The sequence below is a fragment of the Elgaria multicarinata genome, chromosome 9, assembly GCF_023053635.1.
Source record: "Elgaria multicarinata webbii isolate HBS135686 ecotype San Diego chromosome 9, rElgMul1.1.pri, whole genome shotgun sequence".
NCBI lineage: Eukaryota > Metazoa > Chordata > Lepidosauria > Squamata > Anguidae > Elgaria > Elgaria multicarinata.
In genome coordinates this window covers 58,788,087-58,860,175 of record NC_086179.1, presented here as the reverse complement: position 1 = coordinate 58,860,175, position 72,089 = coordinate 58,788,087, and the positions used below count along the sequence as shown (strand labels likewise).

Below are 72,089 nucleotides of genomic sequence, written 5' to 3'. Positions count from 1 at the left end.
CAGATCCATTCATCCATTGATTTTTTAGGAATTTTTTAAAAATTGAGGTTTTAAAATTATTATTTTTAAAATCATTTTTAAAGTTAAAGAGATGAAACTTTGTACCAAGATAGGATTTAGGTACAGCTTTAGCCACACCAAATTTGAAACAGATCCGTTCATCCATTGATCTTTTAGGATTTTTTAAAAAATGAGGTTTTAAAATTATTTTTAAGCTGTCATTTTTAAAGATAAAGAGCTGAAAGTTAGCACCATGATAGCTTTTAGGTAGAGCTTTAGCCATACCAAATTTGAAACAGATCTGGGGCCAGCAGCAAACCCTACAACAACAGCAGCTTGCAATGAGTGAAGATACAGTCAGAAAAGATATTTGAAGGAAGGGGAGAATGTAACACAGAGAGTATAGCAAAAGCTTCAAAGTACAGCAAAACCTACAAAAGTAGGAGTGAGTGAAGCTAATTTCAGATACATTGAATCTCTCACTTGTTCTTTATTTCAGTGATTTTAACATTAAGATGTTATGTAGAACAGATTTGTCTTAAATGTGTGCTGTAAAATCAAACATGTGACCAAGGCTATGGGCACGCCCCCTTGGTACTGGATATGCCTCCTTGGTGGCAACCATGTTGTCCTCCTTTTTGGTTTCCAAAATATGGTCACCCTACTTTTCATGATCATGGAGTATTTGATATCTGCCATTGTATTGCAGCATTTGAGATCTGATCATCACGTTGTGAATATTTGTGTAGGAGTATTTGCATGTAGGAGTATTTTCTCACCACTTCCAACATTTCACCATCCTTTCACACAAATGTTAAAGAAAGGGGCATTGCTAAACTCTACTTCAGTAGGAATTGCATCCGGGAGATTTCTGCTACAAGATGATCACACCACATACACAGCAGTTTAAAGTGATCATTAAAGACTTTGTCTGGAGTCATAAATACCAAGAAGTCAATCAATAACTCTAATGTATCACATCTTTTTCGTTTATCAGCCGAGTGTGAAACACAGGCACATCTATTGAACATGGGTTTAATTGAATCACCCTGGTTTAGGTGTTCTCAGGAGGTGATACATTAAAAATTGTTATGTATGAAGTATATAGGTTTCCACATGCTGGAAAAAGCAATAATAACTGAACCCGGTAATAAATTGTTGATTATCCACTAAAACCAAATTGCTACCAATAAAAATTATCTTGGGGGGAAAAGAAGAAGAAAGGAAGGGAAGGGAAGATCCTTTTTGCCTCTGTTTTCAAATTAACAAGGCTATCTATGAAAGAGGTAGAATTATTTCGTTCAGCCAGTGAATGTTGCTTTTTCTTATCCTGGATGTTGTTTACAAGAGCACCATTAAAATCAATGCATCATTTGACTTTTGCTATTTTAAAAAAAGTAATTCTTTCGGATTGCAATTTTGTTTGTTTATTTGTTTCCCCCCACTATTTGGTGTTGACAATTCTGTTTGGAGTGACTGGGTTTGCTGTAAAAATGATGTAAAAGGTTCACAGACTGTTTGCGTGATTTAGTATTTATTTTATGCTTTGTTTTGTTTGTTTGTTTGGGGAAAATGATACCACCTCTGGGGTTTCTTATTTGTTTTCTTTGGTTGTTGTTTTTTTTAGCAATGTTTACCACCTCACAGCCTGGCCTCCTGCTCTTCACAGCCACCCGCTCTAGATCCCAGGTCTCCCTCCAGAAGAGGACTTTCAGACTGTCTCTCTGTTTTCTCTGATCATTTGTTACCAGCAACCCAAACTCTCTGCCATCCACCTTCCTACTGACTCTAATGGACTTCTCCAACTTTTCTAAAGACTTCTGGCCATGCAGGACCACCACAGATGTAGGAGAGATTAAAACTTTCCAACCAATCTACTCTTTAAAAAATAGTAATAATTGCTCATACGCACATCGGCAGGGAGTAAAAAAGAAAAGAAAAAAGGAGGGGGCTAAAAGGAGAGAGAGGAAATCCACTGGTGCCAATGGAGGTTTTCCTCTCTGTTTTTGTAGCCGCTGCATGTTTATGTGTGTGTGTGTGGGGGGGGGTAATGAAAAACGCAGCTGGGGGAGAGGATTAAATCTGCCCTATCTGTGTGCAATGGTCCCAGTCTGGATCACGGCCCTCAGCACTGATATGGAAGTAAATTTGTGAAGATGAACTGCACTCTATTTAACGTAGCATGTGGTTTAGCCCCAAGAAATAATGTAAGGTGATTCCTGCAAGGTGGTGCAGCTCTCAAAGGACAATCCCTGAAAAGCTTGGCATATGCTTACATTTTGGTTGGCCTATTAAATACAGACTTCAAAACCAATATTTTTGTATTTCTTTTTCCAGTGCTCGCCCAGCTTAAGGTATTTTCATTTAGTATTATCAGATGTTCCATTTGCAGAGAGCAGTTGTTTGAGGGTAAAATGGTTGCCAGTCAATATTCAGCATGAGTCTGATATACTTATCTGCGCTAACTTTATGTGAGTTTTAAAGCAAAGTGATATGATTAACCACTGGAGAGCTACTTGAGGATACAGTGAAGGCAGTGAAATAATCCCCCCTGCAATAGGCACAAGTATGAGCTATAGAGCATGTTTGATTGTCTTCCCTTTGAGTCTTACAGCATTTGCAGTCTACCCAACATCCAGGCTGTTTCAATGACCGCAGCTTCACAGTATACCAAGGAGCAGAGCAGGCTCATCAGCACTGGAGAGGGCACTCAGGTGCAATTAGGTCGATGGCCCTCCACATCACACTATTGCACAGTGAGACTAGGGCCTCAGCTGGATCACCAGCTCTTTCCACTGAAAGGTCCCCAAGAGGATTTCATCAGTCTCCTGGGGTGGACCATCCAAAGAGATCCCCTAGTCCTGCAGAAGGGAACTAACACCTGTCAATTCTTGGCAGATTTCACTAAGCTGTTGTTGTTGTTGTTGTTGTTGTTGTTGTTGTTGTTGTTATTATTATTATTATTATTATTATTATTATTATTATGGTAGCAATGAACCTAGGCATCTAAACGTCATGCACAATTGCATAGTCTGCCTCCTCCCTTATATTTGGGGTCCTCACTTCCTCCATGTGTCTCCTATCAAGATACAGACAGCTCCTATTTGGTCCTGTCATCACTACAAGGATCTCTGTGGTCAAAAGTTTCCCTCCTGGAACAATTTCCTGAAAAATCCATCTAGCTAGACCATTTCTCATGCATAAAGCAGTACACAGTGTGGTTGCTCTTCACTATAGACCCAACCTGGCACCCTCCAAAGTGTTGTGACTGAAGCATAGCTGGTATTGTGGGAATTGTAGTTCAACACATCTGGAAAGTGCCCGTTTGGGGAAGTCTGCTGTTGACCACATCTAGTACAAAAATATAATAATTATATTGTTAATTACTTTATCAGGGTTCTCCCCGTTCCCTTTTTCTAAGTGGTTGAATGAAGTCATGGAACTTGGCCTGCAGCAAGAGATCTCTCTACACACATTTTATTTATGGCTTACTTTCCACCTACATTGACATGATTTGGAATTTACAACTGCACCAAAAGCATTACAAGTAGTAACCTCAGAAATTCCACATTTTTACCGGGCTGCCTTGTTATGGAACATTTGTCAGGCAGCCAAATGCTGTGTCAGTTCTGTAAGTGATTTAGTGCAACATCTGTAAAAATCATGCGGGAAGAGATAGGAACCTATCTTCAATATGGACTCTACTGTTTCAAAGGATCTTCCTGCCACATAATATTTAGGAACAGAAAAAATGGGGGGGAAACACACACACACACACACACACATTTTACTTATAAATCCATCTAAAGAAAATGCTGCTGAACCTTTCAGAAAGCAAGCACATCCTTTTAAGATACAATCCTCTGCATGTCTAGCCACTGAGTTCACTGGGACTTACTCCCAGATAGTATTGCAGCTTTAGATGTCGCACACAATACTAGCTGTATGAAACTCCTGTTTCTAGTGCAGGTAGAGGCATATTGAGGCTTACCCTGCAAATGTTAGGTGTAGGGATGTGCTCTGCTCTGATTAGAATCGGAGAATCAGAAGCGAATTGGCCTGCTCCGCTTTGCCCAGAGGCGGAGTAGAAGCGAACTGCGAACCCTTAGAAGCATGGTGAAGAGAAGCAGCCATAGGAGAAGCGCTTCTCTTTTTGCAGAGCGATCTGCCCGCCATTTTGGATAATTTCGCCCATAGGATTGCATTGCGGAAAACATTAGGGCATAACTATGTTGTTTTTAAAGCTATCTTTCTGAAAGTTCTTGTGCTTAGAGAGTTGTGGCTGGGGGTCATTTTGAGCATACTCTCAGCACTCTGTGTGGTGCGGTTCGCTTGCTATAATTTTTAAAAAAATTGGGCAAAAAAGCGGGAGAGGTACCTTTTTGAAGTGCTGAGAGGCAGATTCAACTCCCAGTCATGATCACCTGATGAAGCATCCTCCAATCCCAAAGTTGGAGGAGGGGATAGGCAAAACGGGATACTTAGTAACTTGGGATACTGAGAAACTTCTCTTTCTTAGTCTGAACGGACTTTTCCCAGTGTTTTTTAAAACAGTAGCCCCACCAAATGCACAAACACAACCTGAAATCATATACTAAGCAAATAAATAACAGATAGGAAACACAGCACTGCTACCCACCCTAACCTTGGTGAACAACTGAATAGATGTGGTGCAAGGGAATGAGGTCCCCTAGGGCATGTGGACGTGCCCAGTGCACACACACTATGTCCTGCCCTTGCAGGGTCATCAGAGCCCTCCAAAGAGTAACCCAGTGGAGAGACTGAAGCTAATGCCTGTCATGAGTTGAAGTGACAGGTAGCTTCTTAAGACTGGTACTTACTTAGGGCCAGTCAAAAATTGGCATATCCCCCTCCCCCTGGGCACGTCCACTTTCCTCTTACTGGTAGAAGACCGACATAGCCTTTTTTTAAAAAAATCTTCTTGTTGTTTATTCAGCAACACTGCTGCTTTTAATTCCACCCTCCTTTGTTTATTTATTTATTTATTTATTTATTCATTCATTCATTCATTCATTCATTCCATTTTATATTTACACCCCATAGCCCAAGCTCTCCTGGCTTTTCCTCTTCAGTGAAGTCAGGCAGGCTTTCATTGTGGTTCAACTCCTTGTTGTTGTTGTTGTTGTTGTTGTTATTGCTATTAATATTAATTAGTACTGCTATTATTAACGTTACTATTGTTGTTGTTTAATAATGGCTGTGATCACAGTGCAGTCAATCAACTCTGAAGCAAGGATCACAAAGCTTTACTCTTATCCTCCTAGCCTCCTAGTTATGGGATGCAAAAGAAAAGGCATCTCTGTGCTGCTCCCGCCTCACAGGGATGGTTTGCATTACTGGCTTTGAAACTATCCTTGGCTCACTTCCTTGTGCCCCCAGAAATGTCTGCTGCCTGCCTGCTTTCCCCCCGGGGTGCTGCTGTGGTGGGGCATCTGCCGGGACTGACTCCCCCATACTAGATCTATGGCATATCTCTGCCTGGCTCTCTGCCCGCCTGTCCTCCTCCTCCTCTGTGACTGCCTTGCAGGGATGGTTTGCAATGCGTTACTGCTGGCTTAGAAAGAAACAAGCCATCCTTTGCTCACTCCTTGCGTCCGTCTTGCAGGGTTGGTTTGCAATGCGTTACTGCTGGCTTAGAAAGAAACAAGCCATCCTTGCCGCACTTCCTTGTGCCCCCAGAAATGTCTGCTGCCTGCCTGCCTGCCTTCCCTTCCTCCTCCCCTGCCCGCCTCGCACGGATGGTTTGTGTGTGTCTTGCTTTGACTCAGGGGATAAGTCCTTCCTGCGCTCACTTAGACTTTTAGAAGTTCCAAATCAATTTTTCAAGCGTGGAAGATTCATATTTAGGGTTATCTACTCCCTAATTCATGGCATGTTGGGATTTCCTTTGAAATGGCCCCATTGAGCTGTCTGCAGCTTTAAATCCCTGAGATACTGGGGTATCCGATTTTCAAAAATTCCCCAAAAATAAGGGGAGGCTTGGATTGGCTTGAGTCTTGGCATGCATGTGTATACGTGCATGAGGTGTCATGGTGCCGAATTTGAGGTTTCTAACGTGAAAATTGATGGAGATATAGAAAGGGGTGTTTGAATTGGGGTTAGGGGTGCTGCGTTGGAGGTTAAAGGCCCCCCAAAATCAGGGGATGATGGAATCTGCTTGAAACTTGCCATGAATGCAGATGTGCCTGCTTCCAAGTTTTTATCTGTCAAAATGTCAGAGAACAGTCCATGTCTGAAAATGGGGTGTCCGATTTTCATAAATTCCCCAAAAATCAGGGGAGGCTTGGATTGTCTTGAGTCTCGGCATGCATGTGTATATGTGCATGAGGTGTCATGGTGCCAAATTTGAGGTTTCTAACTTTAACAGAAAAAAAGTTATAGGCTTTTTTGGATTTCAATGCAAGCCTATGGGGGGGGGGAAGCGGAGCTTCGCAGTGAACCGGAGCGGACTATAGGTGGAGCGGAGCAGACCCAATCCGGAAGTTGCGGATCTGGAAGAGAAGCGGATCGGGGGGTCCGTGCACACCCCTAGTTAGGTGCATCTAAGGCTGAATGCAATCATTTTAAATGGCAAGTCTGAGTCGGCACACATTTTTGAGATTATTTCAACCAGTATTATAATTTTGACTCCCTATAATAGCAAATTTAAAATGATGGCTTTTCTTTTGTACAGCGACTAGCAATTTACAATTGAAAAAAACAACGGTCATTTCACACTTTAATCTATAATAACAGAGGACGTGCGCCTGTCTGCTTGACTGTTCTTCCATTCCTCATTGCCAAGACATGAAACTTAAGACACCTGAAACTTGGCATGCATACTAAGGGTACCCCAGGGGTGTGCACCTCAGGGACATTTTGTTTTAAAAACACATTGAGGCTGAAATCCTATGCATGTTTAGACTGAAAAAAGATCCACAACTCCCAACATGGCCAGTCAGTTATGCTGGCTGGGGCATGCCTGGAGTTGTAGGCCTTCTTTTCTGTCTAAATATGCCTAGGTTTAAACCTTAATTCATTTAAATTATTTTAACTGTATCCACGTGATTGAAGCTTGCGGTAACATTATCAGACACTATGGGCAGACTTCCCTAACCAGGTCGTCGCTTTGTAGTCCATATTGTTTGATACCATGATTAACTGGCAGAGAGAGAGAGTTATATACCTCTGTCCATAGGGGAATGGAGTGGACTGACCTCTCTCTATAAGGGTGCAGGGATCGGGCCTAGAGTTCACAGCAGAGGTGCTTTGAAGAGGGCACAATGTGTCCAACTCTGACAGCTGTCTGTGGCCATAGTTAGACAGGGCGAAATCCCAGGGCGATCCCCTGGATCTCGCCCTACACTTTAGGCCCGCTTTTTCCGTGGTCTCGGGATGATCCTGAGACTGCAGAAAGTGTGGCCCACCATCACGGTTTGTCCCGGCTCCTCGCGGTCACTTGCGAGGAGCTGGGACCCACGCATGGGGCACAGAGCTAGTCAGGAGCTCTGCACCCATCGGGGGTGGGGTGGGGGGAGAAGGAAAAAATAATTTAAAAAAACAAACACTTACCTTTTGCGCACGAGCGCTCGTGCACTCCTTCCTCTTTAAAAAAACAACAACAAAATGGTGGGCACAATGTCCTCTCCCTCTGAGGTCGTCGCGCGCCACGTGTAAACAGAGGGGGAGATCTCGCGATAAAAATATCGCAAGATCTTCACCCCTCTGTCGCGCTAGACAGGTAGGTCTAGCTGAGGCCTGTGTTTGTTTGAAGGCTTCACTGCATCAAAGGTGAAGTGCATCATCCAACCCATGATAAGTCAGGTCCCATTTGTTAGTACCTCACGAAGGCAGCTATATTGAAGTTTCAGTAATCTGAATGCGCATTGAAAATTTCAACCATCAGTTAGAAGGCAGGAATTTAATCAACTGAGAAAATGTGAAGTTGACTTATGTTGAGTCACGATCTAGATGGCTGTGGCCTGATCTACACCTACAGCCCTTTTGCAAGGGAGAAGGGGTGGTTGTGAGTTTTCCCACTTCTGGAATCGGCACTCACGGGGCACATGTGAGTGAAGTTTTTCGCATTTTCAGGACTGCTGTTGTGGGAGGACATGTGCCCCGTGATGGCGCTTCCGCATGTGGATCGGGAGAAGTGGGTGGGGATAGGCAGATTATGCAGCTACGGGGATCGTGGGTTTTTTTATGACTCATCAGAGATGCACATGAACGCAAATGCACAGCTACATATGGGGTAGATAGGGAGTCCATCAAATGTGAGATACTACACAGAGATATTTGTGTTTTAAAAAATACACACTCTTGGTGCCACAACATGCTGATACACATCCAAAACACTCCCACACACCTCCGAAACAGATGCACACGCCCCTGACAGTAGATTGGCTGTTTGCTGAGCCAGGAACTTGCACTGAACAGCAACAGTTTCTCAAAGGGGGGGGGGCACACAAGCCACGGATTTTGGAATTGTACTGAGATACAAAAAAAACCATGACAAAAGCTGTTAGCGATATTCCAGGAAAACTGAGGGGTGGACCCAAGATCACTATGGGAAGATCTGTGTGTCATGTGGCCCGGTAGTGGTGACTTTGATATTATATGGGAATAAACGGCTGGTGCAGACAAGGCCCGTGTATTGCTTGTTCTGATTGGAAAGAACATGGAGGGCCTGTGCCAATCATATGCTACCTTACAGATCCCAAGGACTGAAGCTCACATCTTCTGCATGACAGACGGCATTACTCCTGAGCTATGGCCCTCCCCCAAATTCCTTAATAAGTGGCAGCTTTAAAATAAACCAAGTTATTCTCTTTTACAGAAGCTTCTTGAAGGGCAAGCCTCTTCATGTGCTGACTCAGACACCAGTTTGGATAATGAGTACTTGGTGAAGACAATGTTCTAGTAAATTGGTATTTCTTCAGAGCATCATAATAATTCAGTGTTATGCCGTCTATACTCCTTTTACCAGTGTCTAATAATTAATTGGCAGAACACCAAGCTATTCAACTTATTAAGAGAATGTAGCCCATAAAGAATACTGAACAAGTTCAGGATTACCAGCACTGTTCAAAATAAGATAGCACAATGCATCTTGTATCATCATTCAATTATGTTGGTCTTGTTCAGTCAGGAGGCATTCCAGATGCAACATCATACTGGTTTCAAACTAATTTCCTATCCCATACGCTACACTTGTACGGCTATCAAGCCACAAAGTCTCTTAAACATCTGCATCAAAAGAAAACCAGCATAGCATAGCACAGCAGTGTCAAGGTTAAACATTTAGCCATTCCTTACTAATAAAACTCAGATGTCACAGTTGTGAGTGAAAACAAACTAGAAATATTCTAGCCGTGTTTGTACCTCAGAAAATTAACACCTCTCAGATATTTTACACATGACAAATTGTACTCTGGAACCGAATCCCACACACAAAATAGACACACCTCACCTCGGATTGAATGGCTCCTTGTGTACAACTCATAGCTTTTCGTTTCAAAATGTACACAGAGAGTGCATTTGTACATACAAGCAGCCTTCACAGCTGACCCAAAAGACAAACATTTTGTATTCAGGAAGTCCATGTGTAAGATGTATTAAGTGGCCGCACATTCCTAGTGACTAGGATTGAAACTGTAAGTCCTCTCTGAGCACAAATCTGTTGCAATGCACTTACGGCACAATGCACCCCAAAGTTAAGCACCTTTTAAACCCACTGATGTCAATGGCACATTTTAAGCATCTGCTCGCTTCTCCTGTTGAAACTAATGGGACTTAAAAGGGCTTAATTTGGCTGAGTTGGGCCTGTCAAGCAGGAGTAAGCAACCTGCAGCTCTCGGCTTAGTTTTGAAAGTCCTCTGCAAGCAATTGTTTTAGACTTCTGGTGAGAGTGATCCATCCCTATCCTGACAGGCCACTGTATGTGGAGGAAGAGGGGAGAGAAAGGGCATGACAGGGATAGGGAAGAGAGCAGAGGGCAAAGAGACAGAGAGAGAGACCACGAAAATGGGTGTCCCTGCTAACTGGGGAGATGGGGCTGCTAAGATTACCCCTGAAGGAAAGGAGCCAACAGAAAAAAATGTTTCCCAACTGTGGTATAAACCCACAATACAATAACGGGCCTTGTTTTATTTTATATTTTACCTTTAATTTATTTTATTTTGTTGTTGTTGTTGAGGAAGGATCATAATAAAATTTCAGGCTGCAATAGACCCACTTACCCAGAGTAAGTCTCATTGAAATGAATAAGACTAAATTCCAAATACACCCATCTACTCAGAAGTAAGTCCAATTGACTTAATTCAGTGGGACCAACTCCAAGGTAAGTGTGTATTGAATATATTCCCAGTTCAATGACACTTACCTCCAGGTAAGTGGGTATAGGATTGCCGCTTAAATTGCTTTTGAGAACATAGGCATCACCTGTCACTAAGGGGGTGGGGAGATGAAGGGATTTCTGTTAAATGGTGCTTCTTAGAAGTTTACAGTTAAACATGAAGGCATTTTCAAGCAAACAACCACTATGTTTCTTCTGAAGTGGATTCTTCATTTTACTTGGCATTTCTATCCAGTATTTGTAAAGTCATGTTTGATAGGAGAACCTACGTTAGCAGGTTTTTGAAGAACCAGGGGCTGCCGTGATTTAGTGAGCAAATCTAATTTAGGATTTCTTGCATTATTGACTCAGAGCTTTATGTCTAACCCAGGAAAAATTAATTTCTTTCAAAACACTGTTAATTATCCCCAAATGCCGATATCAATGTCTGCCACCACATAACCACATCTGGCAACAATGAAGACAAATTAACAATGAGAGTCAGAAAACCTGGCAATTTGATAAACAAAAGCATGAAAAATCCATTCTGTACAGTTAGACCACCAGTGACTGAAGATGGATTAACTTCCTGTCTCCAATACGAGTGTCTAAATTAAAGAGGGAAATTACACTGCAATTTGGAAACCAGGTTCCTGGATGGGGTGGGGGCAGACCTGGCTTTGACTTCATTAGATGGGGGGGGTGAGTGGGGGGGACCTTTTGCTCCAGACGTATCCTCTGAAAGATGGGGCCTATAAAGTCCTGTTCTAACAGCTGCTTTCAATTTAGCTTTAAAAAAATCTGACAACTATATAAATTTGCACCTTCAAAGTGAATGGATTTTGAAGAAAGAAAAAAAGAGTATTGTAATATTAGCCCACAGGGAGACACATGAGTCCAAGCTCATTGCTGACATGGGAATCCACAGCTTGTCGGAGTCCTGGACTACTATACCAATGAAAATAGATGGGGCTGTTTTAAGCTAGATTCCATTACCTAGAAGTACTAAGCTTTTAATTTCTAACCAGAGAGAGAGCAAGAGAGAGAGAGAGAGAGAGAGAGAGAGAGAGAGAGAGAGAGAGAGAGAGAGAGCATAAATACGGATTTGGAATGGTGATTCTGGGGAACTTTGGGGGAGGGTAATGTCTCAGTTTAAACCTGATCTAGAAAGGCTATCATGAATTGTACAACTTAAATGAGGGATGAATAGGTCTCTCTAAGGCAGTGGTTCCCAAACTTTTTCAGGTAACCGCCCCCTTGGTTCCACAAACTCATGCCCAGCGCCCCCTACCCTACCCTATAAAAAACATTATTCAGAATAGAGGGAAGCACCCGCTGCAGGCTTGCTGAGGGAGGGAGGGAGGGAAAAGCGAGCGAACGCCTCTGTTTTGCAGCCGGCGGGGCAGGGCACACCAAGCAGGGTATGTCTCTTCATTAGCGTTTTGATGCTTTTGAAACATTTCAATTCACCATTAAAAGGGCTCTTAATAATACAGGGGAAAGGCACACAACCTTGCATAGGTAACATGATTAATGAGGAACCAGTATTGCAATTCATATTGTTTATTTATTAGTTACTGCATTTCTTTACTGCCCAATAGCTGAAGCTGATGAGTTGGTCAAGAAATACTAGCTGCATTAAGTCTTCAGGGCCAGATGAATTGCATTCTAGGGTACTAATGCTGATGTACTCTAACGGCTAAGATATTTGTGTTTAAAAAAATACACACTCTCGTCGCCACAACATGCTGATACACATCCAAAACGTGGTGAAAATGTCCACTTCCACACACCTCCGAAACCGAAGCACATGCCCGACAGTGGATTGGCTGTTCGCTGAGTCAGAAACTTGCACCAAACAGCAACAACTTCTCACACGAACCACGGACTTTGGAATTGTACCAAGATAGCCCCCCCAAAATGACAAAAGCAGTTAGCCGTATTCCGGGAAAACTGAGGGGTGGACCCAAGATCACTATGGGAGGAACTGTGCATCACGCACATTGATGGCTTACCAGGACAATGGAATAACATGGTGAAATTCAGATCACAGCTTTTCCATTGTGTTGTCTTTTGGCAGTGATCTCAGGAAGAAGATTCAACTGCACATTGATCATCAATTGGCATTTTTAATAATTTAGGGCTGGTGCACGATCTCCGTTTATTTTGAATGCAAGCATTTCCCCAACCCTAGATGTGACTGTTTTCAGACATGTGCTCGCATACTGAACAGCAAGTAGGAACAGGCAGTATGTGGATATAGCCAACAGCAATTCCTGTGAATGTAGCAGTTCTTTTTACAGCAGCCATCATTGCAAGAGTAACTACTGGGTGCATCTGTTCACTGCCATATACTAGGCTTCGTATCTCACCAACAGTGCATGTTAAAGGCACTCCATATATCCCACATGTAGGAGGTAAAAACAGACATGAAACATAGGAAGCTGCCATCCTATGTCAGACTATTTGTCTATATTACAGTGCAATCCTATACATGTCTACTCAGAAAGATGTTCAACTTAATTCAAACAGAGCTTACTGCTAGATAAGTGTGTATAATAGCTGTCCCCAACTTGGTGCCCTCCATATGTTTTTGACTACAACTCCCAGCATTCTTGACTATTGAACATGTTGGCTGGGACTGATTGAAACTAAAGTCCAAAATATATGGAGGGCACCAGGTTGGGGATGATTGGTGCAGAGGATTTCAGCCCAGCCCAGTATTATCTACTTTGACTTACCACAGGTGGAGGTGTTGTTCTTATCACCTGCTACTTGACCCTTTTAAGTAGAAATGTCAGCAAGTGAACTTGGGACCCTGTGCATGCAAAATATGTGCTCTACCCTTGTGGCAGCTCCCAGAAGGAATCAGCTCCCTATTCTTTACTGGGAAGGGGTTTATGAACTGGGTGCAGCTATTTATTTTGTTTGACTGAGCACTTAGGGAATGACACGCATGAGAGACTGTAACCTTTATGCATGAAGGGGGCATCACATGATTACCAGGGAGTGTTGCTGCACTGCTGTCCTTGTTCCAGGATGTCTGCATGTGTTGACATCTGGGGGAAGCATCTGTTATTCAGGTGGGGCATGATCAAGAGACTCATCCAAATCATGCGTTGTACATTCATCCATTAAAGGAAATACCACAATGGAAAGGGCGTTCTACTGTTCAGGAAAGTCTCTCCATGCAATTTGGAATGAAGCCAGGATATGCTGGTGGAATTGCAATACTTGGGACTACGGAGCCCTGTTGCTAACTTGGCTCTGGAGAACTATATTGGCGAGACTTGATCAATCAAGAGTAGCATATGGTATAGGCATAATGACATCAATAAGGAATGGGAAACTGAAAAGTGCCTTTGTGCATATATATGAATATTCTTCTATGGGCCTTTATGCACCATATTACACCCAAACAGGCCAAGGGTGAGATGGAAAGGATCGGCGATTTTATTTTCCTGACCTGACTGCATTTCTTTTTTATTCTTATTACAGTGTTTTAAGTGCAGAAGACTGCCCAACTTATTAGAAGTGATGTGCAAACATGACCATGTTACCTGCTTAAAACTTTGGAATGTCCATTAAACATACGCACACAAATGTGTTGGTATTAAAATATTTTAGCACCCATTTGAATAAAATGAAGTCTGTGGTAGTAACAAATGCATAATTATTATTCACACCATTAATTTACACAAAAATGTACCATTTGGTTAAAACAAAGCTATAATTTTTTTAGAAATATATTCTATAAGGAATGTATAATCTGCATGAAAGTGTATAATGTTTTGGCAATAAAAATGCATCCATATAAAAATGTATTCCTTTTTTTCTGAATCATAGCTCTATTAAAAAAACACAATTAAGAATGGAGTGTCTTTCCCTCCTTTTCTTTTTTAAATAATGTCCACTTTGAGGTAGTATATTCATTTGGTTCATAAATCAGTTCTGGGGTGACTCTGGCGGTAGGAAGTTATGTATCCAAATCAAAAGACTGAAAAGTAGGAGTCCTAAAATTTTCAGCTGCCGGTTTGTAAATACAGTGGCCATTGTCCCCTTCAGGAAACGTCCTGACCTTACTATGGTCATCCTCAGACTCTGAATCAAAGTCCAACGATTCATGAGGATGATTTGGGGAGGCGTTTGGTTGCCAAACTGATGAGCTCTTACAGTTTGGGAAGGAATCAAGCTGATGTCTCCATATCGGTTTTCCAAATGTTCCTGAGAGAGAGGGGGTGGGGGTGGGGAGAATATTTATTAACTTCTATCAAAGGATGGATTAAAAAAACAGCCACAAAAAATAGACCAATGAAATATTCTTAAATCAGATGTGTCTTTGTACCTTTTCCTCTTGACACAGTTAATGTTGAAGTGTCATGAGCATTTTTTTAAAAAAATAGTCAACTGCCCTGGTTCAGCCAGGGGCTATATACATGTGGAAGCAGGCATCCATTTAAATAATTTCTAGTTGGTTGGGGAAATGTGTGCGCAAATGGGTACTGAATATGAGATTTCCCAACCTGATCTTCCAACTAGACTGCATGCACAAAGGTTGCATATCTATTACTCAATGGTTTGGGAGCTTAGATTCAATCTTTCAACTAAGGGATGCTATGTCAGCACATAAGTAGACTAAAATTAATCAAAGCAAGAACTTATAAGTTTGCTGTTCAAAGGCATCATCTGAAGCTCTTACAGTACAAAGTTCAATGGGACTTCCTTCCCAGCAAATGTGTTTAGGAGTTTCACCACACTCCACCGTTTACACATACCCATGAAAGTGTTGCTTGTAGCAGTGGAAGACAGCTCTTGGTTTCTCTTAATATCACACGCATCCACATTTAGATGTGAACTTCTTGTTTCATTTTCTTCACTTTGAGTATAAACAGATGGAAGCAATTTACTATTTGGAGTGTGTATTCCAGAAATGTCGATATACTGGTCAAAAGGATCTTCAGGTGAGTAGGGATGGGGGTAACATTCTTTTTTCTTTAAGCAACTTGAATCGTAAAGGTCTGCACACACTGTTTTTTGCTCTGGGTTGCAGCCTTGAAAGAAAAAAAATTGAAATGAAATGAGATCTAATTAGCTTCGCAGTGCAAAGACTGTTAAAAAAGGCACCCAAAAATACAACAAAACCAAACAAAAAAAGTATATAAAAATATATAACGTAGATTACCTGCGTGGTATACTTCAAACACATCTGGGCCACAAATATTCCCTTTCAAATATATACTTCCTGAAGTTCCCAGATAATGGCATAAAAATGGATCTGTTACAGCTTCCAGGTCATTTTCACTGCAATTATCTATATGACAAATTCCTTTAAGAGAGAAATAACACACATCAGTTTTCTTCTACTCTAATTTTATTCTTCATATATAAAGATGTAATACAAAAATCGAAGGGAACTTGTCAAAGCAATAGTTATTTTTCAGCAATCAGATTTTGAGAACTGCTGATTCTCCATCTTGGTGGTTCCCAAACCTTTATTTATTTATTTATTTATTTAGAGTATTTTTATCCCGCACCTCAGCCAAAAGGCTCTCGGAGCGGCTTACAATGTATCAATAAAGAAGACAGTCCCTACCCTCAGACTTACATTCTAAAAAAAAGACGTGACACACAAGGAAAAGTGGATGGGGAGGGAAGAGGGAGAAAATAAAAAGAAATTAAGGAGACTGTTTAGGCTGGTGGGAAGGCCCTGCTCCATCCTCTCATCTCCCAATGGAGGGGCAAACCAACAGCTCCTTCTTCCCCACAAGGTGAAGATGTTAGCCCTGGGGGGGGGGTCCAACTGAAGCAGGCTCCGATGGTGCCTGCCTGCTCCAGTCTCCCTCGCATCTTTAGTTGTGGATGCTACCCATCCAGTTACATACACTGGCCACAAATTAGAGAACCCCTTTAGATGGATGTAGAATTGAACCAGTTTCAAAAGAAGTTGAAATGCTTCTTAAATAGAGCTTCTTGTGTTGCAAGATCTACAGAGCTAGATTCATTAAATCAGGGGCGTGGAACCTCAGACTCCTGGGCCAAATCTGGCCCTCCTGGGGGCCAAGTACAGCTCTCCTGGGATTCCCCAGATGGCTATTTCCCCTTACCCTTTTTTCTGCCTGATGGTTTGGTTGGTTCCTGGCTTTTGCATGCTTTTCCTCATTATAAAAGGCTCTCCTATGGCTTAGTTATTGGCAGAAAGAGCTTTAAACTAAAATACGCTGAAATTTTGGCCCCACCCTGTTTTGCCTTCTGCCCTACACACCACTGGAATGCCGTCACTCCCCCCACCCCGAGCAGCTCCAAAATTGAATCTGGTCCTTGGGCTGAAAGAAGTTCAACATCCCTGCTTTAGATGGATGTTCCTTCTCCAGATGTGTGCATCTAGTTGTTATGTGCCTAAATAGTGTTTCCAGACAGTTTATGGGCAGTGGCACCATAAAAGCCTCATCTGGAAGTTCCCCTAGAGCATGGGAAGGCAAAATGGCTAACCATACAGTCTCTGTCTGCTATGTGTGTCTCACAGAACCAATCACAGAGAACTGTGAATATAGGCTCAGCTTTTTGGATATGGAAGACTTTGGGGAGTATTAACCTGGAACAGAGACCTCTGTTTGTTCCTGGAGCAAGGGAGAAACAGAACTTCTCTGTCAGCAGCATGGCCTCAATTAGCACTCTAGCTGAAGACACTTGGCAGCAATCTGCATGCTATTAATATCATTGACCTGTGTTGAAAAACTTAGCTTTAAGTGAAAAATAAAAATGCAGGACAACAAGAATCTCCAAGACATTTCCTGTAAGCGCTCTTCCTCTGGACTCAAAGCCTGAATATGCATCTGTATATATCGGAAACCTCTAAGCTATATTACTGCAATGCATTGCCTGTTGGGCTACCTTTAAAGATGGTTCAGAAATCAGCTAATGCAAAATTCAGAAGCCAAGTTGTTGACTGGGTTTAGGCAATATGAACATATATACCCAGCACTGAGTGGTTGCAAATCTGTTTCTGGGCCAAATTCAAACTGCTGGTTTTAACCTATAAAGCCCTACATGGCTCAGGACCCGAATACTACTACTACTACTACTAAATCAGAAAGATCTATTTCCAAATCTGGTAGCCATGCTGGCTGACGATGATGGGAGTTATAGTCAAACTCAACTGGAGGGCACCAGGTTGGGAAAAGCTAATCTACAGACTAGGGTTGCTGTAAAATGAAAAAATGTTTTGACATTACATTTCTCTTTAGGGGCAATAATCGTTAGGAGACAATTTCTCAGCTATGCAGTTGATAAAAAACTTTAAAATAATAAAATAGTTATTCTTCAATTTACCAGATCAATAGACTGCATTCAGCAAAGGAGCTGCTTCCATTAGTTGAGCATAACAGCGGTTGAATTTCAGGCATCAATGGAGTAAACTTAGAAAATTTAGATTGCAATCCTATGCACTTAACTGGCAGTAAGCTTCATTATAGGGTTGCGCGGTGAAATACATACCACTGCTATCTCTTTGTTGTAAAAAATATCCTCCCATGGATGATGATGATGATACAAAGTGATGTTGACTTCCATTCTCTGATGACCCATATCCATCTTGTCTTTCAGCTAGAGTTCCTTGGGATGACAGATAGCTTGGAATATCAGCAGGCAGATTTGTCTCATCTGTGATTAAGCAAACACACACACACACAAGCTTTCAGTACCAAGATTCGCTGCAGTATTTTAAAGCTAATGAGGTTCAGAGGGTTGGTTTTGAGAAGTTATTCATCCTTCTGAATTTGAGTCAAGAGACATAAATATTTCTGGAAGAAAACTAATCTAGGGTAACCACAAACATACTGGAGTGTGCTCTTCCAGTGCCAAGTTTCAGTTTACACACCTGTGTTTGTGATGCTGCAATCTTCATTTCTTCTCCTTGTGTGGTAGATGATGACCACCCACACAAGGGAAGTGCCCACCACACAGCATACCACAGCTATGATCACAACGCCCACAGTGGCCCATCCATCATCATCCAGGGATGGGGCAGCGTTCTGAGGAGAATCACAGGTGGGAGTGGGAATTACACTGAGGCGAATGTTTCCTCTCTCCGTTCCGAGAGTATTAGACATTTCACATGTGTACTTCCCAGCATCCTCGAAGTCTGTGTCCACAATGATCAGTAACTGATTTCCTGCAGCAAAGAAATGTCTCTCTGTCACCACCAAAGTGCTGTCATCTTTGGTCCAGTTAAGCCGAGGGGGAGGGCTTCCCCCGGCAATACACTGCAAGACAGCAGTTTCACCTTTTGTCACAGTTCGGTCCAGCAAGGGCCGCAAAAAGGAGGGTGTTTCTGAAAACGAAAGCAAAAATATGAATGTTACTTCAATGAAGTCAGAAAGTTTCTCCATAGCGTTAATCATCCATATCAGCCAGTATTTGCTGCTGTCAAATACAAAAGAATGAACTACTACGCAAGACCACCAACATCCACTTGGCAGTCACAGTTTGTCTTACCTAATACTGTTAATGTTGCATTAGCAGAAATGCTCCCAGCAGTATTTTGAGCTGTGCAGCTGTAAACACCGGTATCTTCAATTTTGACATCCACAATAAAGAACACGTCGTCCTCAGGCATCACATGCATGCGTCTCTTGCGTGCCGCAGGAAAGTCAGTGCCACCATCTTTCTGCCAAGCAATCTGGGGCACTGGGTGACCCACTGCAGCACATTCTAGTCGTGCCATGGCTCCTGCACGAATGGTAAGGTCCATGGGCATCTTGGTAAACGAAGGAAGCACTACAGAAAACACAAGAAGAACTGGTAACCCATCATCTTCTTATCAGTGTACAGGCAATTGTTTTCAGTACATTTATACAATGGAAACAGAATTATTATCATCATCACTCTTCTTCTCAGTTCTATCTAGACTTTTTATTTAATGCCAAATTTGGAAACAAACATCTGCAATTAACTTTTGTGAAAAGGTGTAATCTAAGGAAAAATCTTTGCTCCTTATATGCTGGGAAATCCTTCTAGCCATTACAAACAGGGCTATCATTTCCCAAAACACCTCATTCAAGTCATAGACTCAAAGAATAGTAGAGCTGGAAGGGGCTTATGAGGCCATCGAGTCCAACCCCCTGCTGAATGCAGGTAATGGAGATGTTGATAAGCTTGAGGACAGAAGGTTCAAATCCTAACATCCACCTTGCAACTCTTGTCTTTTCTCACTCCCTTTCTTATTACATGTCATCTAATTTATTTAAGAAGAGAGATCACATAGCTAAGATCTTGGGGCAACTTTGTCCATAAATCTACCTGATCCGATAAGATATAACATTTTGTGTTTTTTGCATTCCTTTTGTAAATAGCTTCAGGATTTAGTCAAATGAGAAGTGGTATGTAAGTGGTATATAAATAGATAATAAATAAAGCCATCCTAATATACATCACTCAAGTCATTTCCTAACACATCTCACTTAGGTCAACATTATATGGTGCTTTATTCTGGCAAGACATAGGCATTGTAGGTAGATAGTTCCCAAATCTGGGGAACTGTATGTTTGGCCTGTTCCAGATGGGATTGCACTCCTCTAAAATAAAAGCTAGACCGCCTGCGGGTGTTTCTAGGTCCATCTTTGTCACTAGAGGTCCAGGTGGCTTCAGTGGCTTGGAATTCCTTTTACCAGCTTTGGTTGGTTTGCCAGTTGTACTTGCTCCTGGACAGGGATAGTTTGACCATGGTGGTAGATGCTCTAGTCACTTCCTGATTAGATTACTCTAATGTGTTGTACATAGAGCTGCCCTTGAACACTATTTGGAAACTTCAATTATTGTAGAATATAGCTGCCATAATTTCAACTAGTACAGGGTTGTTCATATTATGTCAGTAGGGAACACTGGCTACCTATTTACTAGGGGTGTGCACGGACCCCCCCGCTCCGCCCTGCGGGCCGATCCGAAAATTTCGGATCGGCCCGCTCCGTACCGCTCCGCCCATACTCCGCTCCTCTTCGCCGCGGAGCTCCGGCTCCGAATCGGAGCTCCGCAGTGGAGGGGAGTGGCGCCAGGTAAGGCCGGGAGAGGAGGGCGGGAGGTTTACCGGGCCCTGCTGCCATCGCCGCCCGTGCGGTGACGGCGGCAGAGCCCGGTAAGGGACCAAGGGGGAGGGGGGCCTTACCTGCCTCCGTCTGCGGTCCGTCGGCATCTTCAATTGAGCCCGCGGTTCAACCAGGAAGTCTGGGCCGCAAGCGGCCCAGACTTCCTGGTTGAACTGCGGGCTCAATTGAAGACGCCGACGGACCGCGGACGGAGGCAGGTAAGGGAAAGGAGGGTGGGGGTGGGGTTACTGGGCCCTGCCGCTGACGCCGCATGGGCAACAGCGACAGCGGCAGGGCCTGGAAAACCCCACTTACCTTTCCAGCGGAGCTCCGGATCGAGGCGAAAGATCCGCCTTCACCTCGATCCTCTTCGCCACGCTCCGCTGGCCCCCCAATCCTCTTCACCTCCGCCTTAAGGGCAGGCGAAGCCCCCCGCTCCGCTTCTAATTCGCCGGTCCGATTAGAAGCGGAGCACATCCCTACTATTTACTTCCAGGGCCAATTCAAAGTGCTGGTATGTACCTTCAAATACCTTGGAACCCAAATACTTGTAAGGATGTATCTTCCTTTATTAGCCTACCCATGTTCTGAGATCTTCTGCTAAAGCTTTTCTCCAAGTGCCTTCCTTATCGGAATTACAAAGTCTAGGGCTGTTTTTGGTGGAGGTGCCCCTGGTCATGGATGTCCTTCACAAAGAGGTGCTTTTGGTGTTTACACTACATTCCTTTTGGTGCCAGATTAAGGTTTTGTTTTTTTAATTTCTCCAGGCATTTTGATTTGATAAATGATTTAGTCTACTGTATCTTTTTAGTTATTACCATATTTTATCACTAATTTAGATTTTAGTGTTTTAATATTTACTGGCTGCTCAGTGCCATGGAATTTATTGAATGCAGAAAACTATCCAAAATTTTAAATGCATCATTAAAATCAAAACATAGTATAGTTGCTTGCCATATCATCTAATTTTATCACTCATACGCCAATTTATTGCACTGCATTTCATTTCATTTAATTATTTCATTTTTTTTCTTTTTTACCTGAATATGTCTTGAATCACAGTTGTTTGAGCTTTCAACGCAACAAAGGTAATCTAATTTACTTAAATCAGTTTAAAAAGTCAAATCAGGTTTGAAAAGTTCAGTACAGGGAAAACACAAAAATGTAGTAGTGTTTTTTTTAGATTGTTCCCACTTCACTCCATGGATGATTCTGGGGTTTTAATCTTCTGTTGCTAAAACCATTGTGCCCAGATGTTTAATAGATTGTTATCTCAACACTTCAAATAAATTTAGCAGGGTGGCTTACATACAATAACATATAATAGAAAACAATATTACAAACAAAGTTTAAAAACAGCAGGTAAAAGAAGCATAAAGGCCTTTTTGCTTTAGATTGATCTGTTGATTGCTTTTATCTATTGTATTTTGTTGCTGGTTTTGGTAATTCATTACGTAGTTATTTCTGCATTGATTTTTAAATGTTTTGAAAGGCTTGACCTAAAAGGCCAGATTATAAATCATATAAATAAATTAAAAATAACATAAATTAAAGTTCTTAAAAGGCTAGGAAAATAAAAATGTCTTTGTTAGATGCCAGGTGAGCCTCCCGGGGGAGAGAGTTCCACAGACTGGGTGCCACCTCTGTGCTCAGTTGCCTGCTGCTGCTCTTAATTTTAGGGACACCTGGAGAAGAGACTTTGATTATGACCTCAGGGAACAGGCAGTCTGATACAGAGATAGACAATCTTTCAAGTATCTTGGCCCCATGCCACATGCGGTTTCAAAGAGTCAATACCACCACTTTGAATTGTGCAAGGAAGCAAACTGAAGCTGAATCCTGATAAGATGGAAGCTCTGTGGATTGGTGGTTCCCGAGTCCGGGAAGTGGGTAAGCAACCTGTTCTGGATGGGGTTTCACTCCCTCTGAAGGAGCAGGTGCATAGCTTGGGAGTACTCCTAGATCCATCCTTATTACTGGAGGCCCAGGTGGACTTGGTGGCCTGGAGTACTTGGGGTCAGCTTCGGCTGATCCGCCAGCTACAGCCTTTCCTGGACAGGGACAATCTAGCCACAGTAGTCCATATGCTGGTAACTTCCTGATTAGACTACTACAATGCACTCTATGCGGGGCTGCCCTTGAAGGTGACTCAGAATTTGCAGCTAGTGCAAAATGCAGCAGCTAGACTGCTCACCAGAACATCTTATAAAGCCCATATAACACCAGTCTTAGAAGAACAGCATTGACTGCTTATATGCTTCCAGTTGGAATTCAAGGTATTGACATTGACTTTTAAAGCCCTAAATGGCTTGGAACCTCAGTACTTGAGGGAGAGCCTCTCCCTATATACGTCTGCCCGAGATTTGAGATCTGTTGGAGGAGCCCTCCTCTGCATCCCACCAACGTTAGACATACATTATGGTGGGACATGGGAGAGGGCTTTCTCTGTTATGGCACCCTGGTTGTGGAATACCTTTCCCTTGGAGGCCCCACTGGCGACAACAATGGCTTCATTTCAGTACCAAGTTTAAACATGTTTCTTTGTCAAAGATTTTGAGAGCTAAATTCTCCACGGTCACACATAGTTTTACTTGTTTTTACAAAATTCTACTGGTTTTAATTTGTTAAGAATTTAATACTTTTTTAGCTGTGTATATTTATGTTTACATTGATTTGATTTTATCTGCATGCCACTCTGAGATCTCAGGGATACAGGGTGGGATACAGATGTTTTAATAAATTAATAAACAAACAAACCACAAGCTAGTTAAGCTGTTTAAGGAGTGTCAACACATGCTTGCAATGCCTGGTCCCAGTTAACAAACAAGCAGATGTTTTCCAAATTAAATGCTGTTTTCAGGCAGTCTTTATATGTATAGGAGATTACAGTAATCTAAGATGGAGCTTAGCTAAGGATAGATAAACTATGGTAAGAAGTGTGACCAATACTTTTCTATTTTAACCCACATCTACTATTTTAAGCTCTTTAGGTTAATGAAATAAAGCTTCAACTTTATATGCATTATTGTCTGTGCATAAATGTCATTGCGTTTGAAACAAGATTTTTGTGCCTCCATGGGAGTGGGTGTGTGGAAGTGTGCCCCATGTCTCCATAGTATCAGCATCTAAATATTTATCAACCAAATATTCTGGGTGAAGTTTCTGGGATGAAGTTTCTTAAAACATATTTTTGTTTAATGTACAGGTAAACTCAAGATGCTTACTGTTCACTGTAAGTTTCGCTTTGACAGAGTAGGATGAGCCAAAGTGATTTGAAATAACACACTGGTATTTTCCTTCATTGCTGAAGTCAACATGGCGTAGCCTAAGAATGGTGGTGTATTCCATCACTTCACCACCCTGTGCCCTGAGATGCGCGTAATTCTCCATTTCAGCATCATGTAGCAATTCATTGTCCTTCTTCCATGCAAAAGTCATTGGAGAATCACTGCTGCTGGCAGCTGAACATATAAAACTTAAATTGGAACCTTTGATTGCTGACTGAGTTTCAGGCTGGACAGTTATCTGTGGCTTTGGAAAATCATCTATAAATATAAGAGAAAAAATATACATAAGTAAATTGCAAGGCTACAGTCAGATGATTTTTCATCAGAGAGAGGAGAAAGTAGGAAGCCAAACTTGCAAGCCTTTTATTAGATGTTTGAAAGATTCAAATCTAAATGGTACCATCCAGAAATATTTTTACCAATAATGATTGTCTCTAGGCAGTATCTAAATTTTTAATTGAGTTAATCTTGGAAATTTTGTCAAATAAGGGCACCATTCTTGCTTATGCAAGGATACAGCACCCACACACAATGGGATCACATATGATTTAAAAGAGCTCTGTTAACTCTCTGCACACTCATCTCTGTGATCAGCTAATTACTCAAGATTCAGTGCTCAAGTTATTTGAACAGTACAGAAAGAAAAGGAGCACTTTGACGAAAGATTAAATTGTGTGGTTACAGGGGTTTTGTCCTTATATTTCAAGACTGATGTAATTTGTACTTCTCACACACTCAAAGGTCATTTCTCAATATATTAAAAAAAAATGAAAATGAGTTTTGAAAGATGCCATACTATCTAAATCTAAAATAATCTCACTGATTTACAAGTGAGGTTCCATATTATCACTGATTATGACAGTCATACAAAATACAACAGAAGTTGGCAGCCAGTACTCCCTGGACCAGAGCTGCCACCCTGCCTCTCACCTATCCAATGGTGAAAAAGCACTATGGAAGTAGCAATGGATGGAGCAATGCAACTTGCCCAAAAGGCTAGGGAGGTTGGCCTTTGCACACCTCCTCCTCTTCCCTTGCTAGAGTGGACCTTTAGTAAAGCCAGTAGCTGACATGTGATAAATAGCATGACAGCACATTAACAGCACAATCTTATGCATGTCTACTCTGAAATGGATCCTGTTGAGTTCAGAGGGACTCACTGGCCCCATTCAGACAACACGCTAAACCATGCTGCTTAACCACAAAATGGTTAATAGAATGCATGCATTCCATTAACCATCTTGTGGTTAAGCAGCATGGTTTAGTGTGTTGTCTGAACGGGGCCACTGTCAGATATGAATGTATAGGATTGCAGCCTAATTGGACTTCTGCTTTTTGTGTAAAATACTAACATCATTCACTTGAGCTAAATGTTATAGTGATCATATTGCAATCCTTTCCACTGTGAACACCTAGCACCTGTGCATGGAGAGATCATTAGGCTATGGGGGTTTCAGGAACACCCCCCTCTCTCTTACACCCACCCACAGGGCTTAAAGGAACTTTTAGTTTGGCCCACACACACCATGCAAAAACAGTATGACAGGACATTATAGGGAGTGAAAGCTCTGCGCTTCCTGTCGTAGCCCATCCAGCCTTTGACTTTCCCTCCAGCTTCTTTCTTCCCAGAACTCTAATTTGGCATGTTGAATCAGCTTCTAAACCCCTCCCCTCCCTGCCACCCCCACCCACAGTTGTTTTCATTAAATTTAGAAAGGCCTGTGGTATTTTTCTCCTGCTGATCAATCATAATGAATAAAAGGATGAGTATTTGAATTATGGTCATTCAGATGCAAGATCTGAGAATTAAGTAGCACACTATTTCTAGGCTGCAAATATATCTTTAAGCGACACCTCCCATTGAAACATTAAAGTGATAACTAGGATATGAAGATCAAAAAGTGTTTCTTCAGTTCAGTAAACGAAAGTTGAATTTTGTTCTACTTCTGGTAAATGCTGAGCAATAAGATTAATTCAAATAGTAACTCTCTCAATTAGACACTAGGGATTTATTTTAAAATGACTAAGACGCTAGATTGTGCAGATGCTATAATAGATACCTTATCATATAGAAGCTGTGATGTGCTACAGTTGGGTGCTCAACAGCTCAGTGCCTCTAACTTTGGTTCAATTGAAAGCATGACTCTCTTTTGAATAAGTGATCTTTTGTGACACTATTTCCCATCTCTAAAAATGGTGTCAATTATATGCTTTTTGACCTACTGTTTCATTAGTCATATTTTACAGCTCTCTAGAGGAAGTCACAGTTCTTACAAATGCTGCACTGCTGTTCCCCGTTATGCATACATAAATCAATTGCTTTTCATGTGTGTAACTGTATACAAATCTCTAGCCAAAGCTTGCTTCAAGCTACCAAATACAACCATTAACTGTGACTATGAATGAGCACTTTTGATGGTGGTTCCGTAAGGAAGACATTCATGCACAGAGCAAAAAGTATAATCAAAATCCCAGATCTGAACCTCCCAGTTATTCAGCATAATTCAGGAATCTATTTATATGTGGAGCGGGGTATAACTGTTGTAAATAAATAAATGAATTAATTAATATGTCCTTCATTGTAGCAAGATTAATCCTAAAATAATAGCATTGTTATTTAGGCAAACACCTATTACCCAAATGTTCATGTGTGCAATTTCATAGGAATCTGCAAAGACTATTAGATTCTGTTAGAAAAACAATCCTACCAATTCTGTCTACTTGAACTGTTATGTATAGAGAAAGAACAACCGATACCTTTTTATAAAAAACTTAAAATGCTCAAAACTGAGTTTCTTGATGCAAAGGTTATTTGTTTTCATTTGCTTCTTTTAACTAATGCTACATACCAACTGTATTCAAATTTACCCTGTCATGGAGGGGGGTGGAGACTAATATAACTATCTTAAAGAAGCAGACCACAACAAACAGCTGCTTTACATGTGGTGATACTCCCCCAGACCAGATGTTCATGCTACAGACAGCAATGGTACAGAAATACCAGCCCTCAAGTCTGGAATGGGGCAGATTAGATCCAATGAATGGTACGTCCTATTCCAGCATGCACAAATCATTATTCAGATGATCTTGCAAATGTAAACAATTCCTTTTGTCATACTTGCAACGGAGAGTGCCCCCATCTAAGAAGGAGTCTTAGAGGCCATTTTGATGATCAGGAAAAGCTAGAGCCAACCATGGCATTAATAATGGCCCTAGGCTCCACTGGCAGATTCAAGACGGTGGTCACCAGCACTTTCAAAAATGAAGGTCTGAGTCTTTGAGAACAGTTATAGCTGGCCTGCTTGTTAAATGACAAACGAGCAGGACATTTACACTCTTCACAGGGAAAGATTAAACAAATTATTTTGGCCATAGTCCACCAATTGTTAAATGAAACTCACTGCACTAGAGTAGGAAAATGAAAGGAAAGACCAAGGAACCAAAAGGAACAATGTACAACTACCTAAAATGGAAACAAAAGTAAAAGATGCTCCAAACTCAAAAAAACTGTTGGAAACTGAGGCTTTAGCTAGACCTAAGGTTTATCCCGGGATTGTCCCTGCCTGCTCCCAGGATCCTGTGTTTGTCATTTACATGAACAGGGATGACCCCGGGACGATCCAGGAATAAACCTTAGGTCTAGCTAAGGCCTCAGAAAGAAGAGCTTGCTGAGAAGAGAACACCCAAAAACTGTTTCTTGGAATGCAGACAGAAGGGACTGAACATACTCATCCCACCTCTGGAAGCATGCTCAGATAGCAAAATATCTCCTCTCAAGGAGAATGACAAAACCTTGGTTCAGGCTTTCAATCTTCCTGCACTGAGTCCACACAGACAAAATGCTGTTTTTAAAGACACCAATATTGGGTTTTGTACATGATCACTTTGTGACCTTTGTACAATGAATATATCTTTTATAAACAAATTCTGTATGTTTGCATTAAGAACAATAAACATGCATCAGTCTAAGCATATGGAACTATGCCAACATATTTAGAACATTATGTGCTATCCTAAGTGCTATCCATATTTTAAGCCTAACAGCACATATATTTGCCACCACAAACCACTGATCTTTCCTTTGTTCACACTCTACAAGTATACAGTACATGAAATTAAGTCATATGAAATGAAACCACAAACTCGAAATATCTACAGATCAGAGAACATAAAGAGTAGAAAGGAGCAAAAAAGAGTATTTAAACAAAGAAGCATTAACTCCCACATTTCAGGTAATAAAGATAAAGCTTGTTAAAAAGATTTATAAAACAACCTCCTATTTTCCAATCTTAATGGTGATAGAAAAGGCTCTCTAAACTTACCACACACAAAACCTTCTAGGCTGACAGCAAAAACATTTCTCCCTTTTAGTATCTGTGGGTGGGCACAAGTAGCATTTACAAACGTCTGGAAGTTATTGTCTGCCAACCACTCAGGTAGCCATTTCAGCTGGCAATCGCACAAAAGGCTTGATGTGTTTAGGTGCCTAGAAAACAAATGGGAGAAAATTCAATTCATAAGAAAAACACTCTCAACCATCAGTGGAGCGAGCAATATTAAATCAAGCCTTAACATGAGTAAGAACCAAAACTGATGCCAACGCCTACAAAGTTGCACAAGTTATTTATTTATTTACTTGATTTGCAGCCTGCCCAATCTCAAAATGTCAGGGAAGGTAACAAGATGTCAAAACACAAAATCTTTACAAATATAAAGCTTAAATCTCATACAATCCTATTTCTGGGCTAGTTCAAAAGAATTATGTAACCAGTGCCGCACACCCAATGGGTCTTGTGTTTTCTCAAACAGCATACAACCACCTCTCTTCTTCATAGCTAACAAATTTGGAATCTAAATTCCTGCTTGATGGAGGAATTGGATCCAAATCTTTGGATCCAATCACTCCAATAAAGTAGCTCTTGGGATCCATCTGCACACCCGAACCTTACACACATGGTCTTCATGCTCCCAATGGGCCAGTGTATACATTATGGAGGCAACAGCAAACCATGGATTAACTGCTAGATTGTTTAGCCCTGCAAGGAGCAATCCAATGCCCCCTAGACAGAGTCTGGGAGTCCATAAATTTCGGATTACTGGATCCAAGGTTGGAGACAGAGCTCTGACCTTGGACCTGGGACTCCAAGCAACCCTCCCCCTCCCAGCTTTTTCAACATGAGAGGGAACATAAAGGGGGCATTCCTGTGGGCTAGGAAATGAGGGAACTGGGGAGGCTGGCTTATGAGGAATCCTCCAGCCTCCCCAGCCTCCTTCCCTCCCCCTCCCTGAAGTCTCAGCTAGAAGGATAAAAAGCCCATCTAGCTGAAATGCAGAGTGGGAGGTGCAGATGACCATCTCTGCTGCACTTCCTGCTCTGCACTGTATACTTGTAAGTTGCCTGGTTCGGAGGCATATTACTACATATTACTACTGTTACTTGACATTTTCAAACATATGGAGGCCATATTAGAGACAAAATAGACACACTTACAATTCTTTAAGTTTCTTCATTTGTGAAAACGTGTTTCCTTGAACTGACATGATTGCATTGTTACTTAAATCTCTACAGGAAAAAGACAAAATTAAAGCAAACAAAGTTAGAGCAATTTCTCAAATTCTGTTCCAAAAAAGGAACGAAGCAGCAGCTTGCATCCAATAAGCATTAGCACAGTGATGCTCATTTAAAATATACATATTTGACCATATTTCCTAGATACAAACGTAGTTGTGAGTGGAATTCCATCTATATATTAAGGCATATGTTGAGTTAGCATTGTTGTACATTTTAGCAATTGTCTAGTTAAGTATGATTTTCAATTACTTACAAGTGTTCAAGTGCATCCAGACCAGAAAATGCTTTCTTAGTAATTGACCTAATTCTGTTCCCTTGGAGTAGCCTGGAAATATAAATACATAATGTATAACAGATGCAATAAAATAGGTGCAGCATTTTTGGAACCTGTAAGAGACTCCCTTGATAATTGCTTTTAGGCACATTTTACCATGCTGTGATTTCTGGGCCCCTCAGTGCCACAAATTATTTCATCTCCTAAAGATATGCATTTGTTCTGCTTCAATAACTAGAGAAATGAAGGCATTTCAGAGATGTTTAATATATATAATTTGGCCAAGCAATTATTTTAGGAATACATGTAAACCCTCTCTTATTTCTATATGTGGGCATTTTGAAAACACACACAACAACTCTGTATTCTAATGGAGCCATTTCTACTGCCTGCTGGATTGTCCTTGGGAACTCATCTTATGCAGCTTTTCAATAACATGACTCCGTTTAATTTATGTTATGTGGAATCTTGGTCCTATGTGACGGGTTTATAGGGACTCATTGTAAGATACTATACAATTTTTATTAAATGATTTATTTTCTTTATTGCACTTATTAGTCACCTAAAGGTTAGGAATGTTGGAAGTTGCCTTCTACCCAGTTAGACCATCAGTCCATCTAGCTCAATATTTTTGACGCTAATTGGTAGCAACTCTCCAAAGTTTCAAGCAGGAGTTTTTCCTGCCCTACTTAGAGATGCAAGGGATAGAACCTGGGACCTTCTGCATGAAAAGCATTTGCTCTACCACTGGGATATGGCCCCTCACCCTTCTTAGGGTGATAAACAATTTAAAATCCATTTAGATCCAGAATCATCCAATACTATAAAATAAAAGTATAAGTAATGGAGCAGGGATTAAAACAGATTCAGTTGTACAATCAAGACAGAGAGCCATGAAAGCATCTTCATGGGGCTAAAACATATTTTAAAATCTTCTCAACCCAAGAATGGTTAGTGTACCTTTTGTCTTTAAGAAAAAGGAAATTTCACAAAAACACTATAAAGCAGGACAGTGACTGGATTCACACAACATGATAACTCACACTCAAAGAATAAGTATGGGTTGAGTGTGGGTTGTCGCTGAACCGTGGGTTATCCTTGAAACATGAGTTATCGTTTTGTCTGAACCCAGCCACGATAACAAACCACAGATTGTTAACCACAAGCAACTCCTGACTCACAATCCAACAACAAACCATGGGTTCATGGTTAACAATCCATGGTTTGTTATCGCGACTGCGTTCAGAAAAAACGGTATCTCGTGTTTCAACGACAAGCCACAGTTCAGTGACAACTGTGGTTGACCTAGAGGTCAAAAACCACCTTAAAGATGGCTGCCGGCTTGCCCTTCATCAACCAATACTATCAATCCTCCACCTCTCACATGCCTGGTTCTTCTTTATTCTTTCCTTTCCTTGTCTTTCTCTCATCTATGACCTCTTGTGGAAAAGAGGAAGTGATCTGGAAGGACAAACTTCCTTACAACAGCTAATTATTGTATTTTGTAGGTCTACCGAAAATAATAATCCAGGATCTGCATTTGAATATATAGAAGTAAGATGTACTTACAGCCATCTAAGCTTGTCAAGTCCAGAGAAAGCCCCATTCATATCTTCAATTGTCCATGAGATTTCATTATTTTTAAGATCCCTGTGGTGAAGAGAGAAAAATAAGACCCAAAAGCTGAAAAGCGTACTAAAATCACAAAAGCAATGCAATTCCTAGAAACAAGAACATTAAGAAACTAGCATCTCGTTAATATCTAATCTAAATGTTTCACCTCATAGAAAATCCTATAAATCAGTTATTGCATCTGCAAGTTATGGAACAGCAGCGCTGTTTGATGCTATGTCATGATTGCATTATATTTACTGATCATATGATGCTTTTATTTTGAGTTTTGTAAGCTTCTTTGTAAGAAATTATCCTAAAAGGTATCCTATGTATGTAGAAATAAATAAATACTGAAGACTATAAACATGGCTTGACAGCTGTATCAATGCAAAACAATGGTAGCAAAGACAAAACACTTCCTCTTTATAAATGCTGTTCCCTGCTGGAAAAAGAAATCATGAAGAAAGTTTCCAACCACAGAAACAGCAGAATTCAAGAGATCAGGCCACATTACTGTGTTTCACATGTTATTTATTTATTTATTTATTTATTTATTATTATTTAAAAACATTTGTATCCCACCCTATATCATTAAGATCTCAGGACGGTGTATAATAAGCATCCCAATATCGAGGCTTCCACAGTGGTTTCTGAGACATGTAGACATCAGTATATATAGCCCAAGAATGTTGTGTGACTGGATAAACACTCCTGAAAAAAGAAATTCAGCAAAAAACTAGCCACTTCATCCTATGCATTTGCATTCGTCTTTATTGTATTGTCTATGATGTGAGATATCTCCTAGGAAATGACAGATTACCTTAAAATAAAAGTTCAGGCAGCATACAAAGCCAGTATTGACAACCAAGTTATCCTCAGTGTAGACAGAGTTCACCCAGTAGAACTGATGAGAAAACTGCCTTTATATAATGATGCATGCCATTATTACTATATGGTATGTTCCATGGGACACTCGGCATTTTGTGAAAGGATCCTAAATTCATTTAGTTCCCTAGCTAAAAGAATGGTTAAAAATGAAAATGGAAGCTCCCAAAAGAAAAATCCACAAGTTTCAAGATGGACAGAGTACCAAATTAGTTTTGGGACCTTTTACTGGACCTGATTTCATGCCAAATTCACCTTGAGGTGACTACAAGAAACCATGGAGAAGGCCTTTGTGTGAGTAAATAAAAAAGGTTCAAGTTTGAACAGAACACATTCATCATTTAGCTGGGGCAACCATCTGTCAGAGATGGTTTAAACTGGATTCCTACACTGAACAAGGGTTTGGGCTTGATGGACTAAATGGCCCTTCCAAATCTATGATTCTGTGATTCTTCCTTCGTACCTTCTGAGACCCATCTACAATAACAGCAGTGATTCTTTGACTATATAATCTACCCTGAAACTTACAATGTTTGTAAACTGGATAGTCCTCGGAAGGCACAATCAGCAATGTAGCTCACTTTGTTGTTCCCAATGTTCAGTCTCACCAGCAGACTTAAACCAACAAAGCTCGAGTCCTCTAGTCTTGCTAAATTATTATAAGTTAAGTCCCTGCAAGTTTGAGAAAGAAGAAATCTTTGTTTTAATCGGTATTAATAAGGCATTCAAACATGTTATCCCTTAATGAGCTTAAGCATAATTAACATTTAATGTAAATTTCGACATTATTTTCCAATACATATAATACTATTGCAAAAAAGTTTTCTTTTCTTTGAAACTGCAGTTAACAAAGGCCAAGCATAACCGCTACAAAGGAGAGAAGGAACCACCATTGGCTTCTGTTTCTCACAACAAAATATCACCTCTTTCCACAGCACACACACACACACACACACACACACACAGCGCATTGTTGTCATCTTGGAAACTTTATTACCATGCCATCCACACACAGCTCACTGGTAAGCAGCTCGTGCTTTGGCTTCTACCCTACTCTTAAAAATGGAAGAGAGTTTAAAAAACACAAAACCACTACTCACAGCTCACTGAGTTTCTGGCAAAACTCCCAGGCATCAGGGCTGATCCTGCTGATAGCATTTTGGCTAAGATGAAGCTGCTGCAACATCAGCAAACCATAAAGCCAACCTTTGGTAATCTCCGTTAGGTTGTTATGATCCAGCTGCCTATACACACACACAAAATAATAATAAAAAATCCAAGTTTCATTTACAAACTTCATCATTTTTTTAAGGTACTGATCTTTCTTGTAGTTAGACATCATGGCTCTTTCTCCCAGAAACAAAAGCCAGACGAGTTTTATAGGCTGGCGGGTTACACATTTATATATGGTTAGCATCACCGCATTCAAAACAAGAAATTTACTGTAGGAATTCAAAATAGCTCTTTCTTTAGGACTATTGAAGCATATACTTTATACTTACAGTATTTCCATGCTACTTAATCCCCAGAATGCTCCGTCCATGAGCCTAGCTAGCCCATTTCTCTGTATTCGTAAAGATTTCAAAGAAGGAAGTCCTTGAAAAGTAAGGCCATCTATTTTTCTAATTTTGTTGCGGTTCATCTCTCTGGGGAAAAATACATTCCAAGTTAACTAAAATAAGATCAAGGGTGTGTGTGTGTGTGTGTGTGTGTGTGTGTGTGTGTGTGTGTGTGATTATTTTCAAGACAATTTTTGATTCCTTCTCCTTCAACATCCAAATAGTCCACCAGCCTTGCTGCATCCAACATCTCTTCCTAGCAACTTGCTTTTCTTTAGCTATCTACTGCTAAAAACCCTTTGTCACTCCTACAGCTACCATTTCTCAGCCTGCATTAACTCCTGGCTGATTTGTCAGCCTTGCACCTACCTCCAGTCTCCAGCAGATTCAGAATGCCTATCCTCATCTTGCAGTGTTTACATCTTCCTCAAGTCCTTACACTGGCTCTCTTCCACACTCCTTTACCTTTCTGTTCTTGGTTTTTCTGGGCTCTCCACCACTTGTTCCATTCTTTTTAGCCCTTCTTTTTACATAAGTATCTACTGCCCACCACATATGAATCCTTTACTGTCTCTCAGCTGCCCCTTCTGATCTCTGCTAATCAGGTTTCCTCCCTTTCATTCACTTATTTAGAAAGCCTTTTCCAAACCATCTTCTGGACATCTACCAGCAGACTCTCCACTTCCCAAATTCTCCTGGACTTGAGTCACTCTTTCAGCTTGCCCTCCAGAGCTTTCCTAGCAGAAGCAACTTGGCATCAGGGAAGCCAGATTGCTTTGGTGGGGTGGGGTGGGGTGGGGGTTAAACTAACTGCAAAGGTTCAAGCTGGGCATAGCCAGGGAAAGGGAGATGCCTTCCCTCCTCACTGCAGCCGACGCTCCATAGTGTGACTCATGCAACTGTTGAGTACTTTACTAGTAATGATAGAGAAGAATCAAAAGAAAGCACCACATCTTTCTGATTCAACAGGGCAACTCTATGAACCACAACAGTATGTTGGCATTGTAGGGATATCATCCCAAGCAAATCAAATTGACATGAAAGTTCAGAACCAGAATGCATCACAAAGATTGGGCCTCTGCTCTATATAAAGCTTTTCTGCCTTTATGTGGTTACTAGTCATGGTGATGCTCAATCTCTGCCAGAGGGCTGCAAGGCTAACTTAAAACAATTAGGTAGTTGTAGGCTGCACTTACAGATGTTGGAGATGGGGGAGTTTAAACATCTTTTGTGGGATAGCTGAAATTCGGTTCCTGTTCAGCCTCAATACTTGAAGTGTGCTAGACAGGTTGTCAAAAGTGCCAGGTTCCAGGGAGATCATTCGATTATTGTTAATGTGCCTGTGGAAACAATGACAGTTTTAACATTTTGGGGAATGTTAAAAGATTTTATACCAAGATTCAGTGATGTGTGGCATTTTATTTTCTCATGGAAAAATAAATAAATCCATTTCATAAGTTCATTCGTAAAAATGAATGGATGCCAATTCTAAATACAAGATTAAGCAAGCTTAGCAGTTCCAAAGTTGTAATTAATGTGTCACTGAAATACACATATGTCTCTGTGTGAAATAGGACTAATTCATAGTGACATGAAACTGAAGGTGTCCCAACAACCACAGTGGAAGAAAGTTGAACTCTGTTGAAACAGGTGAGGGGTTGCAAGCATATCATGCAAGCTCTTTGAGTTCCTGAAATTAATTAGTGCAGCCTTCCCTAGCTGTGCCTTCCAGATGTGTTGGACTACTGAATGATGCTGACTGAAGGATGCTGGGAGTTGTAGTTCAATGTATTTGGAGGACACTAAGTTGGGGATGGCGGAAAACGTGTCAACAATTTTCATTACCTTTGTTTCTTTTTTATATTTAAACAATGGGAGGGAAAATACATGTTATGTCTTTACATTGTTACCTCAATTTAAATGTCTATGTAATATAGCATTCAAATCACTTTAAGTGTGCTTTAACTTTTCCTCTTAAATATTGTGATGTATTGGGACAAAAAATTAACACGGGGTACTTTTTAGGTTTGTTGTTTATTTTACTTATATTTAGTAAATGTACTAAATTAGGTCACTTTCTAGTGATCTTCTGATGCAAACTGAAAAATTTCCAATGCAATTGATTCTATGCAAATTAGCCTGATTTGCATAGGAAAATTCCCAGAAAACCCACATTGCTATCAAGACTGGATTACCTGCTTCCTGGTAACTACTGTCCCCAATCACTTTAAAATCTCCCACCCTCGATCCGTGGTTAAGTGGCAGTTTGAATTGCTCTTAGAAGACAGGGAATTATCAGAGTTAACCCAATACAAATGCAACTTAAATAAATCCTCAAACAATATGTCCAAGATAGAAACACATTATAATTAATTTAGTGTTAACTTCAAAATATTACATTGGGAAAAGCAGTTTTCCCGGAATACTCTATAGCATTTATCATTTTACAATTTAAACTACTGACTGCTTCTTCCAACAAACTGAAAACATTCTGTGTGATATATATGCATAAAATGCATAATATATAAAAGGCTATTAGTAAATTAATATATTTCGGTTGTATATTGTTTTTAAACTTTGAAAGAAATGAAAGCTGTATCTTAAATGAAGTTTAACTTACAAGTACTTTAGCACCAGAGGAGGAAATGATTCCATGTTAAGCACAGAAATATTGTTGTTGCTCAGGTCTAAAGTTTCTAGAGACTGAAATGGTTTCAGGTGTTCGGGCACGATGTCTGCAATCTTGTTACTTGTCCTAAATTAAAAAATTAGCAGTCATATACAAAACTATTTCCAGACAAGAAATAAAATACCAGCATTTCCAAAGAACTTAGTCAAGACAAGGTTTTGTCATGAAGTAGAGTACTACATGAAAACAGGCATTCATAACATCAACATCATCACATTTTATTTATGAAGTGCTTAAAATTACTGGGCATTGTACAATACATTAAAAAAACCCTCAGATGAGATCCTTCCCACAGGTTGATAATCTAAAATCAGTCCATACTGTAGGAAAAGTAAGGGTATGCATGTGAAAAAAGGAAAGGAGCGAGCAAAAGGAAATATAGAAAAATACAAGAGCATATCAATAGAAAATGCAGCACAGAATAAGTACATTTTAAACTTCTTTTTTTATCATGTATGATTTATAAAAAGCCCTAATATGCACTACGGCATCCTTTCCCAACTTGGTGCCCTCCAATTATGTTGGACTACAACTCCCATTTTTCCAGACAGCCTGATCATTAGCTATGCTGGTTGATGATGGAAGTGTCAATCCAGCACAATAGAGGGCGCCAGGTTGTTTGAAGGATATACTAGATACTGTACAACAATAGCAAAACAATAGTTCTTGAACACACTCATAATCAAAACATGTTTAAAAAAAGGAATTAAAAGAGAAGGGAAGGGAAGTTGAAAAGAAAGAAGAAACCCTTAATTACTGGTATAATTTAAGTTGAGAAATAACCAAAACTTGCATTGAAGAAGAAAACATGTCCATGAAACGGATATATGATCATTGGAAATGTGCCCTTTTGCAACAATATTTGTTGGCATCATATACCAAATTAAAATTTAGTTATTTGGAGGAAATACATTAATCATAGGTACCTAATGACAACTCCAGCAAACAAAAATAATCAATTATTTTCTGCCTTTGGGATCATTCAGTTCAGGATAATGTTGTAGAGCTGGAGCAGAAGATAATCAGATGCCAGATCAACAGTGCCTGTATTCAAGCAGCAGGTCAATTAAAATAAACAAATATCACTTCACTCTCCTCCGCTATCAATCTAATAAAATGGCTGCCCTTCTCTTGAAGGCCTTTGGTGAGTAGGGTATGCTGGGCTTGTGTATGCAGCATCCTTTGCTCAGGGGAACAGAGAATGTTTTAAAGCCTTAATCAAGACTGCATCTTTCCTTCCTTCCTTATAATTTCATGACATTGTTCTCCAGTCAAGATTAAGTTATGGTTTTCTGGAAATTCCTACCCAAAATTGGACAACTGACTATCCTTGCTGAGATGCTTGTCAGCCGGGCCAGGGTTTAGAAGGCCCTCAGTTAACTGCATTTTTGTGGCCCATCTCATATCCTACCCATGCCTTCCCTGGCATAAGTGGCAGATGGCTACAAGACTGTGATAAATTCAAAATGGTGGTTCACAGGCCCTGCTGCCCAATGGAAGAGGCCTGATGTAAGACAACAGGGTTAATGAGACTGTTTTAAAGTTGAGATCTGTGTGAGATTGCTTTGAAGTTGTATGTCACCTTGAAGGCTCTTTTGGACAGAAACAAAATTAATTAAAAATGTATTAAAATAAGTATGTAAATTGCCAGTTGGCCTTGCTGGGACACTGGCAGCCACTTGAAAATGGCAGGTGCTGATGGCCAGGTCTGCCTGTCAGTTTCATTTCTGGGGCAGATAGAATTTAAGAAAGAGAAACAGAGTGTAGCTTTTCATGTTCTCTTCAGAGGGAAAAGCTCGCCTGCCCACTCTCAACTCCGCTAAAACTGTACTATTTGAGGACATACTTACTGTTCTTTCAGAATAGGTTGTTTCTATTTAAAACAGGATGTCTGGCAACTGTAGCACCCATATAAGTACTTAAGGGAAGTTGGAGGGCCGAGATTAATTACCGCTCATTAAAACCAAAAATTTGGCTAAAAAGAAGCCAGAAGTTGTGGATTAACTGGCCCTCACACCAGATGTGTAAAAAAAATGATATTTTTTTTACACCTCAGTCATTGTTCTCACTCAGCATCAAGTTTCAGTCCTCTGCCTGTCTGGTGCAAGTCCTTTAAATTTAATGCTTAACTGGAAGGTCTTTGTTATAGGAAAAAAAAAACTTTAAACAACAACAACGGACGATCCATGTTTCAGCTTTACTAACAACCAAGGCAAACAGTGATAACAAGTTTAAGAGGCTTTAGTTTAGACATTAGTTTGTTCATAAAGTAATTACTAACAAGCTACTAAAACTGCCAATTACTTGAGTGACAAATAAAATTTTCCTTGCAGTAAAACTGTGCTTCAGCCTAAGCCAGCAATTTCCTGAACTGCACGCCTCCTAAATTGCAGTGTGAAAGTGTTCAGTTAGGGAGCGAGCTTACACACTGCAGTCTTTGTGTCACTATTCCTTCATAAAACAGAAATTTCTTACAACTAGCTGTATAATAGCCCTGTATCATGAAATTTAGCTGTTCCTAACGGACTTGAATAATCCCACCCTCAGATTAGATTTTAACTAACTGGCAAATTACTTGAGGCAGCCTGTTTCACAGATAAAGGTTTGTTCAGGCTTTATTGTAGGACCGCTGGAAGAGAAAGTACATTCATTCTGTTAACTAACAACAGGCGAGACATTTGTGTTTTAATTATATCTCAATATAGTTCAAAGGCACTTTAAGTAATTAAACCACATTTCATTTTGTTTCTGGATATCCAAAAGATGCACTTGAAGATATTTCAACCATTTCATCTCTGCCTGAATTATTATGCTCTCTTAAAGAGATATCCTTAAGAAGTTCTCTGAAATTCCCTACTTCAAATCTAGCACCATAGAAGTGCTAATTTTTTTCCACTAACTATATAAAAATAGTACTTATTGCTAGTTTGATGTTCTTCAATAGTGGCTCAGATTAGACAATTATAGTAAATGCCACCACTGAGATACAACCGCCCCACCCACCCCCAGTCCATCTAACTTGGCAGGAGGAACAACATTTTTTCCCTTAACACAACAAAAGTGCTGATAAAGACCAACTTTGTTTTGTCTGCAAGAAGAGTTCAGCACTGTTTTATCATGTTCACAAAAGACTTTCAAACACACATTTATAAACTCTCAAAGGAGGATTACAGTAGTGCCTGTGGTTTTGGGAACAAAAGACTCAAAATTCAAATTCTCACATAAATCAACCTGAATGAAATTAGATTCCAGCATCTCTTGTATTAATAAGAACACATCATCAACATATTACAACTTTCTCAAATCTTTCAGTTCCAAAATCTACAGACTTAGTGGTGTACAGGGAGGGAGGAGTCTGGACAAGTCTATGACATGAACCCCAGAAACTGATTATTTTATCTGAACACTTTGCTTGGTTGAAACTAAGAGTTATCTCTAAAACATAAAAATCTGGCAATCATAACTGTAAACCACATAAATGTTCAGAATGCTTATAAGCAACTGTGAGCATTTGTGGGATATTGACCTGTTATTTCCTTGGTCATATTGAGACTAAAATGGCTTTGCTTGAAAGCCATCTTTTTAAATAACCAAGAATTTTAAACATTCATGTTTTTGCAAATTGAGAATATACTTCAATAGGAGGAGGAGGAGGAGGAGGAGGAGGAGGAGGAGGAGGAGGAGGAGGATAATATAAAAACTTCAACAGAAAAAGTTCATCTGTATTAACAATGTTCAAAGCATTTCCAAAAAATCTTTCTCTGCTGCAAGAAAGTTTGATTGATTTAAATTATGATTTAAGCCAGCGTGGGTGAAAAAGCCAATATTTGAGTCAAAACTAATTTCCAACTTCTTAATTCCTGTATTTCCTGCATGCATATTAATCATTTGTTATAACAATTAAAATGAATACTTGTAACTATACAGAGAAGCAAAAGAGAAGATGGGAAAGCATAACAATGCCCCCATCCCTTACAGTAATAGTTGCTTTGGGAATATGAAAGTGGGAAGTACATCTTTTCTACTGTCACCATCTTGGAAATGGAAGAAGTGTATCTCTCTCTCCATTTGTGTACATAACATAAACATAAACACATACCTTCCTAGGATCTAGCAATTAGGGAAACTTCGCCCTTAATTCCTAGTTAGAACAGCAACTTATATTACTGGTTCAAAAAGTTATTAACTGAACCAACACAATACCCCCAGTATTATTAATGCCTCTTATGCAATCACATTAGTTATCTTTCGTTTTTAATTTAGCATATCAGAATTACACACACACAAACACAAAACAAGTATTCATATACATACATACATACATACATACATACATAAAGAGAGAGAGAGAGAGAGATGCTAATTTTTGACAGTCATGTTGTTCTGTTATTCAAAACCTCCCTTTAAACTTAGCCCATTTGGATGGTTAACGAAGTGGGAAGATAACTTGTTTGCCCAGGCTGCGAGGTATAGTCCAAGAAGCCTTGAAAACGGAGGAAGGTATAACTTTCTACTTTTGCTTTGGACTGCCGATGTTTTTTTGAATGTAGAAACAAATGGCAAGATCTCAAGAAGGTGGGGAATTCTATTTATAGTGTATGGTCAGCACAGAGATGAAGGGTGTCTCTTCCCCTCCATTAGGGGTAGGGAACTGACAATGTTTTGGCTCTAGCATGGCCTGCTTGTTACCTATTCAACTGGTATATCGGTAAATGGAAGGTACTTCAAAAGCATTGCAAGTCTCCAGTACTATCTCCTGGTAAGGACCTAATCTCTGTAAACGTGCTCTCAGACTCTCTATTATGCTAATATTCTGGATTTATTTAGTGCCTGTAATGGTGTCAGTGCTTGGAATAAACTTATCAGTCATAAAATTTAAGGCATTTATCTTGCAATTTAACCTGTAACTACTGGAACTTCAGCTTCAACATTCAATCTAAATGGGAAATCAAATCTGACTGCAGACTGACTCACAACAGCATTCCATTATTTCTCTCTGCAACCATTAAGGATCCACAGAGGATGTCTTAGGCCATGAAGACAGACACAGAAGAGCACACCCACTTACTAGTAAAATCTGCAGGTTCCATGTTTGGTTCCAACAGATTCCTAACACCCTGTAAGCCAAATCAGCCTGCTTCTTCATGCTTTACTTTTCACTCTTTTACTTGGCAGGCATTCAGATTTTAAGTGAGAGCTTTCCAGGCTCTACCTATGCATTCTATCATGAGAGGCAGCACTGTACTATATAAAGAATACTACAAGGTCCTATATTTTACTTGGTTTAAGTCACCAACCACCTTCTGTCGGTTCTACAGTGGCTCGTCCATATCAGCTATAAGCTACAACAGCTTGTCTTCAATTTAATATGCTTTTCCAGTTTTACTTCTACTGTCTGTATTTCCACTTGTCAATGGCAAGTGACTGTACACCTTTGGTGAGGACTCCTACCATGACGAGCTCTGTGCCTCAGTTTCGAAAAGGGAAACAGCAACAGGAGCTTCTCTAGCTCTGCTGCTCAAGAAAAGAGAAAACTCCTTCTTTTTTGCCAGCCCTGAGATAGCGTCTTCTCTCATTTGCAAGGAGGTTTGTAGAATGTTAGAAACAGCAGCAGTCTTTTTCTGTGCATGTGAAAGATGCTGCCTCTCTCCCAAGCTTGGAAGAGAGACAAAAGTTTCTTCTCCCTTGTGCATATGTTTGGGAAAGGGCAGAAATCTCTGGGGAGGCTGCTAGTTTTTGTTTGCCTGTTTTTGCCCTACTTCAGCACAAATGAGAGAAATCTCTGGAATAAGAACATAAGAGAAGCCCAGCTCCATTAGACCAAATGTCTATCCACTCTAGCATTCTGTGTTCAGGTGCCTCTGGGAACCCCACAAGCAGGGCATTAATACAATTTAAGCTGAGCAACTGGCATACAGAAGCATACCACCCCTGACACTGGATATAATATATAGCTAAACCACACCAAAATCTCTGGACCCCTAACTGTCTCCCTTGCTTCTTCAAACTTTCCTTCAGAACTCTTTTGGGTGTTCAGTTCCATATGACTTCCGTCACTGTTGAATGCTTACTTCTTTTGCAATCTTTTACTCTGATTTCATTTATCTGGCATATATCATGTTTGTGGGTACTCCTAGATTATCCTTTGCTTTCTGTTCCTATTTTGTCTTCCAACTTGCTCTTCCACAGACCAAACATTATACTCATGCATTCTTTAACTTTACCTTGAACCATATTTAAGAGGTTGCAAAACCTGCTCTTACCTCCCTTTCTGTTCTAGCCTTTTGTTCACTGCCTCTCCCCAAGTGACATTTTACCACAATTTTCATTCCTGGGCCTTCTTCCAAGTGGATTCCAAGAATGAAACCTTGCCTGTAATTCAATATATCATGCCTCCACCTTTGTCTCAAGTTCCCAATTTCTTTTTCAAGGTTCACATGCTTTAAGCTTGCCACAAACAGTTGCTAATAGATGACAATATAATCAAAATGTTTTTGCTAGATTTATATGTTAGACTTTCACACTACTGCTCTGGATTGGAGATTCCATCTATTTTTCAATTACGTCAAAAAAGGAAAACACACATAACAACAATAAGGCCCTGGGACTGATTCACATATGCTTATTGATAACTTTCAGGACTGCAGGAAATGATGGCTCACATTTGTGCAACAGCCATCACAGAACTTTATATCTACTCAAAACACAGTGATTTTTCAATTAGTACATCTCTCTCTCTCTCTCCTCCCCCTCCCAGATGGAATAATCAAACAGATGCGATGCCAAGTTTCCATATATGTATGTGCAAACCAGCCCTCTGATTCTGAAGAAAGCAAAGGTGAGCTCAGATGTGCATATTAACCCCTTGAGTACTATGCTAACAAGTGATGACTATCATGTACAAATGGCGCCCACAGACTCTGTGGCTCATCATGGTTATTCATGACAAGCCTCGGCATGTGCGAACCTGGTCAGTAAGTCCCCTATTCACTTCCTACCATAATCTGCATCATCCACAAGCAAAGGCCAGATGCAAACAATGTGCCCTGACAGAGAAGCTTGACAAAATTATTCAAGAAATAATTTAAACAATCTGGGTGACTGAAGCAAATGAGCCTAGCTTCACATTATAGTAGGAAGGCAAATAATAATTAAAAACCTCTTCAGTTTTACCTGGAGGGGGAAAAAATCCTGTTTAGCCTCAGCTGTAACTGTCTGTTAAATATCAAAAACTATGCATCCACCAAGGCTTTTCAAATTTCCTTGGCCCTTGTTAACACTGCTCCACCTCAAACAATATCCTGTCTCCAGCTGTGACAATTCCCGAGACCCCACAGGAAGAGAATGAGGAAAGAATAATATGTTGGAATGGAGGAATTGCTCCTGAACTCTTCAGGACCCAATTGAAATAAAGAATCAAAAAGTCAAAGAACATCAATCAACTGAGACAGCCAATTCAACAGCCAAAATCACTGGCACTTTCTTTAGCAAATGTAAGAGGTTCTTGAATATCTTCCAGATTCTTCTAAGACAAAACAGGTCAGGCAACAAATACCTAACGTTAAAGCTTTTAAAAATGTCTAATTGCCATATGGGTAGGGGATACTCACTGGAAAGATTACACACAGTAAGAGGAGGCAGAGTAGATGGGGCCTTGGAGGAGAGACCAGTGGGCCAGATGAAAAGGTGCCACAGACTGGGCTGGCCTGTGAGCTAGTAGCCCCCCAACCTTGGTCTAAAGTACTAAAGCCTGCCCAATACTAGATAGGAGCCCACTCCCATCATGCACATCCACTATCAGAAGGAAGATTAAGGTGAGCTCACACCATTTAATGCATGACAGCCACTCAAAAACGTATCATATGGTGGCTTCAATGGTGTAAAGATCTGGTCATATTTATGCTTCTGTAGTGTGATGAGCCAACACACTCATTCCTGGGCAAGTGGCAAATGACAGGCACGACAATATTCAGTTTCCCACATGATCATACAGATGACTGACTATCTATGCAGTTTGAACTAAAGTGCAGCAAGTTTGTTTAAGCAGCCATCATATTAAAACTTATTTTGACCTCTGTTCACGTTAACATGAGCAGAGGTCATGGACACATTGTAGCTTCCAATAGTATTACATAAGTGGAACCTATAACTTATGTTGTAGTGTAAAGTGCTCCTGTTCACTATTTCAATTGGTCAGTCATGTCTTATTCCAGGATACTCCACTCCATTTCCTCTCTCACCACATTTTCCATTCCTTTCTCCCAGTTCAGTCCTTACTGACCTGTTTTGCAACCCTACCCCCACTTAGATTTTTTTTCTCTAAAAGGTGTTTTGTACCTCTGTAATTAATCCTCAAGGGATTAATATGCATATATTAATACAGCTAATATCTCCCTGCATGGTTGGCACTATTTTGTCTACATAAGCAAGAGCACTCACACCTAAACACTGGAAATTATTACATGCCTTTCCATGCCTTTCTCAGACATTACAAACACATACATTTCATCCTGTTTATGATTTAGCAAACGGTAAGCTTCACAGAAACCCTATATGCTATTCTTGAGAGACAACAAGTACCCAGGAGCAAGAAGACTGCCATCGATGTATGGCAGATGGGCACACAGGTGTGTTTTTTCACTCATCACCCCTCATACTGCAGAACTCTATTTGTTCATGAGCTTTGTTATCCACTATTAGGTGCCTGGTACATTTTGTAAGACTGACAAACAGCATCAAATTACTGCATAGACTTCCATCTGGCTTGCATGGAGAGGACATAAAAAACAAGTTGGCTGAAATGCAGTTTTAAACTAAAGTAGATCCTGAACCACTGCTGTGTCATTTATGTACATGCCTGAATATAGTTTAATGTGTCCACTCACACAGCACATACATTTACCTCACATTATCAGTTCTCCCAAAAGGTCAGGGTGCAGGTACATCAGACAGCCTAAACAGCTTGTTACAATTGAAAACGCACAAGAAATCCCACTCAAATGAAAAAGAGCTTCCTTTGTTCTCCAGAGCCAATGTGAGAGGTTTCAAGTATTCTCTCTGATATGATAACTTCTTCACATGCGGACTACTTAACAGGGTTCACTATATGAAAACGATGTGGTAGAGACGCTGCACAGAGTTTGCTTTGACCTCACCTGGGGCAAAATCTACACTACTGCTTTAAAACAGTTTATAACAGTAGTGATAACTGTTGGGGCCCAGGACACACACCATATACAGTTTTAAAACATTTTCAAAGTGTCATATCCTGCTTAGTATAGGTCTGGCCCTAGTCAAAAACAAATGACCAAACCTTTAAGTTCTTGGCTAACTTGTATTATAGCTTCATTGTACTATACTGCCTACTTAACCATTTTCCTGCTGACTCCATTCTATCTATACATCAATAAGCAGCAAGCCGACATTGTAGAATAGAAATGTCAAACATAAGACCCTGGGGCCTTATTAGGCCCTTTGGGGTCCCCAACACAGCTGCTGCTCCTGTACTGCATCTGTTACATAGTTCAAACATAGGCACCCTCCATTTACAAGAAGGTGGTGTCAGCAGGCTTGAGGAATCCGCACGTTTGCAGCAATTAAACAAAATAGTTAGGAAGACAATAGCCTAAGGATGAAAGAAAACAAAAACTCAAAAATTAGACTGAAGTCCACATGAAATTGGGCCATGGGCTGAAAGCAGCCCTAGAGTGGCAGGCTGCCCATCCCTGTTCTAGGTCACACTAACTGTACACAATTGTTAGGGTATGTAATTAGCAAAATACTAATTCCTTTATTTCACTGATTCACAAAGTTGAGGGTGGAGATGTCCATCTTTCAAAAAACGCCACAAACAGTACTAGCCTTCAACAGTATTTAGTACCCTGCCTTACACATACACACACACACACACACACACACACACACACACCCCTATTCAATTGTGCTCCCCCCACCCGCAAAGGGAAAAAAGACCCAACTTTTGTAAAACTACCAGGTGAAGGTATTTCTAAGTTTGTTTTGGGGAGGAACAAGTATGAGCCTGTTCAGATTTATTTATTTATTTATTTATTTATTGCGTTTCTATACCGCCCAATAGCTGAAGCTCTCTGGGCGATTCACAAAATTAAGACAATTCAAAACAAAACAACAGTATAAAACCATAGTATAAAATACAATATAAAAGCATGCAGATAACATGCTAAGCCATGATTAGACTGCTAACCCATTTGAGCAAAAGGTTAGTGAGCATGGTTATGTAGCCACCATGGTTAGGAATAGTTCACATGACATACTAAGTCATGGTTCACATGACATGCTAAGCCATAATGTTTTGCTCAAAGTGCTTAACTACTGTGGCTTAGGTCATGACTATACCATACCTATTTACAGGGATCATCCCTGGGAGCAGGCAGGGACAATCCCTCCATTTCCCTGGGATTTCTGGAACAACTTTTTTCCAGTTTTTCCCATGGTCCTGGGACAATCCCAAGGACTGTGGGCGGTGTGGGTGCCCATCCCAGCTTCTTCCGTCCTCCCCGTGAGTCGTGGGGGTCAGCAGAGGGAAGGAGCCAGGCTGGGGGGAGTCCAGGGACATGGGGAGGGAGCGGGTTTGGGCCTTTTTTTTTTAAAAAAAAAAATACTTTTTCACTGGAGCTCAAGTGCATGCCAGCAATTGACTTTAAAAAAAAAATGGCGGGTGCAACATCCCCTTTCCCTTCCGAGATGTTGCGCTTCTGTTTAGATGGCCAGGGATGATCCCGGAAGCAGGTAAGTCTGGGATCTTCCCCCCTCCCACCCACTACAGCTGTAGGTGTAGAAATGCCCAGTGTGTGTTATCTGAACAGGGTCTATATTGCTTAGGAAAGTGGATGTTAGTCTCATCCACCTCTGAAAATGTTTACTGACTGGGCTAGAAGTCAGATCAGAGTGACAATCCTTGTGCTACCTCTCAGCACTAGATCAAACAAAATGACCTTTTTTGTCTCCAAGTGCCTGATTCTGACAATGTAAGGCATACCATGGGCACATACAATCTGCTTTTGTTATGTATTCCTAAGTACAAAGGCAATGGAGAAAAATACACGTTTAAGGCAGATATAAAAGTTGCAAATAAATAAATAATATTAAATAGTCATATAAACAAAACTCGTTAGTTGTTTCATATATAAATGCTTCTACAGCTTTCTGTTAATTTAGGAATATGACAACATTTGAGGACAATGCTGCTCTAACACATATTTTAAAACCACAAAAGAATTGAGCAAACTGATCCATACTAAATAAACCCCGATATATCATTTCACTTTGACACACTGAAGAAAATTAGTGAAATTTCTGGTAAAGAAGCAGGTTTTAATCTGATGACTTGTTTGATATCTACTTCTGAGTGCCCTTCTAACAGAAAACTACACCAAATTGTCAACAAATCATTTTTTAAATCAACTGACAGGAGAAGTTTAGTATTTTCCTGGAACAAAGAACATTAGGAAAACACAGCAAACGTTGTCAAAGAGTAACAAAGCAATCTTTAATCACACAACTCTCATGTAGTGAACACATAAGAACACAAGATGCTCTCTCTCTCTCTCTCTCTCTCTCTCTCTCTCTCTCTGTGTGTGTGTGTGTGTGTGTGTGTGGCATAGAGAAAGAAGAGCCCTTCTAGATCATAGCAAAGGTCTATTTTGGCCATCAGCATCTTTCCCCCTATGGCCAACCAGATGCCTCTGGGAAGTCCAGAAGCAGAACAGGACAACAGTCATCTCCCTCTATTGTTTTCCCAGCAAGTGGTATTCAAAGGCCTCTGATACTAGAAATAATACGCACATCATTACCAATATCCACTGACAGGCTTGCAGCACAATCCTGCGCATGTTTAGACAGAAATAAATTGTACAACTCCCATCACCCCGCAGCCAGCCATGCACAACTTATTTCTAAACATAAATAGAATTATGCCCTTATCCTCCATGAATTTCTCTAACCCCCTTTTCAAGTTGTCTAAGTTGGTGGCCATCACTATATCTAGCAAATTCCATACTTTAACTATGGGGTGTGTGAAGAAGTACTTCCTTTAATCTGTCCTGAATCATCCACCACTCAGCTTCATTGAATGACCCCAGATTCTATTATTATGAGAGAGAGAAAAATAGCTTCCTATGCATTTTTTCCAACAATGCAAAATTTATCTACACCATAAATAATCATGCCTCTCTTTGGGAGACTCAGCAAGACCACAAACCCTCAGAATATTCTCTTACATCAGAAGACAGGGCCTGAAACCACTCCAGGATTCTGTGCTTGGACCTAGGTGCAAATAGGGATGAGTGAGAAATGCACCCCATTTAGTGTTGTTGTTTTTAATGGATTGATCCAATTTGCACCTCCCAAGACTTTCAACAAGCTGAGACAGAGTTCCGAAATCCACATTTTTGTGAATTTTCTGACGTAGCTTGCCTTGAGGAAAATGTGCATTCAAACATGTACATATTAAGGGAAAATGCACGCAAAATGTAGAAATGAGAAAAGTGTGCATTTCAATAATAGTAAAGTGAATATGTACAATTTAAAATGCACATGAAAAATGAGCACACAAAAAGTGTGAATTTCCATACAGATTTTTAAAAAATAAATAAATCACAAACTTGAGTGGAAATGGGATGGAACAAGTTTGACCAAGACGGACTGATGAGCTCCAAACTTCAAGGGACAGTGAATACAGAGTTGTCACACCTTGAAGAATGGTGCCAGTCCCTCTTGCTCTAGTACCTACAAGACACTCTCAATGGGATAGGTTAACAAGCAGGTTCCAATGGTGAAGAGGAGGAGCAGGTTGAGGGGGCTCTTTTGAGGGGGTTCCCTGATGAGGCCAATACTTGACACTGGCCCTGTTGCAGAGAACTGGGAAGCCCACTCAAAAGTAACTCTGTAGATGCATCAGAACGCACAGAGGGCTCTAGGTCATAGTCAAGAAGTTCAAAAAACATGGCCTAATAGCCTCACTTTTAGCAATAAAATTGGTATCTGAGTTGAAGAATACAGAGTTTGTTTTAACTCTGACTACTGAACATTATCAATCACAGCCGCCATTGCAAGACAGAAGGCAGCTACTATGGCTTTTCAGGTTATACATTTAAATACAGTGCAATTCTGAAGGAAAGTCAATACAATCTGAAAGTCAAACACTTTTGAAAAGTGACAGCCCAATGCCTATTGGAAAACAGTTATATCGCAAGACTTTCCATCACTCTTGATATCTTGCTTGTCTATGTCAAAGCTGAAGGGTGAAAGTTATTTGCTTCTGCCCTCCAAGTAAAGTTTGAGTGGTACTGGTTGAACTGGATGTAGAAAGTGTACAACTGACGTTGGTAGTGCTGTACCTGCTCTCTACAGTGCATATTCCATCACTCCATCTCTATGACTGTCAATATGAGATCCACCATTTCTGAGAAGTGTATTTTTTTCTTTTTTCTTTTTTGAAAAAAGCACAAGTCCCCAGCCTTAACAGTTGCAAAAATATGCTTAAATATTTGACAGAATGATATTGATTAGGTAAAAAAAGGGGGCAGCAAACAAAATGGTTTTGTTTGCATTGCATAACAATATATGTTTGTGTTGTTTATTCGTGAGTATGGTGTTTTTGAATTACTTTTCAGCATCATACTGAGGAAGAATCTTTGAAACAACAATTAGTACCGGACTACTGTTTATATAAAAGACGCTTCATGTGAATAGTTCACTATATGTATATTAGATGTTGATATTGCAGGCTTTGTTGTGAATGTTAGTGTGAACATCCTATAATTATTGTTGATGTGCCTGTTCTTTGTAGATTTGTAAAGTTTCTGAATTATTCATCTATGAAAGTTGTTTTGATGTCTTTGTGGTCTGAGTGTTATCACTCTTATTATACTGTTGTTGTTTCCAAACCACAGCCTTCTATTTTCTTTATATTTTTAAAAACTCACATAATTTGTAATTGTAATACTTAACTCATAATTTTAAGGAGCTAACTCACAGTTTGAAGGGTACTAGCAGCTGCTAGTACTGACAGCAGGTGGCAACAGCTGGAGCAAGGAAGGCCTACTGCCATCAGTGCTCATTCACTCTTTCAACAGGAGGCTGAACTGGACTCCTGCTGTGTATTTCTTGCATCCATTGACCAAGAGTCCTTTTCTAAAACTACCTTTGCAGCGGAGATTACTCTGGTCATGCTTCATAAGAATATAAGAGGAGCCATGCTGGAACAGACCAAGGCCCTTTCTACACCTAAGGATTATCCCAAGAAAATGGAGGGATTGTCCCTGCCTGCTCCTAGGATCCCCTGTGTGTGATTTGGATGCACAGGGAAGATCCTGGGGGAAAAGGCAGATGTAAAAACAGCCAAAGGCTCCATCTAGTCCAATACTCTGCTCACACAGTGGCTAACCAGCTGTTGACCAGGAACCCCACAAGCAGGACACAAGTGCAAGAGCACCCTCCCACCCATGTTCCCCAGCAAATGGTGTACATAGGCTTTGCATTTGAACAAGACAAAGTAACCCTCAAAATACAGGCACAAATAGTATGACAGAAGCCACATGGTTATCATTCATACTGGGGCATAGAAAGAATCTCTACACTGCTACAGTGGTCCATTGCCCATCTTAAGAGAATCAATCTCTTCTGAGGTTACTTCCACTCTTCAGACTTTTTTGGGACAGGGACTTCCAAGTATATGCCTTTTTAGTGATGCTGACTCTTAATGTTTTATGATAATGTCCACTGCTTCTTTTCTAAATTTATATTTGTATTGATAGGTTTATTGTGCTTTTATGTTTTGGAAGCCACTTTGAAAAGTTAGGGTTAAAAGTTGGCTTTATGTTTTAGAAAAAGCCAACCAATGAAATAAATGACCACAACAGAAAAGGGTATTACTTGCTAGCTCATATTACTTGCCTCCAATGCCTATCTAATCTACACAGACCATGCACAGTGGTGATTTCACCCACATCCATCTAGTCTTGTCCTTCCCCAACCACACCTACTACAGAAGCAATGGAAGCTATGTTTCTGGCCCACATACAGAAAAGTGCATTTGTCCCAGTTCCCAGACTTCTGGCTAAGTAAGAAGAAATCTAGGAGAGAGGGTGTGAAAGGGCTGCTGTGCAGCTAACCTACAGAGAAGGGAGCGTAATGTACAGAATACCATTCTGCAATCACACCGCAAGTCCTAGAAATATTACTTTTATAAAAAGTTTGTCTGTTTAAAAAGCAGGTGCTTCGATCTTATTGCTATGGAGACAGTAATACAAGTAGTGAGGGTATGGGGCAGGGGGGAAGCTTCAGTTCCCAGCCTGGTCCCTGGCCCTCTCCAAGACTAGCAGAAGCAGAATTATGCAACAGAAGTATATGTAAATTAGCCTAGTTTTCATAATTTATGCAGACCACAGAATACAGCTTTTCGTGGGGCATTTCTTGTATTATCTTGATGTAGAATCCAGATTCTTCTTCTTAAAGCCCATAGTATACACAGGTCTGGAAATATCAGCTTTTCACAGTTTCAAGCTGCACGGGCACTAGCTGAACTCCCGTCTTGCTCCAACTCATAAAGGGATTAGAAGCAGAGAAAGGATGAAAAAGAGACTGTCAGATACAGAGGGGGGAAAGAAGGCAGCTTGCCTTCCAAAACAACCAAACGTGCTATGGAGAAAGGAAAATGTGACACAAAGATGGCAGACAGCCCAATGCTACACCCATTTCAAGCAGCAATCATAAAACCTATTCAGTTTAACTCTCAGGCCATAGCTAGACCTAAGGTTTATCCCTGGATCGTCCAGGGGTCTAACCTGTTCATCTAGGTGACACACAGGGGATCCAGTGCTCAGGCAGGGGTGAACCCTGGATGATCCCAGGATAAACCTTAGGTCTAGCTGTGGCCTTAGTCTCCTGATTCAAAAGGCCCAACTCAGATTAGGATTCACATGAGCCACACAGGTCCAGACACGGGGGGAAATTGAGCACAGTGGCAAATATGTTTTGAGTACAGTGGCAAGAAGGGTCACATGTCAGCATCGACCAGGGCAGCCCTCCTCTGATACAGTCAGGATTCTTTTCTTTTCTTTTCATTGAACTTATCAATGAACAGTAACAAATCCAAATACACCAATAAAGACAATAACTGGCACCTTTTGGTTTGACTCCAGCTACTAGCAGTTACTGCAGAGTTAGGACGTGTGAGCAGATAGCTAGTCCAAATGGATAATGTGTACAGATTAAATTGTAAAAATGGTTATATCATACTTTGACAGTCTACCAGTTCTTTACACCCATGAAAGCTGAGTGGCCCACTTTGGCTCATTCTGCTCTTGGGTCTATTTACCATTGAGCAGGATATCCTGATTAAGAGAGCACAGCCCAGGAAAGGAGGAAAAAAAAACTGTAAGGGAAAGTTCAGTATGAGGAATATTGATAGTTCATAAAAATGATGGTGGGCAATTTCTAATATATTCACTGAGGAAGGGACAATAGTAAGTTTGAATTGTTTTCCAATCTAAAATCTATGAAAAACTAGCCCTGTAATTCTACGCATCATCCACAGAAAATCCATATGCAACAGCGGTTTCTATGAGGAAGTACATGTCCATGTGTTGACCATGACCAAATGATGAATAAACACATGGAGGGGGCAGCAGGCCTCTGCAGCTAGCACTGCCCACCACTAGAATTATGTATAGCTCCCTGCTCACCTGAAGGATGTCCAGTAGACATTTGTGTCAAGGAGTTTTCCACATATACTTCTGTAAGTGTGGAAAGTTCTTACAGAAGGGGAGAGGATGTACATGGATCCAGTGGTGCACAGAGCTAGCCAACACAGCCCTGGGAACCCCTCCACACATTAACTGAGCATGCAAAAAGCTTGATGTGAATCCTTTATGGGATTCTCTGGGATAAAGTGAATTAAATAACTTATTGCACTTCCTCCTCTCCTCTCCTCTGGAACAGATCCTCATTGGGACAAACATGGTGTGATTTCACCGCCCTTAAGATGATCATGGAAAAGCCAGGCTTGGACACAGAGATATGGCCTATAGCTGCAGTTTACTCTTAGAAGAAACTGGTTGTACAAATTTCTTCCATGGAAGTTTTTTGAAAAACAGGTGATCAGGCACCTGTGATAGATGCTTTCTATATAGGTCATTAATTCCAAACTGCTGTCTCAAAGACTTCAAAATTGTGTAATATACTACTCACATACACTTTCCGAGAGCCCTGTGTTCACTGTATGTGGTCTTACAAATATATAAGGAATGCAAATAAGTAAACTTCTAAAATATCTATGTTCTTAGGGATACAGAACATGCCTGTTGAGAGCTGGCATAACCATTCATAGTAACTTAAATCCAGAAATCTATATTCATTCTGTTATCACATATGGGTCTTAATTTCTTACAAAACAGTTTTCTATAAGGACAACAACAGTACAAAAGAATGTAAATGTTCATGTGTCAGCAGAAGTACATTAAAATAAAAATGCTTGTGCTGGACAAAAATCTTTTAACGGTAAATTTTCAGCAAACCATGGTAACACATTTTTTATTTCTTTTGGTCTCCCATAGGGACTAACTCAGGACTAGGGAACCAGTACTAGCCAAATAGAAGAGGGTAGTCAGGAATGCTGATCTTTCCTGTCAAAGCAAAAAGCATTCCGCCCAAAATCCACCCCCTTAAAAAAAATGGCATCAGCACTGTACTGTGCTGATCAAGCACATAGTGGCTCTGTGGTGCAGAGTGCCTTTTGTCCGCTACCCAAAGTACAAACATATCTAGAGGTGGATAAAAACACAAGAAAAGCCACGGTGAATCAAATCAAAGGCATATCTTGAGGTAATATATAGCCCTCGTGACTAGTAGCCATTGATAGCCGCATCCTCCAAGAGTTTTTCTAATACACTTTCAGAATCCCATCAACAACTTCTTGTTGCACTAAATTCCATAGTTTAACTATCCACTGTGTAAAGATGTACTTCCCTTTATCTGTCCTAAAACTCCCACCATTCAGCTCCATTGGATAATACGGCTGCAGCGGTCCATCTAGTAGCCTCCTGTTTGGATTACTGCAATGTGTTATATGTGGGGCTGCTTGACAGTTTGGAAACTTCCATTGGTGCAGAGTTTGGCTGCAAGGGTCTTAACTTGGACTTGATAATATGAATATATTACGCCACTGCTTTTCATCTTCATTGGCTCTCTGGGACCAATCTGATGTGCTGGTTTGGACCTACATAGTTCTCCTAAGCTTAGGATCTTCATGTCATCAACAGAAATCCTTCTCCAAATCAGATTCAACCACTCTTACCTGCAAATTAACAAATTGTAACCCAGGGAGAACCAGTTCCTCCTGGCAGGCTGAAGAGTTGATTCTAATGTTTTTGTGGTGAGGAATAATTAGCTTGAAGAATGTTGAATGTACATCACCAATTACACACTTAATTACCACCTGATCCCTATCCTGCACTCCCCCCATCCCTTTTGCTCATCCCAAAGTTGGGCTCATGCTGTGCTGACCTAGAGGTGGCTTTCATGTCAAAATAGCCATAATAAATTGCTCCTATTTCTAATTCCAGTCATTCTCTGCAAAGGTCAAAAGGTGCATGGTATACACTTGTAACCTCAGTTGAGATCTGCTGAGCATAATCAGGAAGCCTTATGAGGCCATTCAGAGGCACTGCATGAGTTTCAAAGTACAATGGTAACCAGACACCTCACAAGCAGCCCAACTGGGCTACATAACAATTCCCTCTTTTCAGCAGATATGTTAAAGAGGTTTTTGGTTTTTCTTAAAAGAAAGAAAAAATGCCACAACCCAAATCTAATGAAGGCTGTATTTGGTCAGCTGAAAAAACTACCGGGAGCTCACAAATGCAAGATTGTATGACTTTTTAAATGTCTTTTTACAGCTGCAGAGGAATAATTTTAGGATTCCCTGAGCTGAAGTTAAGTTTCTTGGGAAAGGAGATGGTGGAGGACACTATGGAAAAGTGCAAAGAGTATTTTGTTAAGGGAGAATAGGAAAAATCACTAAATAAAGCTTCTTTCCAGTAACTCTTATTTTATGCATATGGCATACTGTTTTTTTATTTATTTTTATTTATGTAGGTTTATCTGTGGGGAACTGATTTGGAGAGGATTCTCCCATGATATCTGGGTGCACCTCTTGACCAGTAATATGGGATGGATATTTTTCCAAAATTTTACTTTATTTTATATGAAGCTTTATTTTTCCACAGAAAGGTTTCTGTTTCATGTTTATTAGTAAAAGTGAATGTTTGCCAATTACAAATACAATATTAGGCAAACATGGCAGTTTCAAAGCTTTAATTAATGTTTTTCAGGTGTTTATCCCTAGCAAGTATGTGAGAGATGCGTGTGTGACCGAAATACATATATGTTTCTGAGACAGTGTTCTGATGAAACTTTGGTGGGAAGTCCACCCACAGACTGAGTAATGTGGACATGCAGCATGTTGCTTGAAAGTGTCATGGTAAAAGTTGTCCATGGGGTGGAGTTCACCCACTACGTGTGTTAATGATCCTGCCTATTTATAAATCCTGAGAGAGAAAAACAGGATGGAGATGGAAAAGATTTCCAGCTGCTGCCTTACATGCCATAAATGTAAATATCTGCAAAGTTAATAGTTTATATTACGTATAAAGTTCCAGGAAGTAAGTAGGCCTCAATGTACTTACAATTCGTAAAGGGGGATTGAATGCCTGAGTGCTGATTAGATAGTGTCAGGGAGTGCTTGGATTGGCTGTGTAAGAAAGGGAGGAGCTAGAGAAATGTAGCTATATATAGTCTGAGTGTGTGGGCTACCACTCTGTGAAGAGATGTAGAGAATTGAAGTGTATGATTCTGTGAAGAGAAGGGTAGAAGTGGGGTAAAGCGAAGTAGATGATTATAGAGAAGTGGATGATTATATGAGAAAAGTAGATGATTTTAGTATTCTATAGTAGAACCTTTTACGAAAGAACTGACAGAAACCAATACGCTTAGAACGTTCACACACTTACTTAGGTTAATAACTTCCAATTACCTTTAGAACAACTGGAGTGGTTTCTAGAGGAGTGACCGAAGAGGAAACAAGTAATGGTAGCAGCAGAATGGGAAACTGAGAGCTAGATTACTAAACTGTAGAGCCTAAAGAATAAAGACAAGACAGGAGCAGCAGCAGTAAGCCAAAACCCTCACACACGTCATCAGCACAGGGAAGATTGAGTGGTCTTAAGGGCTAGTGGTGTGGATAATCCTGCCAAGTAGCTTGTTGGTGTCTCAGGTGAAGCTGAGATGACACAGGTGGGCAGGACAGCACATGACCTAATTATCCTAATATGCATAGAAAAAAATTGCAAGGAATTTTTTCTAATTCAAATTTTTCCAAGAAACCCACATCCACTGATCTCGTAGTCTACATGTTACATTTAGCACACAAAGGTTGCCTGAAACAGCTTAAAGCTTACTAATAGCTGTTCCTATTAGCTTTAGTGCTAACTGCTCTCTATATAATTCATGTTACATATTAAAGGCATAATTACATAATTGCCTTTAATACGTAACATGCATCTGCTCTTTTTCTTATTTAAAACTAAGTGCAGGGGACCTGATCCAGATTGGGATGCTAGTGCAGGAGCTGTAACCCCTTGCTTTCCACTGAAGTCCTGATCCAGATCAAGTCCCCCACACCTGCAATTTGCACAGGGGAAAAGCCTTAATTGTAGCAAATTGAAGCTTTCCCCACTACCAAACTGTAGGCATGGGGGGCCTGATCCAGATCAGTAACACAGCAAGAGGCAAATGGTTAAAGTCCCCTATCCCCCCACACTAGCATCCTGACCGAGGCACCAACTATATGTAGCTGCGTAGTATGTATTAAAAGTCATGTTTAGTTTGCCTCAGGCCTTTGCTAGACCACGGGTTAGCCAAGGGCTCACCCCGGGCTCGCCCCTGTGCATCCAGTTGATGCACAGGGGATTCCAGGCTCAGGCAGGGGTCAATCCTCTCTTGTCCCAGGGTAATGGGCTCCAGTTGTAGCCCGGTATTTCCCGCGGCCTCGGGTTGAGCCCGAGACCGTGGGCATGTAGACCGTTCCGCTGCTTTTCCCAGCTACCACAATTACTTGGGAGGAATTTTTAAAAAAACCCACACTTAATTTGGTCAATCGTGCGCTCCTGCGCACCTGGCCCTTTAAGATAAAAAAATGGCGGACGCGACGGGGCTTTCCTTTAGCCCGTTGCGTCTGACGTTTAGACTGGGGCAACAGCCCGAGATACTTGAATCACAGGCTCGCCCCTCCTCCCGCACAGATTTAAAGGTAGGTCTAGCAAAAGCCTCAGTCACATCACATGGAAGAGTTCAACTCCAGCGCCATGTGTTAGTCACACCCAATGGTGCTGCCGCCTAAACTACATGGAAAGAAGCGATTCATGTTATGTGGCTAGAGTAGAGGATGTGTGAGAAAGGTAGATTATCCTTAGAAATTGAACTTCCACATCTACATTTTGGAATTAAATTTACAGAATTCTTCAGTATTGGGGTGGGTTTTTTTTAAGGGATTAGTCCTTTTTCTTTCTTTCTTTTCTGGCACTATACCATCTGCTTTTCCATTTTCATTCTCTCCCCCACCCAGCCTGATCTATACCAAAGCCAAACCACTATCAAATGTCACTTAGTTCTTACTCAAGTAGAGCAAAGCAGACACAGAGGCTGCACCAGCTGACTTAGCTGACCTAGGCCCAGAGTAAAAACAGCAGGATAATAAGTCACCAGCAGTAAGCAACTGAATACTGATCACTTTCATCAACTGAACAGCTTCCCAAAATTGCTGTATTATTTTAACCTTTTAGGCTTCTCTACTAACAGACACCATACATCTTGCATTTAGTGCAAATTTTCACTGGTGGAAAAGACACAACTAAAAAGGTACTGGTAAGTGTTTAGAATTCCATTGCCAAATCATATAGAGAATAACATGTTTACCTAGAATATTCATACTAAACTGAACAGAACTTAGAAATTTCTCATACCAGTAGACCAACAGGTATGAGCTGGTAAGTTACTGATTTCTTAAGAACAAGGAATTTACTATTACTCAGAGATGGGTGTTCCATTCTGCTTTTCCTAATTCCCAGCAAAATACACAAATCTTGTATTTTTTTAACAAAAATATGGATCCATGCAAAAAAGCAGAAAGACAGATAATTCTTCATATACATTGAGCAACAGCATATCACAATAGGGAAATATACAGTCACGCTTGCTCAAACCTTATGCACTGAGCATGCTTACTTGTGAGCAAATCCCATTCACCTCAGTTGGATATAGTCTGTGTAAACATAAATGGGATCAGACTGCAAGACTATGATATACAGATTTTTTTAAAAAAATTACAAAGCTGTTCACTACACAAATTTGCATCACACAGGTATTATGCATTCCTGTGCAGCACAGTCCTACGCATGTTTACCCAAAAGTAAATCTCATTGTGTTCAGTGGGACTTACTCCTAAATATATATGCACAAAATAGCAGGCTTAATATCACTCTTGGGTGAACACCATTATCAAGACACAAAATTAATCATACCTACAGTGTGTTGGAAAGAATAGCTGTATGGCAATGGGGTTATACAGTATATAGCCTCGATCTGATCCAGCATGGAGCTGTATATGCATGGAAGCAAGCTTCAATGTGTGTATCTCTAGCTGGCTTGGAAAGTTTGAGAACGAGCATGTGTTGCATATATGATTCTGTCCAGCTGGTGCTGCACACACAGAGCCTTTAAAAAGTTAGAAACTCACAAAGTAAGATATGGGATTCAGTGCCTACAGCCAATTGGTGGAATTTTAGCTTTTTAAAAAAGTTCTTCATACGTGCAACTCCATATGTTATGTTGGATTAGAGCACACCTGCTTTCCCATAGTACCCATGGCATATTTCTGCAAACAGTCACTCAATCAAGGCCAGAAATCAACTCTAGGCAAGAACAAGGAAAGCAACCTTTTACCATATCAGACCATTGGCCTTGAAGAGCTGACTGGCAGCAGCTCCTCAAGGTTTCAGACAGGAGTTTTCACAGCCCTAGCTGGATATTCCATGGATTGAATCCGAGATCTTTTGCAGGCAAAGCATAGGCTCTACCATTGAGCTAGAGCCCTTCATATCCAGAAGTCAGTGTTGCAGTGCTACCATGCCTACACATATTTTCAAACAGAAACCTGGTTCACACATAATGCTAATCCATGGGCTAGATAAACTATGGATTGCTGAATTCTTGGTTGTTATGATGGTTTGTTGTTGGGTAGTAAACTCTTGAGTTTTTTAAACCATGGGCTTTTGCTCTGTGTGAACTCAGAACTATGGACTATTCATGGGTTGTTTGACCAGACAGGTTGCAAGAGAGGTTAAAAAACCCAAAAAACAAACAAACAGCCCCTCTACATGACATTACTACAGTGCCACAAAGGCATTTGAGATACAGGGAGAAAGAGAGAAAAGGAGGATGGCAACAAACAACACTGGGATTGAGAAAACCATGGTTTGTTTGATCATCTGCCAGACAAACTTTGGATAGAGCAAAAACCATGGGTTTGCATTATGTGTGAACTACGTCATACTTCCAGAACAATGTGAGCCAAAAAATTGCTAATTTATTTATAGTGAGAGACAGAAAGAAAACAAATTTTAGGTTTCTGAGGATCGGAAATACTCTGTGCTAGGTAAAAAATACATACAAATGTCCGGAATTTGTACCTATATTTTCAAAGAAATATATCAGTACAGGCCAGAAGGTTCCATAGTGGCATCATACTGACCACATTTTGATGTCATTACCCCAGCTTTGCTTCATTTATGAGGATAATACCATGTTAATATTTGCAAAGTCACAGAATATGCAGATATATATTTTATATACAAATAAGAACATGTAAAAATCAACTTACAAAGATAGGAAAGTAATGTTTGCTGCAATAGGCCCCAGATTTGGTATGGCTTCCAATTCATTATTGTTCAGTTTTCTGTCAAAAACGTAAAGAAAGTCAGCCGATACAGAAAAAAAGGGGGGATTGGTATCTTCTGATTTTCCCCTTGATCATTTTACCCCATCATAATAACTTTGCACTTTCCAAAACAAGCAAACAAACATGTAATTCCATGCAAACACAACTATTGTGGGATTTTACATCCACACATAATTATGAATACCACCATTCAAAATAAAGAAAGGAAGACATCTATAATATAGATAGACAAGGATAAGAACTAGCAGCCAACACAAACACTTACATTTCTCGCAGATTACAAAGGTGGCTCAAAGAATTAGGCTTGATTGAAGACAATCTATTGTGGCTGAGATCTCTACAAGGTTACAAATAAATAAATAAATAATGAATTGTCAATTTTTGACAATATGATGTAGATTTAAAAATAAAGTTTGTAGTAGAAAACTGGATTAAACATTTAAATGTAATATGTCAAATACACTTTGATTCTGTTATGAGTGTCCCCCAATCTGCATGTATTTCACCCTCAACAGGTCATATGATAATCGTTCTATAATGAAACTTGTATCAGAGATAGGCAACACAAAAGTTAGTTTCATATAGCTTAACTTTGTTCAATAAAGCAACTCATTTTATAAATCTTAACTGCCTACACATCATATAAGCCAAAACATTTCCCCCACTTTCGAAGTCTGGGGGTGGGGGGAGAAATTGTTGTTAGAGTCTACTCACATCTGGCAAATCCAACATAAATCTGTGGCTCAATTTATGGTTTTCACCTGGTAATCTAAATTTGCAAAGTCTACGTATATTGACAACTGGGTGGCACGGAAACCTCTCTTCTCTTGCGTTCACGTGTCTCTGCACCATTAATTCTCACACATAAAATGTTTAACGTGAAACATATGCAAGTAGCAAAAATGAACCCTGAATAAATACTTCTGCCTCAAGGCATCAACATTTCAAACTCAGTTGAATGAAATTGGCCAATCTGTCACAGATGTGAATCTCCTAAAAGAGCATAAAGCCTCTTTCCACATATACATCTATCTCCCTTGATGGAGCAAGGCACAGGTTTGAATCCATACTTCATCATACTTACGTATGGCTAACTTAGGTTCCATTGATTTCAAGGGTCTATTCAAAGTATGACTTTGTCTGGTTCCAAGACATTAAACTACATCACTGATATGACTGAAGAAATGTGGCCCACAAAATTTCAGAGACTGAGATGGTGATCTGAATTAAACTCACTTTAAAACAGAGAAAGGACTTTCTCCTGACATGTACCCAACTCAATATTTGGTTTTGACTCACAGGGGATTAGAGGAAATATGCAAACACATAGGCAAAATGCTATGAAGTCATGGCTGTTAAAGTCTAATACATTACTCTTCATCCTACATTAGAAGAATCAATTATTTCAACAAAGAGCTTTCAAACTTCTACTCCAAAAAAATAAAAATAAAAATGTTGGTCTTCATTTCAACTAAAAGTAAAAATTTAAGAAATGAGAAGGGGGAGGGGGAAGGATACACCATACAAAGATTTATTTAAAACATGCTTGCCTTAGGACCTACCAGACGGTAACAGACGTGAGTGGATTTGTTCTGCTGGAGTTATAACATTGGGGGGGGGGGGAATCTGGCAGAGCCTTTAAACTATAAAAAACCTGCAATTACAACCACTGCTGTGCATGATCACCAAACTGGAGCCAGACACTTTCACTCAAAGCTCAAGCTTACCATCCATCTGGAGTCTATCAAGGCAACCATAAGCATAACTTGCATTATGTTTCAGACTAAATTCGTGTTTTCTGACACTGCTGATATCCACAGATTTTCCATGCACTGTGCTGTTTTTGTTGTTTTTTCAGATGCAAATATCCCTGAGAAGCCCACACTGGTTTTCTTAACACAGATTCAGAGAAGTATGACTCCTATGTCCTATTCAGGATTTTTATAATGTGTCTTTATTGCTCAGCAGCCCAAATCAAACAACTATTAGCAGTACTTTAATAGGTCTGCCATTTACATCTAATTTTACAGTTTCTAGAAGCATAAAGGGGGGAAAGATTACACTTTTGAAGAGACGGACATTCCTGCAAAACTGCAAGGAATGGGCTGACAGCTAAAATACACAAAATCCTTCCCGAAAACTACAATGAAAAAGTACTCCTGACATATTTTAAAATGCACACATTTGTCTTTTTAAAAGGACAAAAGAAGCCGTTCGAATTTCTTATGCTAGCAGAAAATAATATGAACAAATCTCTCCTTATTATTTAGAAGTAGGAGCTGGCATCACTGAAGTGGTGGAAACACATTTTCCACTCCCAATTGCCTCCTCCCTCTTCTCCCTTCCCTTAAACCACAGTACATGGAAAGAAAAATCTCCACAGTGGTTTAGGTTGGCTAGTAGAACTTTTAGAGTTATGAAACATTAAACTGCTAAGGAGGGATGGACGCAGACGTTTCAAGTACAAACTTCACTTTTAAAATTACGACACATTTTAAAATGCCTAGCTGTTGGTGCATATATGATGCCACACACTAAGACGCTGAGATGCCACACAGTACTATACCACCTTAGAATACACAGAGCGACCTTTTTGAGGTATAAGCTTCAAGGAACTTCTGATGTGGTTGTGACTTCAATGTATTGATCCCCTATGTGCACCCGTAGCCCCCAGATATGCCTGCAGAAAGAGCAGGCACAAATCTATGGAATACCTACTACTCTTGGTGTGTCTGCTGGGGTAGAAAACAGCATATCCTGTAATGGGGCACTGTGGGGGCATGGGCAGTTTTGGACCCAAAGCCCCTCCATTCCCCTGTGAGGCCCCCGGACCAGGCTCTTTACATACGCCAGTTTCCTGCTGGTGCAGGTATTTTCCCTCTCAGGAATTTTTTTAAAAAAGAGAACCACTGAAAGAAAACTGGCAGGAAAATCCAGTCCATATTGCCACACCACCACCACCACCTAGTCGGCTGGCAGAGCTCTGATCTGAAGAATGTTATCTGTCTATGAATCTAAATATCTACCTACCCACCTAAGTATCTAAAGACACTTGAGCGTCACTGAGTGAGGTATCAAAATTGTCTGGGAACTGTCACAACAGATAGAAAGACAACCCAATCACAAAAAAGAAAGGGAAGGCTAATTTAAGGCTAATTGTTACTTGCAAAGATGTCAAGCTCGTGTACTCTCCCTCCTGTCTTCTCTTCCAGTGTAGTAACAAGGAAGAGATCCAAAGTTTCTGCTTCCATTTCAACAAAACATGGTTTGTTGTTATGTATAAACCTGGGCGGGATCTACACTAGTGCTTTATAACAGTATTGACAGCTGTTGGGGCCTATGACACGTTCCATACACTGTTTTCAAACCGCTTTCAAAATGTTATCTCCTGCTTGGTGTAGATCTGGCCCCAGAACTGTGATCAGTTTTAACTATGGTTTATGAAAAAATAAGAATCAGAAATCAGTTTGAATTTCCTAAATCAAGCGTAAGCAACCCAGCGTGCCTGCAGATGTTTGGGACTACAACTCTCATAATCCGTGACCACTGGCTAGGGTGGCTGGAACTAATAGGAGTTGTAGTCCAAAACAGTTGAAGAGCACATAGATGTTTGCCCATCCCTGTCCTAAATCATACTTAAGACTAACCTAAGAATAACTGGAGAGCCAGTGGTTAGGGTGCTGGACTAGGACATAGGAGATTTAGGTTCTAGTCTCCACTTGGTCATGAAGCTCACTTGGATGACTTTGGGCCAGTCACTGTTTTTCAGTTTAACCTACCCCACAGGGTTGTTGTGAGGATAAAATGGAGAGAAGGAGGATCATGAAAGCCACCTTGGGTTCTTTGGTGGAAAAAAGATAGGATATAAATGTAACAATAACTAAATAAAAATAACTACAGTTTGTATAGGCTCATATATAAAGATAAACTATGGTTAATTAAAAATGGAAGGAAGAACTTCCAGTGTCTTCACAGCCATGCTAGGAGGATGTGGGAGTGATAGGGAGCTCAGAAGCCTGAGCTTCATGCACATAAAGCTAAATCGTAATTCAGTCTTACGTCCAAACACAGGTAGCGAGTCTGAAAATAGAACGTTTTAACTTCTCTCTTTCAAAAATTGAATTTTATCTGCTAACAAACATCTGTCTCAGCTTTCAGTAGCAACCAGGAATTGTGGGACAATCAATACATGCAGAAGGAATTGAGGGGATCTGCCTTCACAGAGTTCTATATTTATTGTTGTTGTCCTTAGATTGGGATGGCAAAGACTTCCAGAAGCAGCCAGTTTTACTAGTGTTTGCCTAAAGCACTGTTCACCACAGAGAATAGCATTAATAAGGTACATGACTAACTCAAACCTGAGCAAACTGAAGTGGTGAAGAAACATCTCTTTACATACTTAGGTCACCCTTCAGTAATGACTCAATGCTTGCACGAGAGATTCTTTTCCCTTTCCCTTCCCCAACTTCGTGCCCCCCAGAAGTTTTGGACTTCAACTCCCATCATCCACAACCAGCATGAGCGATGGTCAGGAATGCTGGGAGTTGTTGTCCAAACCATCTGGAATGCACTAGATTGGGAGAGACTAAGTTTAGAGACTAACAGCTCAATCCTAAGCATGGCTACTCAGAAGTAAGACCTATTGGCCTGGTTTGCATGCAAGGACAATTTAGGGTTGTTATTTTTAAAAACCTTGGATTGCTATGAATGAGCAAGCAAGTGGGAGCAGCTACACAACCCAAGTACACTTTGTCCCTGGGTTGTTTGCTATGACATGCAAACTAGGAACACTGGCCTGTCTCTCCCCTGACAAGCCAGAGTTGGAACCCTAGTTCACATGGAGCACCCCTGCTGGGTTGTTTAGCTACTCCCACTCACAATGGGCAGGTATGCATGATCACAGTGAGGGAACAGCAGCCCTCAAATAACCCAACAACAGACCATGGGTTATTTGAGGGTTGCTGCTCGTTCAAACAAGCCATGTCGCCTGAGTTCCGATGACTTGGCAAGTCGCACCAGCGAGGGAAATCCAAGAAATCCAGCCAGCACACAATCAGCAATCACATCGTGATCAGCAGACAGTGTGCACCAGCATGCTAGCTCATTCACAATAACCCTATATATATATTGGATTATAATGACATGACAACCAGGCCATTCAGATCAATGGGCCTTACTTCTAGGTAAGCGTGTATAGGATTGCAGCCTAACTCAATGTATGCCGTTTAGGTACAGTCAGTATCATCTTTCTTAGAAATGCCTGAAACCCAGTCAAATTTTAAAATGCAAATCCAGCAACAGCTTCTTAATCAATCCTCATTGGGGCCTTTAGAGCTGCTAATTCAGCAGAAAGGAAAGCTAAAAAACAAAGAGGCAGGCTGTAGCTGTTTTAAGACACAGATCCAAAGTGACTCATAAATCAGCATGCTATGTTCAGATTTTAGTCTGGAAAATACTGAAGAACAGCTGTGAAAACTATCCAAACTTTTTCTCTCTCTCTGGCAATTCTGGTAAGGACTAGAGGGTTTAGAAAATGTAAATACTGAGATGTAATACAAACATTAACAGAAACCATCCTTTAGATTTTCCCCTCTGTCTCAGTGACAGCTTTAGCATTCCTAGACAAACCCTGGTAAAATAATCTAGAATTCCAAAGAGAATTGAAAAACAGCAAAGATGTCTGGCAACAGTTCAGGTTTTCTCTTCTACTCCCATTCTGGCTGCTAAACCCTAAACTTAACAAAGGCTAAGTTCTTAAAATTTGGTTATCTAAGCTCTGAGCATCCTATCCTACAAGAACTGTAATGATATTTGTTGATAAACAATTACAAACATTTACTAATTCTGAACAGCGTTGGTTTTATTAAAGCATGTGAATACTTCTTTGCTAAGAGCCACAATTAAGTCGTGTTAAAATTGGCCCTTCTCCACAACTCAAGAGACATGTGCTATGTCAATTGTGATTACAAGAGTACAAACAACTCTGAAATCACAAAGATAATACAAATTTAGTCTTCCAACAACCAGTTCAAAAACTAATTTTGATATTTGTAGTTAAAGCATTTGTTCCAAATCAGCATCCACAATCCCAATTATTTCATCAAGAACTGAGAACATGAAAAGAAAAAATGGATTCCTCCAGCAAGCTATACCACCAAGATGTCTACCAATTAAAAGTTTGGATTGGTTGTCTGAGTGGGATGAGCGAAAAGGATAAATTTGACTGGGTACATCTTTGGTCAACTGAGAATTAATTAGTATCTCTACAGAAACCTCTTAACTTATTTAGACAGTTACTTGGAATCATGTTGCACTCTTTAGGATGGCAGCCTATGAAAAATCTTACTGGATTTAATATGCTTTGCTATTATTTTTCATGCAGCCTAATCCTAAATAAGTTTACTCAGAGTTCAATTGGGTTTACTCCCAAGTGTTCAAAGGAATCAATCTTAGGTTGAATCCCTAAGCACTCTAAATTGAAGAAAAGTCCCACAGAAATTAGTAAGACCTTTCCCCAAGTAAATGTATTTAGGACTGAGGAGAAAGAGGGTTAGGATTTTTAAAGCAAGGCTTTTGTTATATATCACATGAGCTTGCAATATAGCCTTTAGCAAGTATGTTCACAGCCTGACATTATGCAAAGACAAATTATCTGGGGCAACAGTGATCTATACTTATAACAACAAACTATTTTTTTAGTTGCTGCCTCTTAGCAGTCTAGGGTTCCAAACAGAACAACAGGAGGCAGCAGGAAAATGTTTGCCTGCACACTTTTTTAAGGGGATGAAAAGCAAATAATGAACAGGAACTTCTGAAGGCATTTAACTCGAACAAAAGAAACATGTCACAAACTCTACCAGACCACATGGTTTGGTGACACCTACAAAGATGTAACCCTGTGAGTTTAAGAGCAAGTGACACAGCTGCCCAAATGAGTGATCACAGCAGGATTCCTTACAAAAGGCCAAGTGCTTATTTATACAAGTGGAGCCCATTTTTCACACTTCTTTTAAAGGAATGTGAATGTACATATGGACAATTTACGTCTCCAGGGGAAATCCAATTAGAAAGCTTCCACTGTGTTAGCAGCAACAACAAAAGACCTGTTTGTTTTAGTGGCCACTAAATTAAATGTCACTGAGATTTCTTGTTATTATTTCTGCTGACCTAACATCCATCTTAAAGGACAAGTTTTAAAAAATCAGTTTGAATTCCTAATTAGCATTCTATGAATTAATAGCCAGGTTGTCCCATGTTTCTCCTGATTTGCTGCATGGTTAAATTTGCACTTTTACGCCCTTAACTGAAGTGCAGGAAAATTGCAGAGCATATTTACAGCACAATCCTAGACGTATCTACTTGGAAGCAAGACCTATTATATTCAGTTTCATGTAAATGCAGGTATACGTTTTTAGCCTTTTGTTTAAATGTTGGTTATAACCATTTCCAGTATTTTTTTTTAAAGAAATAACATTAATTTACAAAAAAGATTAAGCAACTCCGCCATACATTTTTGAATGTGTCAACTGTTTCTCCCCAAATAAAAATGTGGCCAATTTCTACATTCTTCAGATTCATGAAATTATTCAATTCCCTAAATCATCCATATAGTCCAACCCATATGTTCTGAATACACCAGACAGATTTTTTCAGTAAGGAAGCATGACCTCCAGAGGACGCAATTGAAGGGAATTAGCCACAACTAATTGAAAGACTTCCTGTTTACTTTGAGGTTCTTATCTCTACTTGTTTCTGATGTGCAATAGAAAATTATTAAACCAATCTAGAAGTGATTGAAATAGCAAGAGACTGAGAACAAACGTTCTATTCTACAGCATCTCAACTTCTTTCTGACTTTACAAAACTTCAGTTCCTTATTTCTTTGCTCTAAGAAGTTACTGCAGACAGTAAATATTAAAATGTCAGATCTATAATGCCCATCTGTCATGCAGGTATAGAAATACTAATTTGTTCCACTGGTCAGTAAAATAATTTAAGAGACTGAAACTCAAATCACATGGAATGGATGCCTGTCACATTGCAACAACTACTTTATTGTAAATAGATATAACCACATGCACAAGGAGTCCTTCGCTTTTCCAACATGCAAGAATGTTGCTCAGGAACCATACTGGGCCCAATGTCTGCTTAAGCAACTATCACCCAGCACTCTTTTCAAAGTGCAAGTTTTAAAATGCCAACTTTTAAAGAAAATGCAAGTGGAGCTTGATTGTAAGATAACAGCAACCAAAAACAGGGGTGGGGAACCTGTGAACCCCAGATTTGCCAGACTTCCAACTCCATCATCTCCAGCCAGCATGGCCAATGGTCAGGGATTATGGGAGTTGTGGTCCACAGATTCACCACCCCTGCTCAAAACAATATTCTCCATATCCATCTAACTGACAGATACATATTTGCTCATTCTCTTGCCTATTAGCAAAATAGCATTTCAGTATAAGTATTTTTACTGCTGTTAATCACTCTCTGGAAACACGTAGAGTTTCAAAGCCATATTTCTGTCTCATTTTTCAAATGACAAGCAATCCCTGTCCAACAGTTACTGGCATGTGTGTCCCCCCCACACAGCATCCAAGCCAAATCATAAAGACCTGGAAAGTTTGAGTCATTTCACAAATTACTGAATTCCTACAAGGCAGAGGCGCATATTATACCTGAAGATCAGCATGTGTGATAATTCTAACATGCGTAAATCACTTCTGGTACACATGACTGGAAACCACAGTTGGCTTCTCAATACAAATACAGAGTAACGTACAGATACATGATATAATCTGAAAATGCCTTGTATTTTTATGCATTTTGTAATGTATCAAGTGACTCTTAAATGGTGACCTCAATGGAGAAATGGAAGGGAGAGAAAATGGCATCATCTTTCCAAGGAGAGGTGCAGATACAGTGTGCACTGTGGACTTTGGTCCCAACCCCAACATGGTGCCTATTCTAAAGGGAGAAGAGAAACTCATTTCCCTGCCCCCAACTATAACTAGCCAACCACATTTGATTGGCCAGTCATAGTTCTTTCTTTAGAAGCACTAAAATATTTCAAGATCTTTAGTTGCTCTCTCCTGGGTCAGTCCCTTCAGACAGCTGCCAAGGCCTCAGCACCTCAAGAAAGTAAACCTGCAAGTGAGAAAGTCCCTTGGGAGGTGTGTGCTTCCCTCCTCTTTAAGGAAACACTTCCTCTTCTCCACCTCTCCCTGGAGTCATGAAGGGGATGCAGGCAAATGGGTGGCAGTTGCAAAGAGCAGCCACCTCTCCTTTCCCTTCCCTCACCTGTCTTAGTGGTGGAAACAGTTCCTGCCAGAGGGAACAGACAGGCAGGTGTGGTGGTAGCTGCTCACTGCCACCCTTGTTGCTTGCTCACCCATCCAGGCAGCTGAGTGAGCAAGTGACACCAGCAAAGAGCAGATGCTGCCTCCCTTTGATCATTTGCCCACCCTCTCCTTCTAGGAGCACAACAGCTAGGGTTGCGCCCACTGACTGACACCCACCCACCCACCCACCGAGCCATGCTGCTGACTCTCCTCAATTGCCCTCTGCAATATCCACTGCTGCCCAGAAGAAGACAGGAAGTGAGCAGAGGCAACCTTCTGGCTGGTGAAGAAGCAGGCCCAGTAAGCTTCTGTCATTTCACCCTGAAAGACAGTTGGTAGAGGTGGCCTCATTGCTCCCTAGCTTCTGTAGCCATTGGGCTCAGCAGGCCTCATCCTCACTGCTGTGATGCCAAGTGCAAGATAAGAGTGCTTTAAAGCCACCACTGTAGCTTGATCGCTACCGCAGTTAGGATTGGGTCCACTTCTCTCTGGGTGGCAGAAAGCACAGAGGGCACCTCGCTAGCAGATGAGCACGTGGGAGGGTTTCCCCCAACCTGGTGCCCTGCAGGTATTTTGGACTTCAACTCCCATCAGCCCAGCCATCACAGAGAACGACAAGGGATGCTGGGGGTTGTGGTGTGGAGGCCGCACTGCAATGATTGCTGCCTCCACTGGCTCACCTGTGCTGTCCATCCAGGTAACCCAGAGGTTGGGACTGAGCTGCTGAAAGGGGGGCTACGAGGAAGAGAGGGGGAGAACCTCCAAGGACACTTTAGACTTCAAATCGGGAGAGGGCTCCTCCGCCTTCAGACCCGAGCATTCAAACACGCGCCGCCGAAGACGCGCTCCTTCCTCCTAAGCACCACCACGTAACCGCCCAGGGGCTGAAGCGCGGAGCACCCCCTAGCGCCCCAGCCCCGCAACGGCGTCCCGAGCTCGCCACCCCCGGGCAGGAGCCGTCTCGTTCTCCTCGTTTCCCCGTGGATGAGCCGAGCCCGTATACTCACAGCTGCACTATCCAGCGCGGGAGCGGCTCGGGCACTCGGCTGAGCTTGAGGCGACTGCAGTCCAAGAGTTCCCCCTCCAGACAGCGGCACGAAGCCGGGCACTCCTCGGCCAGCCCCGAGAAACACAGGCTGCAGCGAAGGAGTAGCAGCAGGAGCGGCGGCGGCGGCGGGTGCGCGGAGGAGCCCATGGCCGGGGTGCGTCGCGCGCTCAGCGCCTGGAGCCTTCGGGCGGGAGATGGGCGGACTGGAGGCGGCGCGGCCCTTCCGCCACTCTCAGGGCTCTTGGCGGCTCCCCTTCATGCCCCCTCCCGCCGCCGCCGCCGCGAAATCCGCGGGCAAAAAGGCTCCTCGCCGGCCGCGCAGCCAACTCCAGACGCTTCGCCAAACTTTCTGCCGCCTCCCAGCGCCTGCCGGGACCAGCCGAGCCCGCCCCCTACCATGTGATAACAACACAAGCCAGAGGCAGGCAGGGAGGGAAGCAGGAGCCGGGGAGCCCTGACGAGAGCCGGGATGCCTGTCTCCGGCGCGGAGGGAAGGGCGAAGCCAAACCAGTTCCAGACGGGCAGCCGAGCCGCGGCGCAGGCGGCTGCAGCCAATGGCACGAAGCCCCTTGTGGCACCTCCTCGCAGACTAACAGCAGAAGTTGTCCTGGACTAGAGCCCGCATCATCGCGTGCATTCAAGAGTTGCTGTCCTCAGCTGGCAGATATATATGGAGGGGCACAAAAGTTGTGGGGGGGAATGCACACAGAAGGGCCAACAGACCAAGAATTGCTGGAAGCACCGCCTGAAATTTCTAGGCAAAGCTCAAATGCACACAACAGCCCCAGTCAACATGGCCAATGATCAGGAATGTTGGGAGTTGTCCTTCAAAACATCTGGAGGGCACCAGGTTGGAGAAGGCTGGTACACACAACTTGTGGCTCTCCAGACATTTGACCTGTGATTCCCATCAGCACTTGCCAGCATAGTGAGATGGCAAGGGATGATGGAACTTGTAGGCCGAAGCATGGGAGGGCCACAAGTCGCCAACCCTGGTATACAAGATGAACCTGGTGACCATTGATAACGGCAGTTTGGTGCTAAGTGCTCTTCTGATGGCAGAACCTTTATGTGGGAGGGGGGGAGAAGGGATCACAGCAGCAGGCCCCACCCTGGCCTGCAAAGGTTCAGCTGAATGCCTGCGTGTGAGCTACAATGTTGATGCTGATTTCTCACCTGTAGATTTCTCACCTGTAGATTTCTCACTGGTCTTAACTAACACCAAAACCAATAGAAAAAACCAGAGGGCTGCAAAAGCCGTTAGGACTGCAATCCTATGCACAAGAAGTGGGAATAAGTCCCATAGAACTCATTACATGCAGAGTTGGCTACTGCACAGCCATTCTGGGAGCCGAA

At 40.9% G+C, this 72,089-nt stretch overlaps 1 protein-coding gene across 1 annotated transcript; it reads right to left on the bottom strand.

Moving 5' to 3' along the window:
- Positions 1 to 13,838: 13,838 nt before the first annotated feature.
- Positions 13,839 to 70,880, bottom strand: LRIG3 (leucine rich repeats and immunoglobulin like domains 3). Its single transcript, XM_063134999.1, has 19 exons — positions 70,693 to 70,880; positions 60,613 to 60,684; positions 60,270 to 60,344; positions 36,227 to 36,361; positions 34,803 to 34,946; positions 33,550 to 33,693; positions 33,148 to 33,291; positions 32,576 to 32,719; positions 31,118 to 31,198; positions 29,528 to 29,599; positions 29,194 to 29,265; positions 28,025 to 28,188; positions 23,640 to 23,960; positions 18,830 to 19,111; positions 18,213 to 18,665; positions 17,831 to 17,995; positions 15,519 to 15,662; positions 15,112 to 15,387; positions 13,839 to 14,560 (listed from the first exon to the last, which is right to left on the bottom strand). Exons 1-19 carry the CDS (start codon positions 70,878 to 70,880, stop codon positions 14,313 to 14,315), a joined length of 3,324 nt encoding a protein of 1,107 aa, XP_062991069.1. The 3' UTR covers positions 13,839 to 14,312.
- Positions 70,881 to 72,089: the final 1,209 nt, after the last annotated feature.

Bases quoted from the DNA above. Each gene is read 5' to 3' on its own strand.
- LRIG3 (XM_063134999.1), bottom strand. From the start codon at position 70,880: ATGGGCTCCTCCGCGCACCCGCCGCCGCCGCCGCTCCTGCTGCTACTC. The intron at 33,292-33,549 runs GTAAGTATAAAG...GTGTGTGTATAG, and splicing joins TTAAGTAGCATGGAAATACT to GCAGCTGGATCATAACAACC. The intron at 29,266-29,527 runs GTAAGTAATTGA...TTTTTCCTGTAG, and splicing joins CTGGATGCACTTGAACACTT to AGATTTAAGTAACAATGCAA.